Raw genomic sequence first — 72,089 nt, forward strand, 5'->3', positions numbered from 1 at the left:
CATAAAGATGTGGCAAAACAAAGTCAGAAATGGGCAAAAATTGGGGGAAAAAAAGTGACCAAACAACAAGGGTCAAAGTGTCAAAAAGATGGTAAAATGGGTTAAAAGTGATAAGAAGGGTCAAATTGGAAAAAAAAAGTGGTCAAACAAAGGAAAAAGTGGGTGAAAATTGGCAAAGAGGTGGCATTAAAGGGTTAAAAGTGTCAAAAAGGAGGCAAATAAATCACAGGTGCAGAAAAGTGGCAAAAAGGGTTTTAAGTTGCAATAAGGTGGTAAAAAGGGGTCGAAGGGATTAAGGAGTAAAAAAAATGGACAAACAATAGCAAAATTGGCTGAAAAGTGGAAAAAACATTGCCAAAATAGATAAAATGTGGCAAAACATTTCAAAAAAGTGGCAAAAATGGTTCAAAAGTGGTAAAAAGAAATGACAAAAATACAAAAAAAAGCATCAAAATGGTTTAAGCTATCTAAAGAACCAATCAAATCAACCCAAAATTAGCTTGCCATGCTTTTTAGCTCTAAATGGTGTAACTGTTAGCCAGGATGCTAGCACCAATGCTACTGATCCAACTCACAAACACTGATATCATTAATGAATCATAGCTGGGGAGGGCCCATTTTCTGGGTTTTTTCCAGCCAGATCAGTGGGCAGGCCTGGTTACAGTAGGCTACTTGCCATAAAGTCGTAGGAATAACATATGGTTGCACAAGTTCCCAAGGCACACCTAGACTTGCCTCAAGGCACACTACTGTGCCCTGCCACACCATTTGAGAACCACTGGTTTAGGTCAGGGCTCTGGCTGGGCCACTCTGGGACATTCACAGACTTGTCCCTAGGTTACTCTTGTGTCGTCTTGGCTGCGTGCTGAGGGTCATTGTCATCGCTCTGGTCATTGACGTCCTGAGCGCTGTGGAACAGGCTTTCATTGAAGATATCGCTGTACTTTGCTCCATTCAGCTTTCCCTCAACCCTGACCAGCCTCTAAGTCCCTACTGTTGAAAAACACCCCCACAGCATGATGCTGTCCCCACCATGCTTGGGATGGTACTGGGCAGGTGATGAACAGTTTCCTCCAGACATAACGTTTAGAAGTGAGGCCAAAAGATCAATCTTGGTTTCATCAGACAGGGTAATATTGTTTCACACAGTCTGAGAGTCCTTCAGGTGCTTTTTTTGCAAACTCCAAGAAGATTTTCACGTTTTCACTGAGGAGAGGCTTCAGTCTAGTCACTCTGCCATAAAGCTCAGGTTAGTGGGCTGCAGTGATGGTTGTCCTTCTGGAACTTTGTCCCATCTCCATACAGGATCTCTGGGGCTCAGTCAGAGTGACCATCAGGTTTTTGGTCACTTCTCTTACTAAGGCTCTTCTCCTCTGACGGCTCAGTTTGGCCAGCTGTGAAGGGGGTCTGGACACTCTCTGCGTGCACTGTATGCAAATAATGCATTTTTCCCTCTGAGCCAGATATTTATTTCATCAAATTAAAAGCTCAAGAAGATGAACCCGCTCCCTCCCTGTTAATTCACTCCTCAGCCACTGATTAAACTGGACAGGTACTTAACCATGAGACTCGGAGCAGGGATACACATGTACGCAGCAGACAGGAACTGCCTGAACATCAGCAGATTGGATTCTGTTCTCCGCTCGCTGATGGAGTCCAGCAGTTTTAATTGAGTTGTTTAGTGTCTTCAAACTGGCAATTTAATCCTGGTGTTAAGGTCAAAGGCTGGAAAGGATGGAGGCAGAAGCTTATTTAACTCACACATTTGGAAAAATGGAAACTTAACTGAGCTTTAATTACAACTGATTATCATGCATAGACTGCAGATGGGGGTTATAGAGTCTGCGTTACAAAGGAGGCACATTTTAGATTAACTGTTTTTGAAAAATAAAAAATATTGTCCATCAGTAAGAAAAAAAACATCCCTTATTTTTAATAAGTGGAAACTAGAGTGCTGGGTGGGGCGTTGATGATGGGAGATTGCAGGGCAAATGTGCTCATTTCTGTATTCTTATTATAATTTCCTCTGCATCAGTCCTTGTCTTGATGCTTGTCTTCTACTTGTGTACTCTGTTATCCTTCTAGGCACACCGTAGTTACACAATCCTAGTGGGGCAGCAGCTGGATTCTACTCTCTGTAACAACTTCCTGTCCTCACATTAATGGGAACGAGGACACCTCTGAATATGTCATTCCACCTTAAAACACTCTCTGACAGCTCTGGACTGGCTAAAAGTAATCTGCACCTGGTGTTTTAACATTTATTTTAACTGTTAGCAGGTGTATTTGTTCCGTTTTTTGGCTAATGACAAAGCTTTCAATCTAGCAGAGGTCTTTCTTTCAAAATAAAGCAATATTTTATCCAAATATAAAGTACCCTGACCTTAGGACAGTGCATCATCCATATATTTACGTCCTCTAATCCAGGGATGTCGGACTCAATCACAGCAGGGGCCGGATTCTGAATTTGGGTCTAACCTGAGGGCCTAACAGGGTCAAAATTTCCCATAATATGTCAGCGTCATCTTCACCAGTAATGAATTATAGGGAGCAAAAATTACATTTCTGATAAAGGATTTTGAGACCAAAAACTAAAGACTTTTAACAGTTAAAATGCTGAGTAAAATTCAAAATGGTGAGCTCTAAATGTCAAAATGTGAGAATATTCAAAATCATGAGTTTAAAAGGTTAAAAGATAAGATTAAAATTTAAAATTTTGAATCAAAAGGTCAATATTTGGGGTTAAAAGTCAAAGTAAGGAGTTGAAATGCTCAAAATATGAGAAGAAAAAACAAAATGATGAATTAAAAAGACGAAAATAGTGCAAAATCAAGAGTTTAAAGGTCAAAACATAAAATAAAACTCTAAATCAAGAATTTAAATGTCAAGTTATGAGAAAAAAAATTGAAATGCCTTCTCTGCTGGTGTGGCAGCACTAACTTATATGATAAATCTAAAAGTCAGGTTTATAAAATACATATCTTTGCATTTCAAATCCTGACACTGGTAAGAAGTGTTTCAATTTGTCAAGATGGACCCTAAAATTTGAGTTTTGAGATGCAAAATAATTTTTTAAACATGGAAATGACAATGTGAAAAATCTTGATTAACTATTGAAAATGTTTGACTGTTTATAGTTTTGAAAATTAACAATTTGACAGTCCTTTTTACAATAAAACCAGACGTTCCTGTGGTGGTCACAGAAGGGTTCTGTGACGTCAGTCACTGTCCCAGGGGAAATTTTTTCAACACCAAATATAGCTCACACCATGCAAATCAATAGACAATGTGCAATGAATGCATGGTCACATCCAACGCCATAACAACTGTAGTCAAGAAGAAATAAATCAAAAACATGAAGCATTGGATTTCTTGGTTAAAAATGTGCCATTTACTTTTTTCAGCTCCGCTTTGACAGTCACAGTCAATATACTGCAGCTGTATGTCAGCTTGAAATATAATAAAGGGCTTTAGAAAGAAGTTTGCTTTAGCCTTTTCCTCTGCTGCTGGCAATAAAACCAACCTGTATCTGTGTTTTGAGTGACAGCTTCATGATCATTTCAAATACACAGATAATACATTTAAATCGTACTTTCTATGGTTACACCACTAATTACATGCTAGTAAAGAAAACATAGCCATAATTGATCTTGTCAGGAAAAAGCAGCACTCAGCCTTTAATGTTGCTGCTGGACTGCATTTGAATTATGGTGCTGTTAATTTGATACAGAGTGATCCCTCCCTGCTGGTGAAACTCTTCAATGTGGACTCCCTTTGGCTCCAAAATTGGATCTTTGGAGCCCACAGGGTGTTACTGTTCTTATTAATGTGGCCAGTCCAAAAGGGGAAAGGATCCAGCTGTGATATAAAAACTAACACATCTGTCTAACTCCCGTCTTTTTCCTCTGTTTCTCTGTAGGAACTCCATCTGTCTCTGAATTCACAACGTGCCTAAGAATGTCCCATTTTTCCTCTCATATGCCTCAGATATGATGAGTGAAAGCTGCAGCGTGTTCCTCCTTTAGAATCCGAAGAACAAAATCACAGCATGACATCCAGAGAAGACTTGACATGCGTTTCAACTGCAACATGGCTTTGTCAGCACTGTGATGATGCGAGAGACAGATGTCAAAGTTTGCCAGCTCTGCTGAATCATTGCCATTATAAAGGGCAAAAATAGACATGCAGAAAAATACTCGCTTATCACTGTTTAATAAATAACTAAATCTCCTAACTTGTTCTGTTTCTAAATAATACAACATTTTGGAAAATGTGTGCTTTTATCAAGAGTTAGTGGATGAGATTGTTAGAACTGTTATTCAGTGTACAGTGCAGATGACTAACAAAACAACTCCTTGACATGCTGGGAGGAAAATAACTGATTCAGCAATGAAATGCAAGAGAGGGAGAGTATTTCCTCACAAATTCCAGGATTTCGCTCTGAGGCTGGCCACACTGCACACGATTTCAAGACCAATTTGAGACCAGATGTGCTTCGTGGTGGCTCATCACAAATTTGTTGGAATAATCCCAAAGTGTAACAGGTATCAGAACAATTATTTCACTGCTCCAAATCGCATTGCAGCCCAGACCTCAAATTGGAAAATCATATAGGTTTGATATTTACGATTTTAGGACGCTATGCCTCACCCAGAATACCCACAATGACCAATGAGAGTGAGCAGACTGGGTATTGTCACTAGCCGGATGTGACTTGTACCTGTACTTTCACATAAATATATACACCTTCACTCAGATTAAAGCCAGGATTTCATCCTGTTTAGTTTTAGTCTGGTTTTAGTCGATAAAAACCCGAAAAGTTTAGTCTAGTTTTAGTCGACAAAAACTGAAAAACATTTTAGTGTTAGTCCATATAAAGTCCTAACATTTTAGTCTGTACTTGTAGTTCAAGCATTTATTTTCTTGCCTAAATCTGGAACCAAATCATAGTAGTGTGTCCTCTGCACCCTGCCAAACCTGGGGTCCCTGCTTTCTAGAGCTGAGAGGCAGAATCGATACAGCTACATTGTTTTTTGACAGATCTACTCACAGTGAGAAGAAATATCACAAATTTTGAATGTCCGACGAAAATTACATTACATTTTAGTCTAGTTCTATTCGAAAACTAAAATTAGTTTTTGTCATTTTTACTCATCACAGATCTATTATTGTTAGTCTTAGTCTAGTTTTTGTCCTGGAAAAAAAGGCTGTTGCCAGGATGAACTGAGCAGTTTGGGTTTTATCTCAATTCAACACTCCAGTAAGATTTGCTTGCTGCATGGCAGCTATTTTTTCTTATTACAACCAAAGCATGCCTAAGTTTTTCTTGCAATAACTCAAACTAAGATGTTTGTGTGGACTTTTCAGGTGAAAATGGCTTAAATGAGAGTGATTTGACATCTTTGGCATGAAATTAGATAGACTTGGCCTAGGCTACAGGTATGAGGGGTAAGGCTTCAGGCCTGTCACTAAAGACAGTAAGTGGAAAAGACTTTTAAAAAGACCTTTAGAAGCTGAGTTTAGATTAAATATTCATCCTGTTCTGTATTTTAAAATTATTTCTGCAGGTGTATTTCATTGTTAAAGCTCTTTCACACACAAAGCCTTCAACATTTGACAGATTAATTAATATTTATCAAACTTCTTTGCTCTTTCTGTTCACACCAGCTCCCCAAAATCCTTATTTCTCTGGCCTTCTCTTGACTTTATGACTTTATACTGAGCTATAAGTACACTTAGGCCACAATAGACATCAGTCCTTTAAAAATAAACCTCAAGGTCCTTTCTCTTGCTTTATCAGTGCCCTCAATATTGCTCAGCTGCATGTTTTTATTGCCTTCTTTTTACCCTTCGAGATCTATACACTCTGAATATTGCTTTATATTGTCCTTGCCTTTAAATATATTGACATTCCTTTCTCCTTCTTGTGCCTTTTTCTTGTGACACATCTTTCATCTGCTTGATTTTTACCTTAATTTTCACTTTTTCTCAGTATATATGCTGTATTTTCAGTGGGGTCCCCTTGTTAGATATAAAACCCATCTTTGCCATAATAGTAAAAATTAATTATCAGGCTTTGGATATGAATGCAATATTTATTTTCCTCTCTGCTCTCTCACCTCAGAGACGCCTAATTGGCCGCAGTGTTGCTCGCCTCCCCCTCTCCCATGATGCCCGCCTGCTGGGCATACGTCAGCTCAGGATTAACGGCAGGCGGAGGTCAGCACATAATCACCCCTGATGAATATGGAGGAGGGCCTTTGGGTTTACACGGGAGGACTGCCAAAAATGATAACGACCCCTCCTCCAGTATATCCCTGAGGAACTGTACGCTCTCATCTCAAGGTTGTAACTAAAACACAGGCCGAGCTCGTGGGGGAGGGCAGCATTGGAGTGCTTTAACTCTTAAGTCATGCGCTAATGTACTAGATTAAAAAAAAGCCTCTGGTATGTGGTGAAATGTGATCTGCCAAGAATCATCTGCATCTCAAGGCTTTAATATCAATGTGTGGTAGAGATGAGGCTTTCAGGTAAAAGAAGAATGATTAATATGAGATCTGGTGATTGGAAAGTTCATGCTGGCAACATTTAACCTTAACATTTGGGGATTTTTTGATGCAGAATGCTTGCATCAACAGTCTAAGGGATGTTTTATCACCACTGGCCAAAAGAGAACGCAACAAACACATCTTTTTAATCAAATAATTTTGCTGAACTGAAAGTTACGAGGCTGCTGGTCCCTGACTTTCCCTGAAAGTGTCAGCGTTTTCATTTAAAATTTTATTTTAACAAGTTCCAAAGAAAATACAATCATTTCTACCACGAAAGACAGCACTGCATGGATTTTGCTCCACTAAACCTTCCGTGAGCTGAGCTTTTGTGTGGAATTAATTTTTAGTTTTTCCCACTTATTTAGCCAAGTGGGACCTGTATAAAAGCTAAACCTTGAAATAGCTTTCACCATAAAAATTTGTCTTCATATGAGGACAATAGGCTGACCTTTCTGTTTGTACAAAAAGTATGTCTTTACTTGCTGGAGGTCATTTTCATAAATGTTCAAGATGACTGTGCATCAGCCTGTTGGCAGGAGGCAATTCAGTCAATTTCTGCTAAAAGTTCTGGAGGTCTTGGAAAATTTACTCTTAATTAATTCCAGATTTATAAAGCATAAAACTCCCCTCAAGTTCTCTTAAAATTTCTAAGACATTAACAAAATTTATGTGAAAATTCTAAAACATTTTTAAACATCCTTACAAAAAATACCACAAAATATCCTCTAAATTCCCCCAAACATTTTAGTGAAACTTTATGAAAAAAGTCTAAAGATTCAAGAAAAAAAATCACCAAAAATTCCTCAAGATTTTCAAGCAAATTCCACAAATCACAAAGCAAATTTCACCAAAACTTTTTAATCATTTTTCGACTAATTTACAAATAGTCCTCTAAAATTCAGTGGAAAGAAATGGTCAAGTTCAAAATTACCAAACATCCCTTAAGTTTCCATGAAAATCAAGGAACATTTTGAAGAAAATTCCAACCACACATTGGCTATGTGTGGTTGGAATTTTGGGCATCGGCCCTTTTGGCGTAAGGCAGTTTTGCACCATAAGTGAAGTTACTAACTGAGTTTGAAATGTCCCACCTGTTCGTAGTTTTAAGTTTTAAGTGAGCAGCAGAGTTGGGAGTAACGCGTTACTAAGTAACACGTTACAGTAGCTCTGTTACTTTTTATGATAACTAGTGTAACGCGTTTCTTTTTAAAATCATCAACGCCGTTAACATTACTGAGAATTTAAATCACAAGTGTCTCATTTTACAGCTGACAACTTTTTGATGAAGGTCAGCAAACAACCAGTTCGGTGGACGATGTGACAGGACCGTAAGTATCTCAGCATCCTGTGAGATAATAGAGCCTCTGTGGACACACACAAACAAACACAGGTACTGAAGCGCACACACACATCATAGCTGAGCACTCGAGCGTGAGCTCTCTGTCTTGGAAACAATAGCATTACTTTCCCCTCCTTGGGATAAAGGACGAAAAAGAACAGGGTAGCTGACATAAGCTGTAAAGTCCGCTATCTTCAGAGAAATAATGAGGAAAAAAAAAAAAGATGAGAGAGGAACGTGAGGCTAAGAAATTTAGAGAGCAGCAGGGATTTAATCTGTACACTATCAATAGAGTACATCTATTTTAGACTTTTTAAACAGTGTGCAAATGCTTTCAGTGTCAAAAGTTGAAAACACTTCTACTGTGTTCTACTGTTTCACCACTTTACAACATAGTAATAATGGCTATAATGTTATATGAAAATTTAGTTAACTCCTCTCACACTGACACAATAATACAAATGAATGTGATGTGATGGCTACACTGAGAATTGAAGTAAAAAAAGCAATGCCAGAGTTACTTTTCAAAGTAACTAGTTACTTTTACTAAGCAGTAATTTAGTTACTTTTTGCAAGCAGTTACTAGTAACCGTAACTAGCTACTTTTTTCAGTAATTTGCCAAACACTGGTGAGGACGACTTAATTTCATTAAGTACTTTATGTAATTTTACTCAAAAAGTTTCCCCAGAATGACCTCGAGCATTAGACACTTTTGCACCATCAGTTAAGTTACTGACTCACTCAGAAGTCCTGCATGTGGGGATCAACTTCAATACACGATGGGTGATATACAGAACTTGATGGAAGAGGACTTCCTGGTTCAGTATGGAGCTTTCAGTTATTGTTACTTGTAGTCCCTAATTTGGTCTACCTTGATGGGAAAAATGTTCAAGACTGAAGAATGTGATAAAAATAAGGGAAAATTGCAGTGAATGAGGAACATAAAGCTTTATAAAAAAAACTTTCAAGCATTGTTTTGAGTTGTGTTTCAACAGAATTTGAGGTGTCCAACAGTTTCAACAATAAAAGATAAATGTAAGAGTTACACATAAATCCATTAGACTCAAAGGAACTGTGTTAATACAACTTGTTCATTTGAGTTGGGAAAACTTCTTTCAATTGTGTATTGCCACTTGAGGTTATTTTATCCATTCATCCAACTATTCCCTTTTTTCAGTGCAGAGATAAACACTACCAACTCTGTGAAACCATGAAGAGCAGCTGTTGAGGTAACAACCAATCAGAAACCTTAATGAAGACAGAATTAAAATGGTTATTTCATGAATAAATATTACTCATGATGGAAATACTTGAACTCTTGTGTTGATTGCTGTTTTGTTTTTCATCAAGGAGTGCACTTTTCAGTCTTGAAATGATTAATGAGCAATCAAAGTACAAATACAAGGTTTTCCATTCATGGATTCATGCAGTTAATTTGTACTCATTAATAAATCATTAGTTACAGACTATCAGACAAAGTTCAAAGTTTTTCTTGGCTAATAAAGTCAAACTTGATTATCAACAATATCTGCTGATACTGAAGTTTGACTTGTGATATTTGAGTGTGCATGACAATCACAGAGTTGAACACAATCCACACTGTAAGACCGAACAGTAGATGATGTTGATAAAATAACTTAAAAATTCAAATAGGTATTTCAGCTTTATTTTTCTGTATTTATTGAAAACACTTTTAGTTTTAAGTAAACAATAATCAGTCACTTGAAGTATTTCTTTTTAATTGCACTCAGATTATTTATGTATTTTTATATATTAGTAAATAGGTTAAATGTAGAATAATAGAATTATTGTGGGAATAAGACCAAATAAAAATATTATTAATAGGGCTGTCAATAGATTAAAATTTTAAATCGTGATTAATCTCACAAATTCCGTAGTTAAATTGCGATTAATCGCAAATTAATCACACTTTTTTGTCTGTTCTAAATGTATCTTACAGTACTATTTCTCAAGATTTAAATACCCTTATCAACACAAGTGGACAAAAATGCTTTCTTTATGCAAATGTTTGTTTATGTCAACAACCCAAAACAACAACAGATAAAGTCCAGAAAATTCTCGTCTGAGCTCAAAGATACTGAACGCTGCAAAAACATGCTGAGAGCATAACATGGTAAACTCAAGCCACAACAGATGGAGATACTGACCTTAATGTAACATTACTGAATAATACCACAATGTAGAGTCAAACTTTAGACTTCTAGAAGTTAACTCCTCTGTTCTCAGCAGCTGAATACCAAACAACAGATCTCATCATCACACATGGACATGAAGAAGTCAAGTCTCTGCTGAGAGCTCAGCAGTAAGGCACAGACACATCTAATGGTGTTTCACTGTTCTGATGTGGGTAAGGTGGACACGTCTGCCCTGCTCAAGAGAAAAAGCAAGTAATTACTTAAAAAATTCTGCTATTATTTATCATATTTTTACTTTGAAACTAAAAAATGTAGTCTAAATGTAAAATAAATGCTGACAGTAAGAAATGACTGTCATCAGTCCAGTAGATTTACTGGAATGATATCAATAAACACACATGTGAAGCCTCTATTCAAATCTAATGAACACACAAAGTAAAAGAAGTCTCAGTAGAGAACTTTTAAGGTAAAATAAGAGGACTTAACCATCTCTTCATTCTTCAGATCATAGAAGAGCTACAGATTTAATCTGAAACCATTTTTTTCGTCCTAAATAAAGGAGACCCACATAATGCTTTCAGCTTATATTATGATACTCTACAGAGCTCATTCACTAACCTCTGCTCTCTTATCACACACCAGCCTCTGCTGCTCTGTCTCCTCCTCCTCCTCATGATGCAGCTGTACATTCACCAGCATCAGACAATCTCCTACAGGGACTGCAGAGTCTTTGACAGTTTTACAGCATCTTGATTGACTGTTATTTAAATTTGGCGTTTATTCACAGTTCCAGTCGATCGTTTTAGTAAGTTTCGTTTTTTTCTGAATACTTTCACTTTCAAGCAGGAGCTGCGTGGGGATGAGAGCGGACCTTTAGGAGACGTGATGGGACCAGTCAACAGTCAATAGCGCAGCTGTGGTGCCGGTTCATGGCAGATATAATAGCCTAAATAAATGAATAAATCATACTGGCCCAAAAGTGCGTCGGCACACCGGGAAATGCCAGATTGCGAGTTCCCTGCAGAGTCGTCTGAGTGTCTCCATTGTAAACAAATCCAGCATGGCGAGGGGGGCGGCTCTCTGCATTAGCGGTGTGCATGGCTAGCGAGTGGTGCAGGCTATATAAGACTCTACGAACTTCCTGTAACTCCATTCATGTCGACAGTAGGAGAAAATAACTTCAGTCTTATCTGACATGATCTGAAAGCTGAACCTGTCATTCAAAAGTCTCTGTCCTTTATCCATTTCTGCTCACTTGTACCGCATCACAATAGCACCACTTCCTGGTCTGGCAAACTACGGGATGGGTCGAGGGTCATACAGAACACGCATGCGTTAATCTTGCGACGAAAATTTAGCGGCGTTTAAAGTAATTTGAGTTAACACGATATTAACGCGTTAACTTTGACAGCCCTAATTATTAATCATTACTATATAGTCCATGATATATGTTAAAAAAATCTAATAATATTAAGATTTGGGGGAGAAAGCCAGCCTTCTTTTAAAATAAAATCTGGTCTGTATCTAAACAGAAAGTAAAATTCCCTTTGTTTAAAGACAGCAGAAAAAACATGTTATCTAAAAATTTCAAACCTTAGAAAAATTGACAGATTTTATCCATATTATGTAGAAGGGAAATAAGGGCAATACGTTTTTTTATTTTTTTTATTTATTGATTTTTTTTTGTAATTTAAAATTTTAGTGTGCTTTATAACCCCAGTAATTTTCTGGATCAATGTAACTAAAAATGTACCAATGTAACCAAAAATGTAACACACTACAAGGGTTGAAGTCTGTTCTATTTAACATAGAATCTTCCAAAATAAAAAAGTAATGTTATTGGATACATACATTGATTCTTGTGTTGCCAGTGAGGAAATAATGACCCAGTCAGTATGAGTTATAGGAAATAAGTGTCCCAGTTTGACACCCATAACTGTGTTGTTGTGGAAACAGCAGGATGCCCGGATGTCGATAAGTCCTCTCCTCCCGTTTCACATCAGATCCCATATTGAAGCTAATTAAAATGGGCAGTGTGAGGTGAGAGAGTCTGAAGGATGGAGCCGCTCAGCCCTTATCTCCATCAGACACTCAGCAGCTTCACTTCCTCATTCAACGCCTTTTTAAGCTCAGATAGGAGGTCTACATCTGCATGGTCATTGAGGTCAGAAACGGCTGTAAAAAAAAAAAAAAAAAACACCAATAGCTCTCGCATTAGTCCTGTTTAGAGACAGTGAAATGCCATTGACATGCTTGGGTTGTAGACTGGTCTGGTTTTTGCTGCATTATTTTAATGGCGAAACACCTTATTTATTCAGGACTCCTGGAGATGATCAGTAAATTCAATCCAATCTCAAAATAGAGCCAATGTTGTCGGTGGACTGATTTTTAAAATCTGTTTCCTGTTAGGGCTTGGTCCCTGGCTGCCACAGAAGTGTGAAAGCCTACCCTGTCGACTCTTAAGCAGTGTTAACTTCGTTGACTAAAACTATTTGTCAACAGCCTTTTTTTCCATGACAAAAACTAGACTAAAACTAATGAAAATAAATCTTTGATGACTAAAACTGACAAAAAGTAAGTTTACTTTTCCTCAGGATGACTAAAACCAGACTAAAATGTAATGTAGTTTTTGTCAGGCATTCAAAATCCACAATATTTCTCCTGGTGGTAAATCTGTCAACAAACAATGCAGCTGTACCTCTTCTGTCTCTCAGCTGTAAAAAGCAGGGACCCTAGGTTTGACAGAGTGCAGAAAACACACTACCATGATTTGGTACAAGATTTAGGCAAAAAAATAAATGCTTGGACTTAAAGTAAAGACTAAAATGTGAGGACTTTTTATGGACCAAAACTAGACTAAAATGTTTTTGTCGACTAAAACTAGACTAAAACTAAAAATGATAGAAGTGACTTAAATGGAACTAAAACTTAAAGACATTTCATCTAAAGACTAGGACTAAAATTAAAAATAGCTGCCAAAATTAACTCTCTTCTTAAGTAATGAGAACATACAATATTTTTTTACTATATGATAAGTGAAACTACATATAATAAATAATGAATGCAAATATCACAGGAGTATTGACATCGGTTCACTAGCCACTGTCTGCCTGGTCCAACCCTCTGCTAGATTTTAGAACCCTTCATGCTTCCATCTGCTGAGAGGCTTTATGGAAATGCAAATTTCCTTTTCACCTGCCAACAGTGAAACCTAAACTACCAGGAACTGGGCAACCTGGGCTTCATAACACCACCGACTGCCTCCTTGCCACGTCAAACTGATGCAGTACTTTATGGAAAAGGAGCCCTGAGCAAGTACTGAGTGTAAAAATGAACATAATTATCCTTCAGTCTACTCACTCTTTCACGCTACAATTCAGTTCTCCACCTGCATATTCCCCAGTCAGAGCCACACAGAGGAGGAGAGTTTGTTGCAGCTAACAGAACAAGTGAGGTCATTAAATCCCTCTAGTTTTTAATCTATCAGCAGCTGCCCATTCACCTGCAACCTCCACAAATCCTCCATAGCCGTCACTTCAACACAGAAGCTGGTCCCTCTCCACACTTAATCCATCGGTGAAAGCCCGACATGGATCCCTGACCGACTGGACTGGAGACTCACAGACTCACTGACTGACCTTAAGTTATAATAAAAAAAATAAATTTAAATGTTTTTTGTAGTGCTGTTAATTGATTTAAAGAAATTAATCAAGTTAATCACATCACTATTAATCACAGCATTTCTTTAGTTTTAGTAATTTTAGATTATAAAACTTTCTTTTTATCAAGTGTTTATTTTCATTAATTTAACTTGATGAAAAGCACTTTGAAAGTGCTTTTTACTTAAAAAAAAAAAAGTATTTTCATTATTATTATTATCTATAAATTAAAATTTAAAATACCACCATTTACTTGTATTTTTGGTTGAGATCAATTAGTAGAAATATGGTGTTTAAATGAAGAAATATTAAACTTCAGTTTTTAAACTACATTGTGGTTTGGAAATTGGAGTGTCTTAATTCACTGAGTAATAATATTTATAAACTGCAAACGAGCCCAGAAGACAAACACATCAGGTACAAAATATCTTCTGCTGTAAAGTGAATGATCCGGTGTGCTGTTACCCCGAGGTAGCTGAAGTTGCTGGCTGATGTCCACTGGTCTCTCATCAGTGTAATAAATGTAGCTCGGGCCAGCTGCTCCACTTTAGTTGACTTTTAGCTGTCATACAGTTCACAGATTCTTGTGGCAGTAGTTCTCGTAGGTGTTCTGTGGTACGGGTCATCCGAGGCGACCTGGATGAAGCGCCTTGTCGTCAACGATGTTGATGGTCTGCGGTCTCTGGTGACCCATTAGCGATCGCATTATTAAGCTTAGATGTTGTCGTTTGGGGACAAATCTGGGTCTGCTGGACTGCGCCGGTGCAGCTTGGCGTTATGGCTTGATCCTGTGTTGTTGTTAACATCTTGCTAACATTAGCAAAGATGCGTTCTGCCTGGAGGTGGTATTTCAGACTCGCTGTACTGTAGGAGTAAAGACAGTTCATCACCACAGTATGCACATACAACTTTTGTTTCCTCCAGACTTCCATCAGGCAGCTTTTTAAATCGAAATCGACTCAAAGCAGACCTGGGTCTGTCTCCTCTCTCATCACTGCTGGCTGTGTTTGACCCGCCTTTAACCTTTAAACCCCAGGGACATAAACATCTGCACAGGAGGACTACGGGAGGAAGTTGTGGTCAAACTAAGTCATATGATTAAACTGTGTTATTTTTTTAATGCATTAAGCTTTTCTGATTAATCGTGAGCGTTGACCAGTTATATTAACCGGCATAGTTTTTTGTCGTTAAGGTTGTATTTCATCACCTTTGAAAACATTTTTTTCTGAACTGAACTGGGTAATTGTTTGTTTTTTTCTTTAAGTTTTCAATATGTCTGTGTCGTCTTGTGTTGAACCGAAAAAAAAAAAAAAAAAACTTTTTGTGTTGAAGGTGTTATCTTGGGAACTGGGGGATCATGGGACTTTGAGTTTAATTTTATATTGTGGTAGTAGCTTCCTTTGAACTTCTTTGTTGCTGTGCATTTTTTATTACAGGGTTTTTTTTTATTCAATGAATGGGTTTGCATTTTATATGTTCAATCCTTGCTGAGGACTCTGTATGAGCAGGGCATACTGGGACAAATGCTGATGCCTTTCCTTTGGAAAGTCCCAAATATGGAGGCTGAAATCAGATTCATTGTCTTGTTTGCACAGCTATACTGGTCAAGATTGAATGGCGATTGACTAAAACTCATGAAACTCCGTGCACACATGCCAGATACTCAGGCAGTCAGGACAGGACAACAGATGGCGACATTTCCCCATTTGCGAAATGATTTACTGGTGTTCAGCCGGGAAAGACTGACAGTGAATGGCATGGAGTGATAGTTTGATCAATAACCTGAAAGTTTTCAGCTTTTGAGAGACATTTATGGCTTAAACCCTTTAAGTCACTCCCTGAATCTGCCTAATTTGAACCAGGGATGCACCGATACCACATTTTTTCCAAGTATTAGCACTTATATTTGAGTACTCAAGTAAAAATAGATTTTCTTAATCCATTCTATTGAAAATCTATCAGTGCATAGTTTCCTCTCTATTTTTTTCATGTCAACTTTTGCAGTGCTTTAATTGAAAAAAAAAGTGCTGCAACTTATCACCTGTTATCACAATCACAGAGCTAATTTGGTGGATACAGACCAAAAATCTTACCTCAGCAATTTTTTTAGCTAAAGTGCAATATATGATACAATTTTGGATATTTTTAAATAAAAGAAAAAAACAGAAATAGTCACTTTTAGTCAAATCTACATGAATCAAAATGTCAAATGTCACTCTGGAACTTTTATTAACAGCTAGCTGAACAATGCCAACATGGACATTGGAAATTACATCACCATTAACTACATTTTTGTAGGGAATGAAACATAATATTAAACAATTAAGCTCCTTAAATAAAAAAAGAAAAATGAAATGCAATTTATCCATTAGATTCAACATTTGATTGGACCAGACTATTTTGTGGTCAGTAAATGTATTACTATTTGTGGCTCATATTTGTACTTTGAAAAAATAAACCGTAATATGAATTAACAATATAAAAATAATAAAATGAAATTATATATCTTATGTGGAGATTAAACAGCCACTCCACTCACTGACTCCCTAAGTTTCTGTTGTGTTTGTGATCTGACTCTGCCACCATACACCCAAAACCCATTTTTTCCAGTTGTTCTTTGAGCAAAAATACTTGATTAACCTGACACACCAGATGGATTTGGAAAACCTCCCATAGATGGTGTCTGGGAAAGGGCAGAGCCTTTGGATAAAAACTCAGGGTAATTGGATGAACATCTGTCTGTCACATCTTTACGGGCCAATCTGAGCAACAAAACACGATGTTGATTAGACTCTTACCGAATCCGGTAGGGAGAAGGGCAAAAACATCGTTTCTGCAAAGAAAAGAAGTCAATGCTGTTCTTTGCTCTTCTTTTAACTAAGAAATGTCTTCAAGTTCTGATAAAACTGATGCTATAACAGCATCCACACTAATCTCTTCCGCCATCATTGCACCGGCCTCTTGTCGCTGCTTGCTTCTGTCACGACTCCACCGTACCCAGAAGTAGTGCCTCTTCCCCCATTTGATCCTGTCACTTTCTTGCAGGGCCCAGTCTGTTCAGATGGGAGCTTTACAAGATGGATTCGCCAGTGAGAAACGGGCGAATCTATCAGCTTTGCAAAGTTAGCCCTTGATCCTTTGACCAACAGTTTGGAGCATCAGGCTCCTCGGCGGAGGTGCTACTTCTTGCATGCAGTGCTCAGTCTAATGGACTGTCCAGGAGAGGTGAGCATTTTTTACTCTGGTTTACCTCCAACACTGAGACTGGGAAATTCATGTGAATTCCTCTACAGACACAATAGAAAGTGCACTTTGCACCACAGCAGTGCATCTACGTAGATGCTACCATGAGCCATCCATAAAAGCTGTAGGCTGTGGAGGACAGGAGAGCGTACCTGTGAGACGTCCGGGTATGCCAGAAAAAATTCCTGGCATGCAAAGAGGTCAAATTTAGAAGTGGCGGAACTGCATACCCGAGTGTACTACCCCACATAAGGTACTGCATTTATAATAAAATATCACCAAACTGCAGACACATCTCTGACTTTGACTACATACTCCATACCAAGTACAGTGTCTGCTATGTTTTATGAGCATGGTTACAACTTAGGCTTGATATCTGCACTGATACCTGACACTGGTCTCAATATCTGTGCATCCCTGTTTTAAATTGAAATATGTTTTTGAGTATTACTGCTATAGTTACAGTATAATGAGATGTATAATACATTTTAATATGTCGATCAGTGTTTGCATTAAGTTAATGCTAATGCTAGTTAGCCTACGTTACAAAATGCAAAGTCCACATTTGCCTTCATGTTAAAAAGTTAACTTTAAGTAATGTTACAGCCCCTTCATATCACCAGAACATCACATTATATCTGTTTTTAAAATGTCTCCTTGTACCTTTGAGCATATACAGTGTATCATTTGTGATTGTCAGTGGGTTGCATGATCACTATGGTTATTCACAAAGTTGAACCAAAAGAAGGAACTTATCCTAATTCAACCTTCATTTAAGGAACTAGAATGAAATATCCTCACTGATCACAATGTGGATATCCTGAGTCGCCCTCGCAGACACCCAAAGCACATGTTTTAACCATTTCCAAGAAACCACAACGCCACCACAAGGTCCTGAAAAAACTTGGCCAGGGTGGAAGTTTGTCTGATTAGAGGAACATGCCAGTAATAGGTGGTATGAGAGGCTGTGATCATCGGTAGATCAGTGGATCAATCAGAATCATTCATAATTTCACTTCAAAACATTTGGGGTTCTGTGGACTTGATCTCATTTTGTGCTCGTTTTGAACAGTTACTTCTGGCAGAGATGCAGGGCAGTCTACACTTCCTCTGTTTGCTACAACAGCTGAAACCATGGCACTGTGTAAAAAAATGATGAGTAGTGAAGAATGTCAGCTGTCCTGACTGACACGCCTTCTTCCTCTGATTATGGTCTGATTAGGTAGGAAATACATCAACAGCTCAAAGGTCTGCCACTCATCCACATGACGACCTTTTCTGTCGTGTTGACAGTATTGACGAATGTCACTTTCTTGCTGTCAGGTTTCGCTGAATCTTATCCCTGAATTTAGTTGTACTGCAGCGAAAACTGGAAGTACTTTATGCTAACCAGTGCAGATATTTTTGCAGAAGTTCCTTTTTTTGTTGACTTTTACAGTTGGCATTAAGTGCTTACTCAGCAGGGTTTGAAAATTTTCCTGACATTTCTACCAGCCTAAACTATTCTCTGTAAATGTGTTAGCAGTATGCTACTGCTAAAGATGTAAAAGTGGTAAATGTTTATACCTCATACACAGTTTATATGGTTCAACCTCAAGAAGTAAACGTGTGTGGGCTGGTGCCCAGATTGATGAATGCATGAGATCGACAGGCAGACTGGTGCAGCATCAGAGGTTTTGCAGGCGCTGTACCTGTACATCGTGGTGAAGAGGGAGCTGAGCTGAAAGGCAAGGCTTTCTATTTACCGATCGATCTATTTTCCAACCCTCACCTTTGGTCACGAACTCTGGGTGATGACTGAAAGAATGAGATCACAGGCTCAAGCGGTCGAAATGAGATTCTCAGGAGGGTGGCTGGGCTCAGCCTTAGAGATAGGGTGAGAAGCTCGGACATCTGGAAGAATCTCAAAGTAGAGCCACAGCTCCGTCACGTCAGAAGGAGCCAGTTGATGTGGTTCTGGCATCTGATCTGGATGCCTCCTGGGCAACTTCCTGTGGAGGTCTTCCTGGCACATCCAACTGGGAGGAGACCCTGAGTCAGACCCAGAACTCGACGGAGGGATTACATATCCGATCTGGCCCGGGAATGCCTTGGAATCCCTAAAGTGAACTGGAAAACCAAAGGTCAGAGAGGGATGTCTGGGCTGACTTTGCCTGCTGCCACCGCGACCCGACCAGGATAAGTGGAGGAAAATGGATGGAGGGATGGATGGGTCTCTAATATATAATGAATTTACCTTAGAGTACCCTCCCTTTGTACGCCTTTATATGGATGAACCCATCTGCACTCTGAATTAAACATACAAATTTTTACAGTACAATGATCTCTCTTCATTTTTTGTGAATTATCCAGTGTTTTCAAACATTTTGTGAGAAACTGCACTATTCCAGCAGAAGGATCTTTCTTTTTCCCCATATTGCATGAAACCTGTGACTTCCACAATATTTTGGAACAACCTCCCTAAGTAGTTTCCCTTCAATTCAGCTCACCTGGCAAACAAAAACCAAACCTTTCTGAGGTTGATATCAGTGACTGAAACTGACAGAAGCAGCACAATTGAAAACTTGAATTGAAAAACTACTGAGCCTACTGAGGCTCCTGTTTATTAAATGAACAAATCATTAAATTGCTGATACATCTTGTTTCGTCAGAATCAATCATCCAATCCACCAAATAACACCAGGCAGGAGTCATTGGCAGAGAAGATTTGGCAACTTTTCATTGGTGCATCCACATCCTCAGCTCTGCTGCTCATCCCACAAATGCATGTTCCTTACAAATGTGGCACAATTCAAAAGGGAAATAAACAGGCTTTCCAACAGTATATGTATCACCAAGAAGCATTGTTACAACTAGTCTACCATACAGACATTTACCAACTTTTTGTGCAAGGATTATTACATTATTATTTGGCACTGACAGTTGTGTTGCTCCTACTGTTGACCCTCCCGTTTTGTACTAAAGAAAAGTTGAGTTTCCTCAATGTGGTCTTAAGATGCGCTTTATAATTTAACATGAATTCTTTGGAATTTTCAGCTAAGACTTTATACTTTTTATTTAACTGTCACTGTCTGATATGACCTCAGCAGGAAGTTAATTTGTTATAAAGGGAAGCGAAACCACAGACGATAGAAGAGAGCCTGAAAAAGGCTGACAGCCTCTTCTTCTTGGCCAAGCATTACTCAGGAAATCTAACTTAAAACAGTGGGAATATACAGGACTTTTTCAGACCACCCAGAGTTAACTTTAAGTTAAACATCTGATGGCATGAGAGCAGGAGCTTCCTGTTATTGGCGCAGCATATATCTCTGCAGACTGTGGTCTATCATTGGCAGCATTTTCATGAAAACTTGAAGCAGTTCTCCCTTTTATCTTCTTGACTCCGAGGTAAGTGCAAATTTGGATCATGAGCAGATTGTAAGAAATGAAAAAAAATTGTGTCCTTAAATAAGATGCACTGTTTTTACCTCATTTAAAGACACCTTACTTTGTAAAACTTTGCTTGTTCATTGTCGTATTTGATAGAAGAAATTCAGGCCTTATGTTTGTTTTAAATCATGAAAGAAATGTGTTATATGGAAATGCTCAGTAAATGTGGACCAAATACACTTAAAGAGATGTTTTGACTTGTAATTATACAAATGCATTGGCTAAGGCTTAACTTTTTGCTGTTTTTATTTCTTAATACTTCGAAGACTTGAGGAAAGCTTATGTTTTAGAACTGTTAAAAAGACTCATATGACTGTAGAATCAACGTATATCTTACCTATAGGTCTCTTTATATAACCAGCTGAGATGTAGAGGATTTTAGGAGTGTAAATGTCAAACCTTGACTCCATGTTTAAAGTTTAAACTGAGGTATACAAAAGAAATCACTTAAAGAAGGAAGGATGTACCAAAGTACATTCCATTCACATAAGAATTATATGCATTTTTCGGTTGTTTTTTTTCTGAGTGATTTCTTCTTCTTCTTCTTCTTCTTTTTCTATGTTTTACATAATTATGTTGAAAATCAAGGTCAACAGATTGACCATTAATGATTAAAAAAATACACAAGCATAAGATGTCAACGGTGTCAACAATGGACAAATAAACTCGTAAAAGAGTATTTGCTGAAACGTTAAAAATAATGAAAGATAAAATTTCTATTCTATACATAGAATTATTTTGAAGTACATACTGACACTTCAACGATGAATCAGCATGCTTCTTTTATGTAAAATTTAGGACATGGAACAGAGAGAGCAGACCTCACAGAGTCATTTGAGATAGTTATAGAGTCTCCTCACAGGCTCAGGAACATCAGAGTTTGTGAGGTTGTCTTTAGATTCTGTTCCCGTGTTTGTCAGTCACTGTAAACCTGGATAAGATGACTTTACCCAAAAAAAAAATTGGAGGTAAGTGATCTAATAAATGACAATATATTTATACTTGAAATATGTTGTAAAATCATCCCCCCCTTGTCAACCATTCAACTTAGTATTTTATGTAACAATGACTAATTTTCTTAAGTGTAGTCAAACACATTTCTCATTCACTAAACTATTTTTAATTTGTTTAAACTTAAAACCTAATCCCAAAATTTTGTTTTGATAATGTACAGTGCTTAACAAATTTATTAGACCACCCTAACCCTAACCAAAGTAAGGTTTATGCCACAGCTGCCCTAAATAAACAGAATTGGTAATTATCAATTTTTTTTTTTTTTTTTTTGTTTCTGCAATGGTTAATGCACCAATATGTAGAAGCTCTTTCACCGAAATTATATTTTTAATACTAAAATATAATTATTTAACCTTGCAAAGTAGATGGATATGCCCGTTTCCTTGTTTCTCACTGGCAAATCCACCTTGCAAAGCTCCCATCTGAACCGTTTGGGCCTGGTTAGAAAGTGACAGGACCAATCAGCTACGAGGGGCAGGACTTGAGTTGTGACGTTAACAAGCAGTAGCAAGAGCTGGTGCAGTTATGGAGGAAGAGATAAGCATGGATTCTGCTAAAGCGCCAGTTTTATCAGAACTTGATGACATTTCTTTGTTAAAAGAAGAACAACAGCAGTGAGATTTCTTTTCAAAAACGAAAAAAGTCAAGTTATTACATGTCAATAGTCGACATGTTTCATCTTATTCCTCAGTAGCTGCGCATGCACAACTTGCTAGCGGCTACGTCACGTGCTTTGTTGCTCTGATTGGCCCATAGAGATGTGATGGACAGAACGTTCACCCAATCATACTCCAAGGATTTTTCAAAGCCTCTGCCTTTTTTCAAACATTTCCTATTGAAGCTTTCCCAGATGGATGTGTGAAACACATCCATCTGGCGTGTCAGGTCAATAATTATTATTGTTATCCATGAATTTTCAAATTTACTAATTTACAAAAAAAAACCTGAAAAAAATAGTAAAGCACATTAATATTTCTTGATTAATATGTCAAATTATAGTTATTTATTTGCATTCCTGAACAGAAAAATGAGTTTTAGTGGTTGAATGTTATGCTTGATTAACTTCTGACTTCTCAGAGAAGCCCAGCGAGCCGAATTCAGTTTGAAATCCCTCATTCCTGTTCAAATGGTAACACGTGGAGAGCTCACTGAAAATGAAAGAGTCTGCACTGTGTGTGTGTGTGTGTGTGTGTGTGGGTGTGTGTGTGTGTGTATATATATATATATATATATTAATAGAGAGTTTAAAAACACCCCTAAAAGTGAAAATAATAACTTAAGTGAAATGGATAAGTTAAGGTTCCCTTTACTGTTATAATTTGTGCCATAAAGACATTAAAAGGTGTTAAAGATTGATAGGTTTAGTGAACCAGAAGGGAATGTTTCCTGGGTGCAAGTGCAACTGGGACTCTAAAATTGGGGGACGGCTTCCAGTGGTGGAGACAACGCTGCAGGTGAGCAGCGCTAGAGACAAGGACCAGCAGCTAATCAGCACTCAGCAGCTGGAATATTGTGTTGAGTGTCAAAAAACCGAAGAGGCAGCCAGAGTGCTGGTCTTTGAAGTGTTTGGTTTGCTTATTTTTGAACTGCTATGGTGCTGGCTCCGGCACAAGCAAACTTTGTTATATGGACATTATAGCGCAGATCTTTATGTTATGAACTGTATGGACAGGTGACATCTTTGTGTTCTGTTTAGCAGAAAGATTGATTTAAGAGTGCAGTCAGTAAATTTTAACACGTTGGTACACAGTGATGTTTGGTTTTGACTGATTGATTGATTGACTGATTGTTTGCTGTTTGCTTTGGGACTAACCGTACACATGCGGTGTGTTGAGTTTTACACGCTCGTACATTAGGGGTCTTTTGATTAAATAGTTTAAATAATGTGGTTGTAGTTTTGACTTAAAAGGCCTATATGCTGAAACGCTAAAGGTTAAAATGCAATAAATATATGGTTAAAAGTTTAAAAAGTTAAGTTGAAAGTTGAAAAACAGCTGGAAAAGTTAAAATATTTTCAGTGATATTGAGAAAACAAGTGTTTAATAATGCAGTGATGCAGTGCAGAGCTATTGTTTGTTGATTTATTCTTGGTTTACATTAAGCACACATTGTTATTTCTATTTCTAAGGTTTGCACGTAATGCTAAGGCATTGTTAATGCCAACCAGTGAATGCTGATTAAAGTGAAAATCAATTACTTAACCTTTCAAAATAAAAGATGGAAAAGGAGTTGAAGCATTGAGTGGAATCTAGTTTATTTTCGGTAACATACTCAGTCCTTTTCAAGTGAGGAGCTGCACAATTATTAGAGAACTTTACAAAAACAATCATTTCAAAGCTTATTTATTGCAAGCATCAATCAGTTTTTGCTCTCATCTGGAACAGTGGGACTGCTATCAGAATGGATCCAATGGAGATTGATGACAGCTTGTCTATGAGGAAGAACCTCGTTACTGAAGGTAAAGTATGAGCCTGAAACAAACATGTTGATCCGCTGGAGAAAAATCTGTAATGTAAAACTGTATTAAGTGCAAAACTCTATAAAAGCTCTAGATTATATAAATAAGGTCAGCTTAAGCCAGGCATACACTATGAAATTTATTTGCGCAGATAGTGTGATGTCATTTTACAACACCAGACGAGGTAAGTTTGAAATTTGAAAAATTTGATCACTGTTATTGGGTCTAACACAGTTAAATGCCAGCATCAAATTGCAGAAATTGTATCCACCTAGTTCCAACAATGGGAGAAAACAAAAATAATCTCATTTACTAGTATATTAAGCTTACAGGTAATAAAGCATGTGCAGAAGTGAAGAGACTGAGAGGATGGTAAGTAGTGAAAATGAGATCTTAAATGAATAAGCTTAATATAACTTGATATTTCAAATTAATATCACTATTAGGCGATTAGAATTACTATTATTAAACACTTAGAAAGTTTGGCAGAGACACCATGAAAGAGCGAAGCAACTTGCTGTTGACTAACATCACTAAGTAACTGTCCCGGGACGACTTCAAAATAAAAGTGGGGCCAGCTCAAAGTGGGCCCTGAAAAAGGTTACACTCTTACTTTAAAAGTACACCAGAAAAGTCGTTGTTTCTAAATTTCAGGACTGGGAAGTGTTGACAAACTGTGCAGCATGCTTACCGAGTGCCGTATTTCCATCTTCAGCTCACAGAGCTCTAATTCCTGCTAACTCATGGTGTGAGCGGTCATTCTTCATCTTCAGAGTAAACTACACTCACGTTTCATTCATGGCTGAAAAATTAAACTGTTCAATTTATCTAAATTTGAGCGTGATTTGACACAAATCTGCCATTAGTTCACAGACAGCTGCTCAGCTGGCACTCTTTCTGGGCAGCATGGATCAGCTGTTCCTCTGCTACACAGATGCAGTATTTACAGTATCTGAAGTTGAATTAAGTTAAATCAAAGTCACGCCTGCGCAGGTAGTCTACAGCTGTCAGATAACGGGATACGGCAAATACATAGCACAGTATCCTGTTTTCTTTTGAGTTCTCAAAACTGGGTTTCACAAAACCGGGATACTGTAATATCTTGGTTTTTGAAGACGTATACATGCAAAACAGAAACCGAGATACTCAAAAAAAAACAATATAAACCGGGATACTCAAGTCCATGTAAACAGTCATTGTACGCCTGAAGTCAGGACTGTGAGTTTCCTTTGAGAAGTCGTTGGAGGTTGAAGTCGTATCCGGTAATATCCTCAGATACCTGCAGATAGGAGTATTTCCTGCTCAGTTATTACCTTTATTATAGTGAGGCAGGGTGAATAGAAAGTTATTCCTGCTGTTGTCATAGTGACTTGTCCTGTCCAACAGTTTTCAAAGGAACAAAATAACCAGAAAATGAGGATTCTGCTGGTGGCTCTGCTTTCACCATGGGAGTGTCTGGAATCCACCTGGCCAGTCGGGAGCAGCCTGTCGGGTTGTGGTTGGCTGTCATAGCCTTCTGTATACAGAATGACAAACAACATACAGTCCCACTGAAAGTTTTGTGTGACTTCCAAATAAGTCATGGGACTCAAAATTCATGGCAAAATTCAGATGCACAGTGTGTGCCTGGCTTTAATTGAGGTTTAACCCACTGAGAGCACAATATCGTTTACAACATGAAGAGACGTGTTATTCAAAGTTAAATAACTTTTCAACTATAAATTGTAGCCACTTGGTTGTTCTTTCCTCCATTGTGCCGTTCTTACGATGCTATCCCACACCTTCGTAGCTCTTACGTAACATTTTCTAGCAAGCCTGCAACTTGGCTGACTTTCCAGGGTCTTTAAGATTAAATCTACACCAGTAACTGCAGTACTGAAAGCCTTTTTCTTCTTTTATAATACATTTTTTTTATCGTTCTTGTAGCTATCAGGTTATCTGGCCTTTATATTGTGTGTTTGTATCCCAGAATGAATTGTGACTGGGCTATGTCAGCCAATGGTAGGCTGTACCATCATCACATCATGCTTTGCCAAACAGAGCATGTGCGGAGACTGTGAAACAGTAGAAGAGTCTGAATGACTCCTTACAGAGAGAAAGAGACGTAGAAAGGCTGCTACAAGTATACGGCCCTCAGACTCACTGACAACAGGAACTACTGGAAATAATGACGCAACTTCCTAAAAGTGCACAGACTTTTTTTTTTTAATGTGATAATTTTTAAGACTTTTCATCACAAAATGATTTGTTTTTTTAATTCCTTGGTCCCCAAGAGATGGGAGAACAAGTATGTGCAAAAATACCCTTAGTCAATAATGTTTACTGTTTAAGTAATAAAAATCTTACCCAAAACTTTTTTTTTTTTTTTTTTAATTCGTGACATTAATTTAGCACACATATTCTTAAAGCCCAGGTTGTCCTGATAAAAATGATGTTGGAAACTTGACTGTACACCACAGGGTTGATGTTTTACTTTTTTTTTTAAACAAAAAGTTCAGGGGAGACAAAATGTAAAAAAAAACAACAAAAAAAAAAAAAAAAAAAAAAACAACTTGGGCCTCATAGGGTAAAAATGCTAAATTGACGTTTATTCTTCCAACAGTGGATCTACATGAAAAAAAGTCCCCCTTCAGATGTGTCTCTGTATGTCTTGGATTACTGTGTGCTCTCCTTTTGGCTGGAATCATAGGACAGTTCATCTACTGTAAGTATTTAATTTTTGTCACTAAAAGTATAAATGTTGTATGTAGCAACTCCTACCATGTCCTTAAAGGTCACTTATACCATGGTCTTGGTGAATACTCGATTCTGATTGGCTCTGGAAATTCCATTGGTGTCAATTAACTTCTGATGTACGGACACCTTTCAAACTTCTCAAGTAGTGCCGGTCAAAAAAATCTTTTCACTGTTTCAAATTCATGCGCAGCAGCCGTTAGCCGTTACTCCGTTGGGAGTAACTATAGCAACCTGAAACAGTCATATTTCTGAGCAGGGAGTACAACACTGCCAGTCTAAGAAGCCTATAGACATCAACCGTCACTTTACTGACATAAATAAAATGACAGACTCTAGGTTTAAGACCTGTAACCTAAGACGGTCTTATCTTTTATATCCGAGGTTGTTGACATAAACACGACTGTGTGCTCTCAGTTGTAATGAGAGGCTCTGTTCTGTGTTTATTTATGTAAATGAGCAGCGACAGTAGCCAGTGATGTGCGCTGGATATATGTGACAAAATGCGCATGTGCTGTGTGTCTATTGATGTGTGTCAATAAAGTTTTCTCCCTCTCAAGATCCAGTTAGAGCAGAGCTGATGTCCTACTGTGTGATTATTCCTCCGTTAATAATTCGGTCTAGTACTGGATATGTATGTTAGAAACGATGAGCAAACCGACTCTGCGAACAGACGTACATCTTCTCTCCATCACCTTAACACAGAAAGGTGAGTGTCGCAAAAAACTCACTTCCCTCCTGTTCTAACTGCTGTAAACCATTGTCAGAAGATTCAAGTAACACAAACAAAAGAAAAGAAGCCATTATTTCTGTATAGAGCCAAAGGAAACGCTTCTGATAAACCAGCATGGTAATATCTGATAAATATTGACGTGTCTGACAGACAATAAGCACCTGCAGGCGCTCTGTTTCACATCTGGGACCTCGTAGTGCTGAAGGAGGAATTATTCTGTGTATTCAAACAGCTAAAACTGAGATTTTTATCAGATGACTGTTCATGTTAACTTACAGTTTATAGTCTGATCACATGACTCTCCATCTCACTCGTCTTCGTGTAATTTCATTGATAAATCCATTCAGAAAGTGTGCTGAGCGGACTTTATTTTTGTTCCACTGTGACCTTGTATCTATGGCCCGCCTATTTACTGGAGTAGTGAATAACGTTTACATTCCCTAAGAACGTTATGGGATTGGAATGGCTATTCCAGTTATTAGTCAAGCCCTCAGGCGTTGCTGGGGAAAAGAAGTTGTTGTTTTTGTAAAACTTTCTATTTTGATCACAAAACATATAAATCATATATTAGTAGTTTTATTAATTACTTTTGTTGGTAAGTGACCATGGTATAAGCGGGTTAATGCCCTTTGAGGTGTCCAATTATCAGGGATTCGCGTCGGACGGTTCACACCTTCGCGTCGTCCATTAATCGCTGATAATTGGACACCTAGTCGGGCATTAACCCTTACATATTTTACACCTTTAAGACAAGTTAATATTGGTCTCAGAGGTCCCCAAAACATGCCTGTGAAGTTTATTGCTGAGAAATACACTCCAATATTGGATTTTTGTATGTCTAAAAACCTCCTCTGTTTCAGCCCTGCTCAGAACAAGCTGTTTCTGTGTCTGTGGCTTTAAATGTTGAGGAGCTGTCTGACTCCACCCCTTTCAGGAAATGGATGTGGCTTAAATGATTGGGCTCTCCTGAATCTGAGAGGAAGATCAGGAGAGGAGGGTGGAACTTTCTTCCAAGTGGGGAGGGCCAACCAAACCTGGGGGCGGGGCTAACTCCCCACATGACATCATGAGGGGCAAATCTGAGAATGGCTTGTTTCAGCACACATTTTCTGAAAGGTGGAGAAAGAAAGGGGGAGGGAATGTATTTTTCTGATTCTTGGGGGATTGTGGACAGGCCAGGGACACATATTTTTCTTAGAAAAAGCCTGAAAAAGTGTGTTTTGCATATGTGGGCTTTAAGATTAAATGTTCTAGCTAGAGCTCATATAGAGATGGCTGTATGTTGACAGACAGTGAAAGTTAAGTAAAAAAAAAAAAAGTCAGAATGGGCATTTGTGTAGTTTGACAGAAAACCATCACAAAACTTGTAAGGTATAGTGTTAACAAGTATGGCCAGAAGACAGGGGAGGACAATCTGGGAACAAGGCCCCAGCCCTGGCAGTTTTCAGTGTTGAGTAATAAATACATGGATGCGGGGCAGAGTCACATAAAACGACAGCTAAATCTTTTTCTCTTAATGATGTGTAAACTTTTTTTCACAGATCACAAAGCCAGTCAGTCATCAGAAGCCCCAATTCAGGATGGATCTGCAGAGAGGGAAGAGTTAAAGGCCACACTGAGTAACATGACAAAAGACAAAGAGCAGCTGCAGAAAAGCTACAGCACCTTAGAACAAGAGAGGGATCATTTACAGACAAACTACAATGACCTGCAGAAGAACTCTGCTAAACTGCAAGGAGAAAAGGATGAGATACAGAGGAATTATTCCTCACTGCAGAGTGACAAGGACCAGTTGCAAATTCACTGCACAAATCTGAATGAGAGTAAAAATCAACTTGAAAACAGATACCGGTCACTGTCCAAAGACAAGGATGCATTGCAAGTGCATTGTGATGCACTGCAGAGAGACAAAGATCAGCTACAGTCAAACTGCAGTGATTTTGAAACAGTTAAAGATCAGTTAGAGAAGAACATCGAAAATGTAAGAGTTAACCTGACTAAAGAGAGAGACCAACTGCAGGAAAGCTACAATACCCTAAAACAAGAGAAAGATCAGCTACAAACAAACTATGATGGCGTGCAGACGTATCTGACTAACCTGCAAACACAAAAGCACGACTTACAGACACAGTTTAACACCATGAGCACAAACAGAGATGAGCTACAGAGGAGCAATTATGCACTGAAGAGTGAAAAGGACCAGTTACAAAGAAGCAAAGATGACTTGCAAAGCCAATATGATACTCTGCAGAAGGAGAAAGATAAGCTGAGGACCAACTACGACAATTTGAGAAATGCTAATAATCACTTGTATGAGGAGGTTGAGAGACTCGCAAGTAAGATGCTTCTCGTAACAGTTTAATTATTTTAGTATACGGTGGAATGGTGCTCACTGAATGTTAATTGGTGTCCCTGTGTTTTCTGAATTCATAGAAAGGCCTTGTCCATCAGGCTGGAAACGGCTGAATGGAAGCTGTTTCTATTTTTCAGCCCATTCGAGCAGCTGGTTTTCATGCCGAGACTTCTGCATCAACTTAGGAGCCCGTCTGGCAATCTTAAACACCAGGGAAAAAATGGTAAGAAAGAAAGGAAGGAAGAATTACAGCCTCCATAAACTAAAATAATGCAACCACAAGCAGACTATCAACTTATAAAACAAGGATGCCACATATCAGATTGAAATTAGAGAACACTGCAACATACTGTCTTGAAAACATGAAATCAAGGGTCTTCAGTTCCTCATTCCAGCCATCATTTCCCTCAAACATTCCTTATAACCAGACCCCATGTCCACTTAGCTAGAGTTAATGCCTCATTTTTTATTTAGAACTGTTACTGTTGAGCATTATATCATGCACTAGATCCCCAGCTCAAACTAAAATAATAAAATCCAGTAATCGAACCAGCAAGGCAACAGAAATTAAAATAAAGAAAACCTGGGTGTGGAAAGGAAAAAGACAGAAAAACAAAGAGTCATACCATCTTGCATCTCAAGGGATTATTTACTGGCCAATCAACCCTCTCTGTTGACAGCTGGTGGTAACTGCATCACATTGTTTATAACATACACTATATTGCCAAATTTATTTACTCACCCATCCAAATAATTGAAATCAGGTGTTCCAATCACTTCCATGGCCACATGTGTATAAAATCAAGCACCTAGGCATGCAGACTGTTTCTACAAACATTTGTGAAAGACTGGGTCGCTCTCAGGAGCTCAGTGAATTCCAGTGTGGTACTGTGATAGGATGCCACCTGTGCAGCTAGTCCAGTTGGGACATTTCCTTGCTCCTAAATATTCCACAGTCAACTGTCAGTGGTATTATAAAAAAGTCAGGTCATGATTCTCATTATCTAGAAATTTCAAAATGAACAGCCTGTCTTTCAAACTTCAGTGAAAACGAGACGGGCTGTCTCACAGCTCCATAGATACTGGTTGTACGTCAGTTTTTCCAGACACAGCCATTTAAACATCACTGATGCTGAGAGCAAGCACTGCTAGTCTTAACAGTGAAGCGAACTATTAAAGCAAGACACCTTCTATTCAATTACATGTGCTTTAATATGGAGTTGGCCCCCTTTTTGGAACTATAACAGCCTTCACTCTTCTTGGAAGGCTTTCCACAAGATGTTGGAGTGTTTCTGTGGGAATTCAGGTCCATTCATTCTGTAGAGTATTTATGAGGTCAGGCACTGATGCTGGATGAAAAGGCCTGGCTGGCAATCTCCATTCAAGTTCATCCCAAAGGTGCTCAATGTGGTTGAGGTCAGGGCTCTGTGCAGGCCAGTCTAGTTCTTCCACACCAACCTCATCAAACTATGTCTTTATAGTCCTTGCTTTGTGCACTGGGGAACTGTCATGTTGGAAAAGAAAAGGGCCTTCCCCAAACTGTTGCCACAAAGTTGGAAGCATAGCATTGTCCAGAATATCTTGGTATGCTGAAGCACTAAGATTGACCTTTACTGGAGATACAAGACTATTATGCGTCCACCAAACAAATGGCACAATGCAGTCAGGCAGGTAACGTACTCCCCACACCTGCCAAACCAGGACTTGCTATCTGACTGACACACAAAGACGCATGATTTCTTACTCTACAGAACACCTTTCCACTGCTCCATAGTCCAGTGTCAATGTGCTTTACACCACTCCATCTGATGTTTGGACCCGTATTACATACAACTGCTAATAACAAAACATAGGCCAGAATACCATTGCTGCCCTCAAGTGTGTTGTGGTACATGTGGTAAGTACAGAAGCAGTCTTGCCTGTCATCACGCATTGGTCTCATCTGGATTCACGCCGGCAGTCATGCATCTACGGCATGAAGCCCAGCAGCTGGACCTCCACCCTGAGCCACGGCCACCCGCTATCGGTTCAGCAGAGATCTCCTCTGAACCCTATCCTGTGATTTTATGCTTTGCGATCAAGTTGCTGTCATTTCTAATCGCTTCCACTTTCTAATAATATTACTTACAGTTGATTGTGGCGTATGCAGCAAGGATGAAATTTCATAAACAATCTAATTGCAAAAGTGTCATCCATCACAGTACCACACTTGAAGTCCCTGAGCTTTTCAAAAATGACCCATTTTGTATCACAAATCTCAAATACTTTCGTCCATACATTGTTTACCTAGAGACGGTGAACAGAGGAAACCATCAGCAATGAGGTTTGTGATGCTATAACTAGCTACAGCTGAAAATGTATTTGGGGTGAAACTACTTAAATATATACATTTCTGGACATTCTGAATCATTTCTTGATGGATGTTGATGCTGGTTTCTTTTGTATTATCATTGTTTAATTGACAGAAATTTGTCAACCGGTTGCTGGGAAAAGGCCTGAATGCCTGGATTGGACTGTTTGACACTGCCGAAGAAGGAACCTGGAAGTGGATAGATGGGAGTTCTGTAACAAATACGTAAGTTTAAACTTGGGGCGATGGGGACAGTACAGTTGGTCATCTCTCAGTCAGAAAGTTGGAGGTTTACTCCCCAGCTTCTGGCCTCACATGCAGATGGGAAGACACTTAACACCACCAACAAGTTGCTTTCTCAACTTTGTCAGTGCCATGTGAATGTGTATGGATGCACATTAATGGGATTGATTAACACTGGTGGACACTTTATATGGCAGCCTTCACCTGCCCTTGTGCATGTAGAGTGGATGGGTATGATTGGGTGAAGTGTGCAACACACTACATGATAGTCATGTTAATTTTCAGCCTGATTCCCCTTTTCTACCAAAGTTGAGAGGCATCTGGCTGCAGACCTCTCTGGTGGGGTGTTTTGGGCTCATCTGATGCAGACTTCTACGATGGGGCGACCTCGACCGTGGGGCAGGAAGTGGCTTACTATCCCCTTGTTGTGTTTTTCCTTAGTTTGTGATGTACAATTATTAATTTTAACCCCCCTCTTCCTTACCCTAACCTTTAGGGTTCAGGTTCCTGACCCTAACCCTCTTTCAGTTTTTTTTTTAGTTTGTGGTGTGTTGAATTAAAATGTATTCCCCTCAGTTGGTTTTTGGTTTTGCTGCTGTTGTGGAAAGTAGCCACTTACTGTAACCTCTGACAGCTAGCGGAAAATATACAACATTCAGTACATCATTCAGTCCATTTTCCTCTCTTGCCAGAGTCGGGAAAGGCCCGATCATTTGATTGTTTTAAAAAAAATTCTGACAGATCTTTCCCATCAGAAATACAGAACCAACCTGTTGATTTGTGGAAATTACGCAGGTGTTAATACAATAATTCCTGTAACATACCATAATCAAAGTGACAAGCTACATCCGAGCTAATCACTACATCAGCGGCAGCCATTGCAGTATAACTAAAGCCCACCCGTAGCCACTTCCTCAAAGGGCACTGATTGGTCTGGTCCATTCTCAGATCAGGAACAATCATTTCAGACTGGAGCTTTGCAAGATGTATCTGCCTGATAAGAGACATGGAATCTTGCTAATCCATTGACATTCCAAGATCTTCTGGTTGTTGATGAAGAGTGTTAGTTTGTGGTGTGCTTTGTTGGTCCTCTTGTAGGACACAATACACCAGAGGAACATAACTGTTAAATCTGTCATAATTTGTTGCCATGTTTGGGTCCTCTCTCATTGAAAAAAAAAAAAAAAGTTGCAACAAGTAAGCTGATGACTAGCAAAGTGCTAGACAAGCTGTATTTGGATCTTGTAGGATCACAACCATAAACAGCTGTAAAAATCAAGGATTTACTCAATGACTTAGAAAGAATAATCAGTTTATTTCTGGTATCTTGCTCATCAGATTCTGGGAGCCCGGTCAGCCCAACAGCTACGGAGGAGAGCAGGACTGTGGTGAAATCGTGCAGAAGGGAGAAGTTGGAGAGTGGAACGATGAAGGGTGTTCTAATAGTAATATGTGTATTTGTGAAAGCTAACAGGCCTGTTATAAAGCCTGCAGTTAAATCACTCTGCAATCACATTTGAGTTTTGACACACTAACCTTCATGTATTTACTTCCCTAATTGATGCCATGCTGTTATTGATTGCATGTAATGAACATCAAGCTGATGATTGGTGTTATCCTGAATTAACTGTACTGTGCTTTGTCGTGACTAGTCCTGATAGTGACTGTTCCATGGCTTATGGTAAAATTGCCTCCTGTATGACAAAAATGAATGCTATTAATGAATGTAAATAGATGATTTATACTAGGTGTATGTCACAGAGCACATGAATTAATAATTACTATACAACACTGGTGTTTATATTTTACTAGTATGTAGACGTGTCTGTGTTCAAACAGGTGTGTACACATGAATAAAACTTGACCAAATATGTTATTGCTCAAATATTTACTGTACGAACTGAAAATGCTTGAACATTTAGCTTTCCTGTGAATCACTGAACCAATACTTAGCAGCTAAACCACTGTTTCTGAGAGCCACTTCACATCTGTGTTGCATGGAGTTGACCAACTTCTGGCACCTGTGAATAGGTATTCCAGCTCAGGATGATCCGACTACATTCCACAGTTCCTCTGTATTTCTTGGTTTTGCCTCAGGAACAGCATTTTTGATATCATGCTGCTAGTTTTCTATTGGATTAAGGTCCAAGGATTGGGCTGGCCCAGTGTTGCCAACTTAGCGACTATTAGAGACTTTTAGAGAGTCTGACGTGAAGGCTCGTATCATTCTTGCTCCTCTCAATGAGCAGCCGAGGGCCTCTCCCCATCCCAAAGCTCTCACAGGCAGCCCATCCCTGTGCAGCAGTCCCTCTCAGCTGCAGTCAGAGCGGCAGATGTTCACCCCTCCACATCCAGACTGCAATTTAACCCCTCCGTGAAGCCACCTTGACAGTTTTTCAGTTGTCTCTTATGGTGTATTTAAGTTGTTAATGTAGTTCATATATATAGAAAAAATTCTTAATAATGTTATGGTTAAAAACAGTCATGTTTTACTGTGACTTTTAGTAAGCTCCTAAGTGGACCGTGAGGTTTAAAATTAAGCTAAACTAAACAAAATTTATATATAAAAAAAAAACAGAATAATAAATAAATCAATATAAACAAAATATGATGCACCTCTGCCAGAGTATCTCTTTTGAGTCATTTTTGCCAGCCCCAAGCCCAGATGAAGGAGGAGGGTTGGAATTGTGGCATTATAAAAACAAGAATTGACAAGAAAGTCCATTAATAGTTCAAAACATATTTTGGGTGTTTTTACTCACTTTTTGTCTCTCTCATGATGTTATTCCTCTCTCCTTCTGGATCCATGACAATTAAATGCATATGGCCAATTATGCAAATTAGGCAACAACGTAATTTAGCGACTTCTGGCGACTTTTAGGACAGCCAATAGCTACTTTCCTTACTGGGGAGTTAGCAACAGTGGGCTGGCCATTCCATACTGTTAATCTTGTCGGTCTGGAACTAAGACGCTGCTGGCTTACAGGTGTGTTTGGGGTCAGTGTCTTGTTGAAGCACACATTTCAAGGGCATTTCCTCTTCTGCATAAGGCAGCATGACCTCTTCAATTATTTTGATGTATTCAAACCAATCCATGATCCTTAGCAAAAAATAGGCCTGACACCAACATCCCCATGGCATGGTGCTTGTGCCCCCATGCTTCAGAGGCTTAGGTGGACTGTAGGGATAGGTACCTAATTTGGTACTTTTATCACCGACCAAATTGTGTCAGTACTACCGAGTACCGATTCACGTAAAATCAAATGGTACCATGTTTCAGTACCTAAACGCATCCTTGAGACTGCAAGAGAGTGGAAGAGTAGTCAATTTTCCATGCTGGACAGGAACGCAGCATTGCACGCACGTGAGTAATGACGTCGGTTGCAGCTTACTGAATCAGCAAAACAAACGTGGCTGATTGGAAGCGGTGAAAGGCGGCGCCCGACTTTTCAAATATGATGCAGGTTACGCTGCAATATTTGTGACATGTCGTTTAATGTTTACCACGGCAAAACTTCTAATCTGAGGAAGCAGTGTGATGATTGATGCTTCAGATCAGCTCCCGGTGTTTCCTGCTCGTTCGCCTCTCTCGCCCTCTCTCTCGTACCGAATTCTCACTTGAAACACTGTGATTTGCCCGTTTATCATGTGAATATCAACCATGGAAATATAGCAGATAAAGGGACACACTTGTCCCTCACAGAGACCGAATTAAGGCACAATGTGGACTGCCTAGTGTGACTGCATCCTAAAAGTTGCTCTCCATCTCTCTAACTTGGTGCAGCTGGCGCCGTATGAAGCGTATCGACAAGTCAAAAGTAATCTAAACCTTTTGAACTCAAACATTTACCTTTTTTATTGGTGCCTTCAGCTATTTTCATTAATTTCCTATTTGCTAAGCTCTTATTGTTCTTGGTATCGCTGATGTATCTCTCTGTATATCAGAAGTTTCCTACTTTCTTTCAAATGAACAATTTTTTTCCAAAAAGGAAGCAAAGTACCCTGTGCTGATAATGCACAGGGTACATGATAAGACACCCTTTTAAACCTAAGTACTGTTTTTAAAACAACCTCTCTAACCCTGAGGGTTCTCTGATAAACAGCATGTAGTTTTAATATTAACTAAAATATTTTTCTCCAGCCTCTAAAATAGAAAGAAACATGTCATGAAAACCCTGTGAAAACTTTAATCCTTGGCTTTAATTGTAAATCACTGCCTTTGCCCATAAGTTCACGCTCAGCTGGTCAGCCATCATCTGTAACACTGCTTTGAGAAGAGGCTAAAGAGGCTAAAACCATGACCTCTAAAACCCTGTACAACTTCTTTGGATAAGAGCAAACCCAAACAATGCCAGCCCTTCTGGGGGAAAACAGTCCATAAAAAATGAATGGCAAAGATCGGGTCACAAGGGGTGTAAAAGCTTAAAATATGAAAACCGTATGGTTAAATGGTTACTGGCAGCCAAAATCCAATGGGCAGTGAGATAAACATATAATTTAGGACATTTATGAAAAAAACACTTGCTTTGTAACAATATGAAATGAATCTGAAAATGAGGGTGAAGCTTTGCTAGCAACAGCAGCAGTGTAGTGCATCAGCATTGATGCAAGCTGGGATTAGTGAGAAGCACGTTATATTTCAATACGTCACTGTGTTGAGAGAAAGAAAGAGCTGTGATTGGCTGTGGGAGCTGTGGGAATTGGTATCAGCCTGCTATCAGCTGATGATGCCTGGGGGTATGACTTCCATAAACCAATGCTAAACTTCATCAATATTAGACAGAATGAACTAGGGCAGAATGATTAAAAATTACATGTAATTGCAACTATTTTTGCTCATGTTGCTAATTTGTTATCAATTGCTTCATTGAAGGGGATTATCATTTTTATGCCATGTTTTTATTAATAAAAACATACAAAAAACAAGAAAAGAAGGATTTTTGTGAACCATGTTAAAAAAAAATTGGCATTTGAATGTACATGAAATCTCTGCTACTGCAGAAAATGAATTTATTAAAGTGGTATTTTGACATATTTCAAGTAACACAAATATTGAAACTTCTGCAATTTGTAAATTGTAGGTGTCCTTATTGTGATTTAATCTAATTTGCATTAATTTCCCAGCCCTAGTTTATAAACTTAGACCTCTAGACTTAAATGTAGAAATTTCATTTTTGCATGTGAATTAAATTCACTAATTTATTCATGATTTTGAATATTAATAATTTGGTAGCACAGATTTATATTTTATTTAGGTTTTCTTATAATGAACACTTCAAAAGAAATTCTCATTCAATATTCTTATTTTTCCATCTTGTTTACAGAGTCATACTTTTTCTGACAAGGCCATCCTTGGTGAGGTTCTTCCTCATATGTACGCTGTCTGGTAATGGTCCTACTGAGAATAAAAATGATGAAAACTTACTGAAAAAGTAAAAAAAAAAAAAAAAACAGCTTTGAAATGATTCATTTTAATATTGAAAAAATATTAAATATTAAAATATTGAAAATAGTGAATTCTAAAGCTTCAGTTTTGAAAACATCTATATTTGAATGTTTGATGAAAATGTTTTTTTTTTTTTTTTTTGTATGCTTTTATTTTAACTTATAAACATGGTTTTAATTAAGGTGTAACTTTACACAAAATATCCAGAAAAGTGAACAAATTTTACTGGTCAATTAACATGGTCCAGTCATAAGAGTTAAGACCAAGTCAAAGTAAAAAATGTGACTGGACACTGCCAAAAAAAAAAAAAAAACCAAACCAAAACAAAACATAAAATCTCAAGGTCCATTAAAACAGCAGATATTATTCTGACTAAAACTGGAATGAAACTAACCAAAGTTCTGGTTGAATATCTACATTTCTAAATGTGCACTTACCTCGGAGTTGAAAGGATAGAAAAGAAGTGAATATCACTGTGTTAATATAAAAGTGCTGCAATCATGGGTTACAATCTGCAGAGATATTTATTGTGCAGATAACAGGACACTCCTTTGGTCCATGTCATCAGATGTTTGTTTCAGTTATTACTGGACTTTCTGTTGTAAGGCTCCAGTCCTCCATCTTCTGCAGTTTCTCTTCCCTTTTTTACACAAATTACCCTCCTACTGAGGTCAAATAAAACTGTGACCAAATTATGGGAAAGAAGTATGAGATATCAAGCTCAAACTATAAAAATGTATGTAGAAGTCATCAAGCATGTACTCAGACCATCCAACCCAGAGTCTCTTCTAGGCTGTCTCCAAAATTAATGGTGTTTTATTGATTTATGCTACCTATACCAATGTGCTACTTTGAGTTTTGACACATACTTTAATGGTTAGGGTTAAGGCTGGACTCTGCTATTGTTTAACACAGCGGTAGAAATTTTATGGACGAAGCAGCAGAAATCGTCAGAACATTGTCAGACTTAAAGAACTGCAACCCTTTAAAAGAACAACCGGACATTTGCTTTAGACAACCACATGTAACCTGTTTCCCTGTTATTACAGCCTGATCGATACATTTTACACTTGACAAGACCTTGAAAATGACTGCAGGCAGACATTCTGTTAATTGACTTAGTGAAAGCTGTCGAAAGAAACATGGTAAATGGACTTCAGCTTGTATAGAGCTTGTCATCATTAAAGTCATTTTGACACCACAGGTCACACCTACCCATTCACACACTGATGACAGAGATTGCTATGGAGAAATGGCCATTTAGCCAATCCCATTGGTATGCTTCCATATCCATTTTCACACCACTGATTCAACAGTGGGAGCAAGCTGGGGTTATGTATCTTGCCCAAGGACACATCAACATGTGACTGCTGGAGATGGCTGGAATCAAACACAACCTTCCAATTTGTGAGACAAGGACTCTACCTACTGAGCCACAGTCACCATTATAAAAACTCTGAGCTTTTCCCTACACATGTGTATAACACCTAAGTTTAACACATTTAACAGCACTCAGCTTCACATTAGCACCATTTATAAATTAGGCCATTAGCTTAGCAGCCTACAACAGCCAAATACCATCCTCCACTGAAAACACCAATGAATCATCCAAACAAAAAACTAACCAGTGCTAACTAGACATGGCCTTAAAACTCCACATTTCAAATGAAAATTGAGCCTTACCATCACTGTCCCATATTAGTCCTCATAAACTGATGATCTCAACTGTAACCTACGCTAAAACAGTAAATTCCAACTATCTAGGTGTCTTTGGAATAGTTTCAATGAAAGACCATCCACTGTGGATAGTTCAGTACAGTCCTTCTCCTGGTTCTTGCCTGCAGCTGAAGACTTCTGCTGCTACTTGGATTAGCCAGGAGGCGAGACTGAGACTCTCGCTTGTCCTCATCCCAGCCACTGTTTCGGTGTTTACTTTTCAGCTAACTTCAGTTCCATTTGTTTCAGCGTCTTTATTACTTGCAGCGATGACCAACTAAAAATCCTTCCATCCTGTCTATTTTGCTGCATAGTTTCAGTATCTCTAAAGCCCCCCAGAGATAGGCTTTGTTTGATGGTATCCACACTGATCACATCATTATTCACCACCTAAATTAGCCATGTACTGTCTATGTATGTAGGTCATAGTAAAATGACTTTGAGTTTATATTAAAGGATTTGTGAAAACACATTTTCTTGGTTGGCTGGCATATTTTTAAGCTGGACTGGATGGCCGGCCAAAGACCACTAAATACCGGCTGATGGAAACTCTGATCCAGTCCTTATCTACAATGCTTTGTCTGTTCTGTATTGCGGGAGGTTGGAGACAATAGCAGCAGCCATTTGGCAACAGGCAAAGTACACTGTAGACTGGATCAAACAATGGCATATAGAGACAGACAAGAAGCCACACTCACAGCTATGGGCAATTTAGAGAAACACCTGCTTACAGTTGTTGCTGCCAAGAGTGGCAAAACCAGTCAGTAGGTTTAGGGACTTTTATTTATTCACATAGGTCCAGGTAGGTTTGGATGACTTTTTTCTCCTTCTTTTAATGAAGTCATCATTTAAAACCTGCATTCTGTATTTACTCACGGCACTTTATTACTACAGTGAGCCAGTTTACAGCAACAACTACTGCTTTGTGACAGCAATGGTAACTCTCAAAGGTCAAATGTAAAATCCATGTTAGCAGTTAGCAAACATTGTTTGCATTAATACCAGAGTAGAGAAGATGAGCCTGCTGATAAGAAACTGGTGACTGGAGACATGCTCAGGTCGAATTTTATAGAAGGAGATGGCTTCAGCTAGCTGATGGTTTTTGTCAAGCTGGAGTTAAAGCAGAGCAGTTAGCCAGTTAACTAGAGCCATGATAGAGGAAGAGATGTATGAAGAAAGAGCAGCTTGTGCATAAAAACTGCACTCATGGACTGTCTTGTTCATACTATTCATGTTTCTTCATATTTATAAGGTCAATAAACCTCAGTTACACTTTCATCTCTTATTTCATTCACAACTAGAATTTGAACTGAGCAGCACACCACAGAAAACATAGTGGGCCACCAACAGATCCATGAGAAATGAAATAGTTGTTTTTCATGGTAAATAGGATTCACAAGGACATGTTCAGAAGGTTGTGTTAATACTTGAGTGCTGAAAAACCACAGAGGATGGAGGACTGGAGCCGTACACACAGAAAGCTCTTCCTGAAAACTGGTGAACTCTCAGTTCCTTTTTGAGAATAGTTTTGGCCAAACCTTAAGTGGAAATCTAACAGTAAGCATGTAAGTAAAGTACATATGTAAGGACTTTTGTCCAACCAGAGTTCAGTTTAAGAAAAACATCTGATGACATGGGCAAAAGGAGCTTCCTGTTATCTGTACAATAAATGTGTGTAGATTGTGATCAGTCATTGCAGCACCATTATATGAACACAGTCTAAGTGATACTCACTTCTTCTCAGCTCTGGGGTAAGTGCACATTTAGAGACTTTTTCAGTCATTTGTAACTAAATATTCAACCAAAGCTTTAGCTCATTTCAACTCAGTTTTAGCCATAATACTATCTGCAATATCACTGCTTCTTTTAAACTTGGATGACTGTGAGAAAGCTTCTTTCCTGTGGTGTGCAAATCACCTGCGTGACTGTTGCAGTGGTCTTAATTTATGCAAATATTCCTCACTATTTTACCTGCAAAGAAGGGTTAATTTTATAGGACTTTTGAGTGAATGTACTTTACACACTGTTTTCAAGGTTAAATTGAAGTAAACAAAAGGAAGGTTGGATAAAACATCAAAATACTTTAAAGTTTCTGTTCTCACCTGTAAAACAGAGGGACCATTATCAGAATGGATCTGATGGAGATCGATGACAGTGTACATATGAAGACGAGCCTCATCAAGGATGGCCTTGTCACCAAAGGTAAAGTATGAGCCTGTAACACACTATAACATAGAAGAATACAAATAATGATCATGTGTTGGAAGGGGTTTGGTGGGTAGGGGAAGCAGGAGGAGATAAGAGGGGGATGCAGAAAGAGGGACAAGAGAAACAACAAAACAACAAATGGAAGACAAATTTATGTCAATCATGGACAGAAACATATCTCCCATACTGTAGAATAAGGCTATAACATCAATAATAATGGTAGCAACATGTGAATATGCTAATGTATTATGATGAGTAGAATCCAGCTGCTGCCCACAGCAGTAGTAAAACTATGGTTCACCTATCAGGCCAAAATAGCATCCATTTAATGTGACTGAAAATATCTTACATGTTAATTTCTGACCTCAGTTGCAGTGTGATGACCACATTACTATTTATCCTCCCGTTGATCTTTAAGGAAGAAAGCCCTCCTCTAGATGTGCCTCTGTGAGTCTCGGATTATTGTGCACGCTCCTTTTTGCTGCAATTGTAGGACAGTTCCTCTACTGTAAGTATTTCAGTTGTCACTTTAAAAATACATTTTTTAAGCTAGCAATTCCCACCATGTCCTTGTATTAAAAAGTCCATATAGAGCTCATGTTTAAGATAATGAAAAACCACGACTATGCCTGACAGTCACGTGCCTTTGTGAGGTTTGACATTTAAAGTTTATTGAAAGTACTGAATCACCAGTAAAGTGACGTTACAGTGGTGGCTAATGAGGAGGGCTGGGCTGGCTTTTTAACATGAACTTGTACCTCAGTTTAACTTTGAGTCAGAGTGGACATTTGAGCAGTTAGAAGAAAATTCTTTAAAGTATTCTTGAGACATCACATTCATACAGACAAGGATTAGGGACATTGGCGAAGGAGTAAAAAAACTATGGCCAAGTGGAGAATAAAGTAGAAATTTTGAGAATGATGTTGAAACATAATTTCGAGATTGAAGTTGAAATGATGACATAGAAGTCTAGACGTGGTATTATAAACAGCAGATCTTAGATACTGTGTCTTTATGTGCTTAAGAGAAAGAATCTCTTGGTTGTTAAATCCAGTAATTAGGTATAGTTTCACATATTCATCTTTATATAGCATAAGGCATTTAGTAGAGACAGTCATGATCTGTTTGTTTTTGTCTCAAATACTCATACATCAACAGGTAGGGACATAACAGCTCAAGTGTCCCTCTTCCCATCTTATCACCTGTAGAGATGCACAGGTGATAGAGTCAACCCTGAAATTGTGCTACTGAACCAAACAAATGGGCCCAAGTGCAAAACTCAAACACAGAGGCAAAGTTCAAAGTTCATTTAATCAGTCCAAGTCGGTACACGATAAATCACAAGGCAGAGGTATCCAAAACGGCAGGCAAAGACGGAGTTAAATAACTAGGTACTGATCAAAAACTAACTAGGAACACTAGAGGGAATGCTGGAACGCTGACACAAGGACCAGACGATCTGGCAGGGAAGGAAAGGACTGGGGAGACTAAATACGCTGGGGGAAGGGAGACAACACACAGGTGAAACACATGAGGTAATCACAGACGCGGGGAACAGGTAGGGATGGACAAGAAGGAGCGACCTGAAAGGAGACAAGGTAAGTATACAAAATAAAACAGGAAACACAAAACACGAGGGACTAAAACTAAGAATACACTAAAATTAACCCATAGACATGACAGTACCCCCCCTTCTAAGGCCGACTCCAGACGGCCCAGGCTCGTCAGGATGATCCTTGTGGAACTCTTGGATGAGGCTGGGATCCACAATGTTGCTAGCTGACACCCATGACCCTCTTCTGGGCCATATCGTTCCCAATCCACAAGATATTGATGACCGCGACCCTTCTGTCTGACAGCCAAGAGTTTCATCCACCATCCAGGGGGGAGGAGGGGGTTTGGAAGCAGGGACCAAGGCGCTCTCCTTGACAGGCTTTACTTGACTGATGTGAAATGTAGGATGTACTCTCATGGGTCTAGGGAGTTTCAGTCTCACAGATACTAGATTAATAACTTTTGATGTAGGAAACAGACCAACAAACCTTGGGGCGAGTTTCCTGGCTTTCACTCGAAGAGGGAGATGTTTGGTTGAGAGCCACACTTTCTGACCAGTGCCGTAAACAGGTGCAGGGCAATGATGGCGATCAGCTCTCTCCTTGTACAGCGATGAGTTCCGCAGCAGCAATCACCGAGCTCTTTCCCAGATGCGTCTGCAATGTCGGGCCAAGGCAGATGGCACGCTAACCTCTTTTTCCAGGGCAGGGGATAGAGGTGGTTGGTAGCCAAACACGCACTGAAAAGGAGACAGTCCAGAGGATGAGCAAGACAACGTATTGTGTGCAAATTCTACCCACGAATGTGTTTGCTCCATGAAGCAGGATTCTGGGAAGCGAGGCAGCGGAGACCCGTCTCCAACTCTCGGTCAAGCTGTTCAGTCTGTCCGTTACTTTGTGGGTGGTGGCCCGAGGAGAGGCTTAAAGTCGCACCAATCAAAGAACAGAACTCCGACACCACATCCCTAGGGAAAACATTCAGACGAAACATGTGATACAGCAGGGCCTTGGCCGTCTCCTTGGCTGAGGGCAACTTGGGCATAGGAATTAAAATGCACCATTTTGGAAAAAACGATCCACCACTGTCAAGACAGTGGTGTTACCTTCAGAGACTGACAGGCCAGTGACGAAGTCCGCAGAGATGTCGGACCGGGGCCGGTGTGGCACAGGAAGAGGATGCAGTTGACCTGCAGGAGGTTGATGAGACACTTTATTTCTGGCACAGACAGGGCAGGCAGAGACATATTCTGTTACCTCCTTCTCCATAGAAGGCCACCAGAACCTTTGCTTGATTACAAATATTGTCCTTTTGACTCCAGGATGGCAGGAGATGGGGGAAGAGTGTGCCCAGTGGATGACCTGAGAACGTAACTCAGAGGGAACAAACAGTCGATTGTGAGAAATACCAACAGGGGGAGCATTAGCTTTATTAGCCTCAACCACTTTGTCTTCAATGTCCCAGGTAAAAGCTCCAATAAAACAGGCTTTAGGAAGAATGGTGTGAGGTTCTTTGGGAGACTTTACCTTAGAGTACAGGCGAGAGAGAGTGTCAGGTTTAGTGTTTTGAGAGCCAGGATGGTAGGAGAGGGTGAAATTAAATCTATTAAAGAAGAGGGCCCACCTGGCTTGACGTGAGTTGAGTCTCTTGGCTGACTTCAAGTATTCCAAATTCTTATGGTCTGTCCAAACGATGAATGGTTGTGCTGCCCCCCCCAGCCAGTGTCTCCACCCTCCAAGGCAACCTCAATGGCTAACAGTTCTTTATTTCCAACATCATAATTCTTTTCTGCAGAGGAGAGTTTACATTATAAAAACGCACAGAGATGGAGCTTACCATCCGAAGCAGACCTCTGGGACAGCACCGCGGCAACTCCAACATCAGATGCATCAACCTCCACCACAAACTGCCTGTCTGGATTCGGTAGAGTGAGGATGGGAGCTGAGGAGAATCTTGACTTGAGTTCTTTGAAAGCTGTCTGCCTGAGGAGTCCATTCGAATGGTCTGTGAGGAGAGGTTAGAGCATGTAGGGGAGAAGCAACAGTGCTAAAACTTCTCATGAATTTCCTGTAAAAGTTGGCAAATCCTAGAAAACGTTGTACTTCCTTTCTAGAGGTAGGAGTGGGCCAACTTTCCACAGCAGCCACCTTTTCAGAGTCCATCCTAAACTCTCCTTCTACCAGAACAAAGCCCAGAAAGGAAACACTGGACTGGCACCTGCGCCTTGTTTAAGGCGGACCAGAACTCTGGCGGCCTCCCGACCTGGAACACCTGCGTGCACAGTATCTAAGATCTGCTGTTTGTAAAAGTGAGTTACGAATTTTTTCTCGTCATTTCAGCTCTAATCTCGACATGCCCAAAATTATTTTCTCCTTTGAAGGTGTCACTAATTCTCTTCTGTAACTTCACAACAGCCCAGACATACAGATGAAAAGACAGACATCCCCAAAACACAATGCTTCCACTCCTCCTCTGCCTGGGGTGTGTGGATGCAAAAACATGAAGATGAGAGGAAACCCAATCAAAGATGAGGAATACTGTAAAATCCAATCATCTCAAGAGCTTTTTTTTTTTCTTTCACAGATTACACTTTCATCAAACCCATGTCAGCAGACCTGATTCAGACGGCTAACAGCACTGGAGAACAGTTAAAGGCTGCATTGAGTAACGTGACAAAAGACAAAGAGCAGCTGCAGAAAAGCTACAACACCTTAAAACAAGAGAAAGATCAGCTACAGACAAACTACAAGAATTTGACTCAGATTAAAAATCAACTTGAGAACAGTTACCAATCACTGTCCAAAGACAAAGATGCTTTGCAACTCCGTTGTAACACTCTGCAGAGAGACAAAGATCAGCTCAGGAGTGATTACACTAGTTTGGAAACTGTTAAAGATCAGCTAGAGAAGAAGGTTATAAAAGTAAGAGGTGACCTGACTAGAGAGAGAGACGCACTGCAGGAAAGCTACAACACCCTGAAACAAGAGAAAGATCAGCTACAGACAAACTATAACAGCACTCAGAGGAATCTCAACAACCTGCAGAGAGAAAAGAATGACTTACAGACTCAGTTTAACACCATGAGAACAAACAGAGATGAGTTACAGACAAGTAATGCTGCACTGAAGAGTGAAAAGGACCAGTTACAAAGAAGCAAAGACAGCTTGCAAAGCCAGTTTAATACTCTGCAGAGGGAGAAAGATCAGCTGAGGGCCGACTACAACAATTTGACTCAAGTTAGAGATCAATTACAGCAGAGAGTCAACGCACTAGGTAAGATGTACTGATAAAAAAGTCTGTATATACAGTGCTTAACAAATTTATTAGACTATCCTAACCCTAACCAAAGTAAGGTTTATGCCACAGCTGCCCTAGATTAACAGCACTGAAAATTACCAAAATCATTTTTTATGTTTCTGCAATGGTAATACATCAATATGTAGAAGCTCTTTAAACCAAATGATATTTTTAATGCTAAAATGTAAATATTATTGTTTTCCATGAATTTTCAAATTTACTGATTTACTAAAAAAATGAAAAAATAGTAAAGCACATTAATATTTCTTGATTAATATGTCAAATTATAGTTATAAATTGCATTTCTGAACAGAAAAATGAGTTTTAGTGGTTGAATGTTATGCTCGATTAATTTCTGACTTCTCAGAGAAGCCCAGGGAGCCGGCTCAAGTTTGGGTGAATTCAGTTTGAAATCCCTCATTCCTGTTCAAAATGGTAAAACGTGGAGCTCACTGAAAATGAAAGAGTCGGCATTAAAGCACTTCATGATGCTGGATGGTCTTTGAGACAAATATGACAGGTGGTCTAATAAATTTGTTAAGCACTGTGGGGTGGTGTTTATAAGCAGACAGTGATGATTGGAGTCTCTCTTTTCTCTCATTATATAGTCAACTCTTGTCCAGGAGGCTGGAGAAAGTTTGATGGCGGCAGTTGTTTCTATGTTTCAACTCAAAGACGTACCTGGTATTCAAGCAGAGACTTCTGCATCTCCCAAGGAGGTCGTCTGGCGATCTTAAACAACAGGGATAAAATGGTAAGGAAGAAGAAAATGTGTTGGATCAGAGAATTAATAAAGCAAATACCTTCAGGTTTCTGACCAGATTTCAAAGATCTTTTTTTGTTTAATGAACCCATCACTCAAACTTTATTAATATAGCACAATTAACATGCAATTAATGCAGCACAGAGTCCCTTACACACAAAAAATGACACTATTTGTAATGCATGTGTGAATTTTAAAGGTTGTGTATTAGAGGTGGGAGAAAAAATTGATTCTCAGATACATTGTGATGCAGAGGTGGAAGATTCTGAATCGGTTTATAAATCCAAAAAATATAAAGATAATCGCTAATAATTTAAATATTTATAAATGGGAATCGCAGAGACAAAATGGTGGAACTCTGACAAAATTACATTTTAATGTCTGTAATTTTAGATAAGTTCCAAAGATGCTGCTACTATTGGTTCAGAGCAATTGCAAATTTTCAGTTTACACACATCTGCCTTTAGAGGATAGTGGAAATTTAATAAACACAAATGTAATGTTTTTATTATGTTAGACACAGTGAGAACAGAAATGTAAAAAACAAAAAAACACATCAATAATTGATTAAGAATTGAATCATATCTATAAATCTTAATCAAATTGAATTGTGAGGAGCCTAAAGATTCCCACCTCTACTGTTTATATTTCAAACAGTGAAGATTTGACTCAAATCAATTTGCATGTTTCAGTTTTTTCATTCTTGTTGCATTAACAGATGTTTGTCAACGGGTTGCTGAGACCAGGTGTAGAAGCCTGGATCGGTCTGACTGACAGTGGTAGTGAGGGGACCTGGAAGTGGGTGGATGGGTCCATCATCACAACTACGTACGTTTTTACAGCCAAACCACACAAACTTACATCTTGTTGGATCAGGACACTTAGCAGAACATCTCAAGAGATTCCTGAACTCTTCATCATTAGATGTTTATTAAAATGAATCATGTTACCTTATAATATCTTGTTTATAATATCTTAGCTCCATTACATAGAAATATCACAGGAAGTAAAGATCAAATTCTACATAAATCATAAAAATCTTATGAAATCTATGTTTACGAGCTAAGTAATATTTATCTACGTATATAAAATGATTTTAACATTTTTTATTGACACATGGCTGCACAGTTGTTTTCTACTATATTTTGTGCTGTGCACATGCTTTCATTGTACAGTACAGTTGTAGCAACATTTTAAACTGTGGTTCAGCATGACTATTTCAATTTGAACTAATCAACCAGGTCTGCTTAATCAGGAGGTGATGCACTTACAGACTCATTTTTGTGTAAAGGCCAAGTTTGTTATAGCTGACTAAAACTAACGTAGTTACTAAAAGTAAAATGTAAAAATCACCCCAATTAACTGAAAATAATAGAAACAAAGTTTTTAAAAGAAAGAAGGAAATCAAACTAAAACTGTATTGTGTGCTTAGAAAGCTGACTAAAATAAAAAAAAAAAAATAGAGGAAAAAGGTCCTTAGTTTTAGTCTTTGGCAGCAGCTGACTGAGTAACTTGAACACCCATCATAGGAAGGATTAAATGCTCTGATTTGATTGGAGACACAGTGGTAGTTTTAGCTCTTGAGTTGTATTCAAACATCAGCTTTGAATGCAACTGAAAAGTGTAGAGTGGCCTAATTAATATGTTTTTAATACATATTGTTTACCTTTCCAGGCCCTTTTGGGTCTTGGCCCGACAAGGATCTAAAAAGAAAAAAAAAATTTAAAAAAATGAAACTAATATTAAGCATTTTTGCAAAATAAGAACTAAACTAATAACCAATTAGTAAAAAAACTTCACTGAAAGTGAAAACAGAGAAAAAAAAAATTGAAAAAAAGAATGAAAATCCAAAACTATCATGACCCTGGCAGAGAAGAGAGTCCTGATTTATCAAACTTGTGTAGCAACTGGCATAGATTTGTGTAAAGACACAATCTTACTAGGCCAAGTACATATGTGATTTATAAAAAGTGCATGTCTGACCAATCACGGTGTACACGGTGTTTATAAATACCACGGCTGAATGGAATCATTTAAATAACACACTGCTAGATATTCACAGTTTAGCCAGCTTTTCCTCCATAGTTAACAACATGGAGATATGAAATACAGCAAAAAAACCTGCTCCTTTTTTATGGATTCAGGTTCCATGTCAAAGAAGTAAGGAAAATTAAGTATTTGTTGTTTTCAGCCTCAACAGTGACATTAAAGTAAATTAGAAACATCTCGTGTGGAAGGAAATCACTGCTGTTGTTAACAGTGTTGTTGAGGATAACCAAAGTCCAGCTGATATTTGAGTATTTAATTTAGATATCCATGATATCTAACTTGTATATCATATTATCATAGTTGTTTACAGTTTACAATACAACGTGTTTAAAATGTATGTACACAGGCTCAGACCTGGTGTGGGACTTAAGCGTATTGCTCATGTACAGATTGGTAAATGCAGATCTGTGCCTGGAAATGACCGTACACCCAAATTCCATGTTTGATAAATACGGAGCATGGATGTTAATATTAGTGTTGTCCTGTTTGAACATGGTTCATGGGGCTTTGAAAGATTATAAAAGTAGCCTGAGGTCTCCACATAGCATTACTGTATTTGTATGCACACGATACTCTTGCACTTACCAGGGCTTCTGGTCACCCTTGAAGTCAGGAATAATGTGTCTCACATAGGACTAGTTAATTTCTCTGATATCTTACTCATCAGATTCTGGCAGTCTGGGCAGCCCAACAGCTGGGGAGGAAACCAGGACTGTGGAGAAATTGTGCAGAAAGGAAACATTGGAGAGTGGAATGATGAAGGTTGTTCTTCTGAAAATGTGTGTGTGTGTGAAATCCCTGTGTAACATACAGTTAACCTGTTCTGTATTTACACATCTCTATATATAACTATCCCAATCTAGATTGCAGATGTAAAATATTATATTTTTTGCTTTCTTGATTCAAAACAAGGAAATCTTAAAGCAGTGATCTGTTATAAATTTTAAATATTGTACATTTGGTTGCTGAGTGGTGCTTGATGATAAAAAAAAACAAAAACAAAAAAAAAAAAACTGATTTTGTATTCGTTGACTGATGCCAGACTGTGCTGTGGCTTTGGCAAAGCTTTATTTGACAAATTGCCTTCTTTATAATGAAACTGAATACATGTTATTGAGTGTGTATGAAAGTTTAATCCAGATGATGTTTGCTATGAAGTATAAACGTTCAGAATTTACATGCATATTAATACTGTACAAACTTATGATAACTATGTCAAAGGGGTACAACACAATGTCTGTTATGTTTCAATAAAAATGTCTAATGCTAAGGACTGTGTCTGTGTTAACATTTCACAACATTTACAGTTAATTAACAGTTCATGAATACAAATCTGAAACAAACCCTAAACCCTGTATCTTAGGGTAAAAAAAGACATGAGGTCTACATTTATGTGTTTACTTCACAACTGATTTTTAGATCTTTTTTGTAACATTATATAATGCACTATATGGACAAAAGTATTTGGCCACACCTGTTCATTTTTGAATTAAAGTGTTTCAATCAGACCTGTTGCCACAGGTGTATAAAATTAAGCACCTAGCCATGCAGTCTCCATTTGGAAACATCTGTGATCCTAAATGGGTCGTTCTGAAGATCTCAGTGACTTCAAGCTGTGATGGATGCCACCTTTGATGAAAGACGGTTTGTAAAATCTTCTCCCTGTTGGATATTCCATAGTCAACTTTAAGTGATTTTACCATGAAGGGGAAGCATTTAGGAACAACAGCAACTTAGCCAAGAAACAGAAGACCGGGTCAGCAACTGCTAAGGAGCATGGTGTATAAAGGTCACCAATGCTCCACTGATCCCATAGCTAAAGGCCCAAACATACTCAGGTTGAACGTACACAGAACGGACTATGCAGAGGTCCGCGTGGAGTCAAAGCGGACATCCACAAGGCCCGTGGGTGCAAAGCTAAAATTTTACGACCGCACAGACTCCGCTCCGCATACTGGTGTCACACAAAACACTGGTCAAAAAGTATTTTTCACATCGATCTGCATTAAATGTGACACCAACCTGCATTTTGTTCCTCTGTGCAGCGTTGACGGATGAGCGGTGACTCCCCGAGCGGAGAAGGAGTGGGATCAAAGTTTTCTCGTGTCATTTGGAAGTATTGAAAATGTTTTTCCCCTTCCTCGTCTTTTGTGGCATTTAATGGCCGTACATACTACCGTCATTTAATTTTATTGCTTTGCAAAGCCAGCAGGCTTTGTCAATGTAGGACGCCATGACAGAAAAATGTAAACAATGTGCACGGATTGTGAGAAATGTAGGATTTCACGGAAATTTCACAGGAAACTACTGCGCGGCAGTGCGCTCGACTATGGAAGCTCTGATGACTGCGGACATTCCGCGCGGAGTCCGCTCCGCTCACAGTACACTCCAGTATGTTCGGGCCTTTAGAGTTCTGTACCCCATAGAGTTCAGAACTTCCCCTGGCATTAATTTAAGGGGACATATTATGCAAAAATCACTTTTTCCGGCTTTTCTAACAAATATGTATACCCCTGGCCTGTCCACAATCCCCTCAAGTACCAGAATGAAGAAAAATTTCTCTACTAGAGTGTTTTTGTCAGCAACAAACTTCTGAAGTATGTTTTGGGGACCTCTGAGACCAATATAAACTTGTCTTAAGAGGGTAAAATATGTCCCCTTTAAGCACAAAAACTGTGTGGTGAGAGCTTCATGGAATGGGTTTCTATTTTATTTCAACATGACTGTCGAGGCCGACTCCATATTAAAGTGCATGTATTTGAATACAATGTTATTGCAGTCCTTACTGGTGTAATGTCAGAAATCTGAATACTTTTGTCCATAGTGTAACAGGCAACCTTACTAAAGAGAAATGCAGAAATAGGACTATCCACCTTATTCCTGGCCCCCATGAAACTTGGCATGAAATGTGGGCACAACTTCCAGACCCTCCTGTTACACTGGGACTTGACAATGCAACAAAACAAAGATCAAATTATTTGAGCAATTTGGAGATTAAAAAATATCAACATCATCCTAAAACAGGATAATATTATTGTTCCACCATCTTATGCTGGAGAGGACAAAATGAACAAATTGCATCCAGTAACATAAACTAGTTCATTTAGGTAACTTTTTTTAGCTTCATATTGGTGATGCATCGTAAGAATGATCAGGTTTTGTTTAAGTAGCTGGGATGTAACCCTGTATATACTACACAAATGTAGAGTCCAGTAAGAGCTTGTGGGTTTTCTGAAATCCTTGTTTCCAACTAGTCCCCTGTTTTGCACCATTAATGAAGTTTTCCACTCAATTAGTGTCTTCCTGTCTATGGAAATGACTGAGGTGGATTTGTTAATGCAGCAGTGATCCTCATCAAAGAGGATTTCTATAGTTTAATTTGTCTTTCTGCTGCATCTTGGCATGAGGATTGACATGCTTGCCAAATTAGCTTTTCTTCTTAAAGAGGACCTGAGGCTTTCAGGGTACGGGTTGCCAAGGGGTTTGAGGTGACCCTATGTGTGCAGTCAGCCCAGGCTGACTCCAGCCTGTTGCACTTTTCTGTATGTCTTTCCCCAGGTCTCTTGTCCCTGTTTCCAATTCTATCCACTGTTCTCTGTGGAGGATTGGCATGTAAATGCATGATGGGTATGAAAGTGTATGAGGGTCAGTGACAAACAAGGGTTGGAAAAATGAAAAAAAAAAAATTACATTTCTCAAAAAATGTAATGTCGTAAAAAACCATGCAATTGTTTTGTTAGAAAGTAAATTTGGTATTTTGGTTGGTTTCAGGTACTTTAAAATACAGTTTTTACATTTTTTTTGTCAAAAAGTTGGACTAAGATGAGATTAAAATGTCAAGTGGTGTAACCATAAAAAGAATAGCAATTATTTCATATTTTATACACCTAAGGTGTATTCAAAGGTACTCATATAAACAAGTAACTCACCCTCAAATATCACATGAAAATAGATTTCATCCAATAATCTTTTATTTAAAGTTAATGCATTTTTGTAATACTGAGCTGGGGACACATGCCTAAAAAATCTAAATTTTCTAAAAACTGGTGGCAAATTTTGTTTAAAAAAAAAAAAAAAGGTTAAAACCATTTGATCTTCTTGTGAAAGAATAGCCATGTTCATTTTTTCTGCATACTTTAATATTTTGATGAAAAACAGTGGTTACACCAATTGACACAGAGCGGTTACACCACCTGACCATGTTGTTGTTTTATGGTTAAAGGCTGTGTTTGTTTAAGAATTTGATACTGACATCACACAGAATAGTCAAAAAGATCAACTAAACTGACTTTATGTATATGTTTATTCATTTATTTATTTATTTATTGACAAACTTATCTGACAACAAAAATAGTTGGATTTAACTCACATCTTCTGGTGTGATCAGAGAAAATCACATACAGAATCACTAACATGGGACAGCCCTGGCAGGGTCAACATCAACCAGGAACGTGTCTGACTAGCACTGAGGATGCAGACACAAGCTGTGTCTGAAACCACACACTCATTCCCTACTCCCTATCCACTCTATAGTAAACAGCATTAAGTGGACTATACAGTGGACTCAACTGCAAAACACAAAAATGATTTTGGACACTACTCCAGCCGCAGACAATGAAATCATCACTTCCACAATTAAAATGTTAATGATATTATACTTAACATATTTTCACAAAAATAAAAATACTTAAAGAAAAAATAACTGTGACATTAGTGGCAAAAAAAGTAGAAATTGTATGTGTAATATTACTTACTTTTGCATAAAGTCGATGGTCTCATGTCTTGTAATTATCATAGGGGAAATAAGTTACTTCATTTTATATTCTTAACATTTTCTTACAGATTAAATACTTTGGTTGAAACCAACAAATAAAAAAAACATTAAAAAAGTTTTTATATGTGTTCCTGTGCTTCTCTCATTTGTCCGTCATGTTTGAGAGCAGCAACTGTGATGCATGATGGTAAATATTGCTGAGCTTGTGGCCATTGGCTTGGAGAACCCTAAAAGTTTGCCCAGTAAAATTCATCCCGCACCAGAGTTTTCATTTCTACAACTGCCAATCCACCACCCCACTCAACCCCAAGCCATTACATCCTGTCTGCTGTTTTCAGAGACTCCAGGGTAGACCGAGCCCAAAAGGTCCCCTTCTTCAGCCTGATGACCTCCTTCACCAATGGGTTTTTAGGCTGCCATCATGAAAGACTCCAATCTTTAAATATAGACCACTTGGACTCCATGTCCCCAACCTTCCCCGGGTAGCACAAAACTTCTTATATGGATGTGAGTTGAAAAACCCTTTAGGCAGGGACCTCCACCTGATGTTCTCAGTTCACTTAGGATTACCAGGTCTGTCAGACGGTCTACCCCACCATCTGATCCAACAGGTGGTGATCAGCTAACAGCCCTTCTCCGTTCTTCACCCCAGTCTCCAAGAAGTACGGGGGCAGATCTGATAAGACAACTACAAACGCTATCATCAGTCTCTGGACTAGTATGGTCAAACATAGTGTTAGTATGGGCAGTTAACAGCTAGCAGAGAAGTCTAATAACAGAACAACACTCACATCAGCATTCCTCCAAATCACCCCGCAAAGTTTCTTCATCATTGCCCACAAGGATTTTCTGTTGGAGGTTAATTTGAGAGACTCAAAGAAATATTTTAAGTCATTTAAAAAGAAATCAAAGCAAAGAACTTAGTTAGAGAATTTAGATTTGTGGATGTGAAATTTTGCTAACAAGATAAGGAGGTTGATAATGGTAGAAAGTTTTTTTTATCTTTATGTTCAAAATACAAAAATATATATATTTTTATTTCGATGTTGATCATAGTTTTGGTTTTACATGAGATATAAATTTCAAGGTCTTTCCAAAATATTTTACAAAGGGGACAGTAAAAGAATAAGTGAACTAGAAGAGCACAGACCTCCGCCATTGGCCCATCTCCCAATAGTGAAGAATCCTTTAGAAACTTCCTGGATCCAGACGGTGATCAGGAACGTCCCAAAATCTTATCATATCTTCCTTATGCCATTTCTGACATTTCTTGAAAATTTCATCAAAATCTGTCTACAACTTTTTGAGTTATGTTGCTAACGAACTAACAAACAAACCCTCCCAATCACATAACCTCCTTGGCGGAGGTAATTGTGGTTTCAAGTTCACAACTGTAAAAGGTACGATGATTATCAACATCAGTAAATCTTGATATATAAACTCTCGTTGGATAAAAATTGTGTAAAATTTTAAGATGTAATTCTAATTCAGAGGGAATTCAGAGTCCCCTGCCTTACTGAATGTCGGTGTTTTACAGACTTTCTTCAACTTTCTGAAGATAAATTGGCGAAACTAATCCCAGAAGAGCTGACTGTAACTTTGTCATCCAAGTAAGTTTATGGCTATCACTTTATTATTTTAATGGTTGATCACTAGTCAAGCTGTGGTTGGCGTGATTTATTACCTTATGAAAAAAAGGGTCAGAAGTTGGGGTGGAAATCTGATCTGAAACAACTAGTCTGAGCTTGCTTTTTCTCTGATGAAGCCCACAGATGCAAACAGCTGGCAAACACAGAAGCTCTCTCTGTGAAAAAAGAAACCATTCCAAAGGTTACAATATAACATACATACAATTGAGCCAGCATTGTTTTTGGCCCATTTTTTTGTAAAACTTGCTAAATTAGAGCAGCTTTCTCTGTCTGTGGTGCTGTATACTCTACATTCATCAAGCACTTCCTGTTTAAAGGGGCAACGCTCACTGAAATCACTAGAGGCTAATGGCCCCTCTATCGTCAAGTACATCATACAAACTGACCTCAAAACACTGAAATGTCCCTTTAAGTGTAAGTTACAGGAATTTTTCACAGATGCAGATTTGCTCAGTAGAACAACCTTCATCATTCCAATGTCCACCACTTAAATGCTGTGTAAATTCTACACAGTCCTGGTCTCCTCCATAGCTGTTTGGCTGTCCAGACCCCCAGAATCTGAAGAGTAAGGTATCAGAGAAATAAACATTGAATCATCTTTATGTTAGACATTTTAATCCTGACTGAAAGTGTAACTGGATGGATTGATTTGAGTAAAAATTCTCATGCACATACTAAGTATGCTCAAAATTCATCATGTCGGATTAACTTGATTGAGAAGTGGATATCGGTTACACACAAGGTTTTTGCTTTGGCAGAAATGTAAGGGATTGTGTTAAATCATCACAAAGACTTTGTGCACACTATGTTTGGTCTGATTCTGAATTCAGGTCCAACCTGAGAGCCTAACAGGGTCAGCATTTAACCACAAACTGTCAACCTCATTTTCAAAAGTAATTAATTATGGGGAAAAAAACTTACCAAAGATCACAAGTGATTTTGAGATTTGAAAAAGTCAAAATAAGTTTAAAGGCTCAAAATCGGAGATTAGAAAGTCAAACTTATTTGTTCACAAGGTAAAAACACAAAATTGAAAGTCAAATTAATGTGTTTAAAAGGCAAATATATGAAATAGAAAAATCCAGGCTTCCACTCCTGATTTCAGCAACCCGTTGACAAATGTCTGTTAATATGAAAATAATGATAAAACTGAAACATACAAAACTATCCTTGTCAAACTGATAATACATAACACTTATAAATCATAAATATGCATAACATATTTTCCTTTAAGTTATTTTGTATATAAGGCACTTTGTTTAACTTTGTTTTTTGAAAAGAGTAATAAAAATGATTGATAGATTAGTTCATGCAAAAGCCTTTGAATTTGTGATGTTTATGTGAATATGTGTCTGTGCTTACCTGCTCCACCATTCATTTATAAATCACTCTGAAACTCTACTTAAAACTGCATATCAGACTCATCAGACCTGCTGTTATGCACACTTAAATTAGTAACAGGCCTTTCATGCTCAGCTAAACAGTCACACATTGAGGACTCTTACACTAAAAGTATTGCCCCAAAAATTGCAAATCATTTGTTCACTGCCTGCACCATCTCAAGGTCTAATTCACAAAGCCTCTAGTGCTGATGATATTCAGTCACATATACGCCCTGTTTTCTGTTTCTTGCATCTGAATGGGGAGGGAAGCTGTCTTCACAGTTTTTGTGCAGAAATGAGCTCATATAATCATATGTCCATGAAAACATGAGCTATCAGGAGAGGAGAAGCTTTTCAAATTCATTCTGGTGCCAGATTTAAGAAATGTGATTTGAGTTTTGCTGTCTAAAACAGTGGTGTCCAAACTTTTTCCACTGACGGCACATTCAGAAAAACATAAGGATGAATCTGCCACTTTGATACACCTCATCTTTACAGTTAGTAAAGCCAGTCTGATGTGGGTTAAGATATGCTAAGTGAAAATGTTTTACAGATTTGTTGATGAAAAGGTAATTGTAATCGGTCCTCAGCTGGTCTTTCTCCCTCTGCAGAGTATTAAATTTGCTTTGCAAGCTGTCTTTGCTTCTTTGCAACTGGTCCTTTTCACTCTTCAGTGCAGCATTACTCCTCTGTAACTCGTCTCTGTTTGTTCTCATGGTGTTAAACTGAGTCTGTAAGTCATTCTTTTCTCTCTGCAGGTTGTTGAGATTTCTCTGAGTGCTGTTAAAGTTTGTCTGTAGCTGATCTTTCTCTTGTTTAACGGTGTTGTAGCTTTGCTGTAGTTGGTCTCTCTCTTTAGTCAGGTCATCTCTTACTGTTGCCAAACTACTGTAGTTTGTCAGTAGCTGATCCCTCTCTTGTTTTAAGGTGTTGTAGCTTTTCTGCAGCTGCTCTTTCTCTTTTGTCACGTTACCCATGTGATCTGTGAAAGCAAAAAATGTTCTTGAGATGACTGGATTTAGAATATTCCCGTTTTTTGATTAGGTTTCCTCTCCTTTGCATGTTTTCATGTTTCATCTACACCAGTGGTTCGCACCCTTTTTTCCACTAAATTTTAACAACCTCCGGGCAGACAGACTCCTGAAATCTCTGTTGTAGTATAGTTGTAGTTTTTCATGATGTTAAACATGAACTCTATGTGGTGTTTCTAATCCAAGGACATGGTGGGAATTGCTGCATTTAGAAGTGTAGTTTTCTAATTGACAACTGAAATACTTACAGGAGAGAAACTGTCCTACGTTTGCAGCAAAAAGGAGCGTGCACATTAATCCGAGACACACAGAGGGACATGGGGGGGGGGGGGCTGTCTTCCTTGAAGATCAACGGGAGGATAAAAAATGTGGTCATCACACTGAGACTGAGCTGAGAAATGAACACAAAAGATTTTTTTTAGTAACATTAAATAGATGCTATTTTGGCCTGATAGGTGACTCGTAGTTTTGCTACTGTTGTGGGCAGCAGCTGGATTCTACTCATCATAACATATTAGCATATTCACATGTTGCTACCATCATTATTGATGTTATAGTCTTATCCTGCAATATGGTCAATATGTTTCTGCCCATCACAGCAATACATTTGTCTTCCATACTAAAAAATAGAAATGTTACAAAGATAAATGTTAAGTTTCATACTGTTTATTAAAGAATGATTTAAGGGTTAATTCATATGCCTTGTTGCATTCGATAGCAATTAAAATGTGATGTTAAGAATTCATGATTTAAAGATAGAAAACAGATAACTCAGAACTCATGATATTTCTCTGACCCTGTCTGTTCACAGGTCAGGTCTTTTTTTTCTTTGTTTTTTTATTTGATGTGGATTTTCTTCATGCTGACCCGTCCAGTGAGTTAGATGGCGAGCCTTCCCACCTGGATCTGGAGAGAGACCCCTGTGACCCCTGGACAGATTCTGCTGCACTACCCGGTGTGGTAGGCCCTGAATTTACAAGCACATTCACACTCAGCCCTATATCGCAAAATCCCTTTTCTCAATCCCGCACACACATTCACATATGCCCAAGAGCTCTGAACTACCCAGACTTAGCTTATTTTCTTTTATCCGGGGAACTTGGATTTTAACCTGCCTTTTTGGACTCTTCTTTGTGCTTGGACTCGATTAAATACTTGCCTCTTTCTGGGAAATTGTGTTAGTGGTTGATGGATGTGTAGGAAGATATCCTCAAGTGACTGTGTTTGTAATTCAGACCAATATAAAGGTTGATTTTGTTATTGTGAACTGTGAATTGGAATAAGCAAAACTTGAATTTAAAGCTGTTACATAGAATTCAGGTGGAACAAAAGGGTGCACTCGAGATGCATTTGATTTTGGCCAATTTGATACTTTAAACTGCTATTACTGTTATTTTTGTATATTGTTGAAATCTAATTGTGTTTTAAAGCTATTTCTTTTCCCTTTATTTCTGACTAAAGCCGGCACAGGTAAAAATCATAAATCAGTCTCAGTGTCTGATTTGAACACTTCTTCTTGGCTCCAGCAGTCGAACCTAGTGCCTTTTCATACTTCCTATCAAAGTATTGATCCTACTCCCCAAACAAGTGTTACACAACCCCAAACAATGCCAGCTCTGCCTGTTCTGGGGAAAAACACTCCAATCCAATGGCCAGTGAGATAAACATGTAATGTAGGACATGGACAGGATGAAAAAAATACTTGATTTGTAACAATATGAAATGAACAAAAGTATAGATGTACATGAGGGTGTGTTCAGGCACCCTCAAACTGGAAACCAGTCCCATTTTGCAACTGGAGATGTCATGGACCAACATCACATACCTTATGTGTGTTGGATCTTAAAGATTTATTTTTTTGGGCATTTTTGTGTCTTTTTTATTAGATAGGGGAGGACAGTGGATAGAGCCGGAAACAGGGTCAAGAGTGGGGGAGAGACATGCGGTGAGGGGCCTCAGGCCGGATTTGAACCCGGGCCGCCCGCATACATGGGGAGTGCCTTAGCCACTAGGCCACCTGCTCCCCATGTGTGTTGGATCTTAGCATCTGAATGTGGTTAACAAGTAAGTCAATGTGTGAAAAAGCTGTTAACAGGTAGACAGACTACAGCTTCTGCTGTCACAGAGCGACCTCTAGCTTAAAGTCATTAAGAACACAGCGCTGGTCCAACATTAGCCCGCTTTAGTTCTCTCTAGTTTCAGCCAGAAGGCACAGAACTCTCTCTGACACTCTTTCCTCATTCACCAACAACAAAACATGCCTTAAATTATGTCTTTTAATTGTATAGGCAGAAACAAAACAAAAACAACCCCAACAAAATATACATCTACATACAGTCAGGAGCACTCAAATAGAGCAAATGGATCTACAGTTCTACCTGACAGAGAAGGCTCTGCTCTAAAGATGCTCCCTGGGTTAGTCAAGCAGAACGTTAATGACGATGTATATTAAAACCAGTGAAATTATTTCAGAAGAAATTAATCCATAGTAGCATGAATCTGAATATGAGGGTGCAACAAGCTTTATGCTATATAGGAGGAGGCTGGGGTGGAGGAGGTGAAGCTTTGCCAGCAGCAGCAGTGTAGTGCATCAGCACTGATGCAAGCTGGGATTAGTGAGAAGTATGTCATATTTAAATACGCCACTGTGTTGAGAGAAAGAGTTGTGATTGGCTGTGGAAGCTGGGAGGTGATAATTGGTATCAGCCCACTATCAGCTGGGGGGTATGACTTCCATAAAGTAACACTAAGCTTCATCAGTATTAGATAGAATGAACTAGGGCAGAATGATTAAAAAATACATGTAATCACAATGATTTTTGCTCATATTAAAAATCTGATGCCAATTGCTTTATTGAAGGGGATTATCATTTTTATGCCACGTTTTGATTAAAAAAACATTAAAAAAAAAACAAGAAAAGGATTTTTGTGAACCATGCTAAAATAATTTGACATTTGAATATTTGCATAATGTAGATGAAATCTCTGCTGCTGCAGAAAAGGAATTTATTAAACTGGTATTTTGACATATTTCAAGTTACAGAAATATTGAAACTTCTGTAAATTGCAGGAGTCTTTATTGTGATTTAATCTAATTTGGATTAATTTCACAGATTTATATTATGGTGGATTATATAGAATTTTGAAAAAGCTCAAGATTTTTCTTAAGTTTATTGTTAGCTTTTTTTATAATGAACACTTCAGAGGAAATTCTTATTCAATATTCTTATTTTCCATCTTGTTCTCAGATTCATACTTTTTGTGACAAGGCCATCCATGGTGAGGTTCTTCCTCATATGTACACTGTCATCGATCTCCATCAGATCCATTCTGGTAATGGTCCTACTGAGAATAAAAATTAGTAAAGCTTTGAAATGATTCATTTTAAAATTGAAAACATAAGAATTCTAAAGCTTCAGTTTTAAAAACATCTGTATTTGAATGTTTGATAAAATGTTCCATTAAAACAGCAGATATTATTCTGACTAAAACTGGAATGAAACTAACCAAAGTTCTGGTTGAATATCTACGTTTCTAAATGTGCACTTACCTCGGAGTTAAAAGGATAAAAAGAAGTGAATATCACTGACTGTGTCCATATAAAAGGGCTGCAATCACTGGTTACAATCTGCAGAGATATTTAATTTGCAGATAACAGGACACTCCTTTTGTCCATGCCATCAGATGTTTGTCTTAAATTAACCCTGGCAAATCAAAATATAAGTCCTTACAGATGTACTTTATTAACATGCTTAGTTTCAGATTTCCAGGTAATGTTTGGCTTACATTTTTTCCAAGAACTGGGTGTTCACCGGTTATTACTGGACTTTCTGTCTGTACAGCTCCAGTCCTCCATCTTCTGCAGTTTTCCTTCCTTTTTTTTTTTTTTTTACACAAATTACACTCCTAGTGAGGTCAGACAAAACAGTGACCAAATTATAGGGAAAACATTATAAGGTCATTCAAAAGTTTCAAAAAAGGCAGCACATCTTGGAAATCAAGTTTAGAGGACAAAACAACACCATTTTTACAGGTTAATAAAGGCTCACATCACAAACTAGAATGGCCATCTGAGGCAGCAGACCCACGCCTAAGAAGGGCCACAGAGGGACTCACGCTCCCATTGATTACTATGGTGTTCAAAATTCGAAGTCCGAGAAAAAACGAACGGGTGCGTGGATCATCACCAAAATCTAATCGATTCTTCTGTGTCACTATCCCAATATTCCCTGAAAGTTTGGTGAAGATCCGACTTTCCGTTCTCCAGTTATCTTGTGCACATACAAACAACCCCCTGTCGATTTCATCGGGTTAGGTAACAAAAGCTTACGCATGTGGTACTCAACCTTATTCTACCAAAGAGCCACATTGTCTAAAAAGGACTTAAGCAAGAGCCACAATACAAACCAGGAATGTAAGGTAGATAACAGATTAGTTAATCTGTAGTTGAAATAAAATTAAACAGTGAATTGGTGGATAATTATGAGGTTAAATGGAATACAAATGTCTGTATAGCGTCAGAAGAAACAATCTGTCACGGATAATGAGCAGATATTTATTTTATTTTCCACTGACATCAGGCTAAAACTTCATCTAAATTTTAAATGATTTAAATTTGCTTTATTAAATCAGTGCTATTGGTCACCCTTTACATCTGTTAGTGGTTTTAACCAATTTTAAATCAATAAAATATGTCAAAAGATACATTTTTGTTTTCATTCCCTGAAAAGTGGTGATTTTGGAGATACCAGTCTTTGGCCCAACACCAGAATTATGTAAGTTCACCTGGCCTCAAGATTTTTTGAGATATTAGAATGTGCTGAGTTTGAACTATGAGATGCTTTTCAAAAGAAACGATGAATGATGGTTGGCTATTTGGGTATTTATATCTCATAGTGGGGCATTTATTGTAGTTCTGTGGCTAAAAATCCCTCCATACTGCTGATGATATTAAGCCTTTGGTTAGCCAGGAAAACCTCAGTCAGATTAAAATTCTGCTTTACGAGATTGTTCTGGTCAAACTTTACCTAGTCTCCAACGGCACTGAGCACGTGCAGAGAAAGACGTGGTTTTGACGTCATTCGCATCATCTTGCATAAATACGTAACCTAATTAGCCATGTGCTTGCTGTCTGAGGAGATAGACAACCCTAGTACGGCAGGATGTAGCTGTAGTAAGATTAGGCTACTTTGAGTTTCTATCAAAGGATTCTCGCAACAAATCTTCTACGTTACACAAAATATAACATGCAAGTATTCAGTATTTACTTATCAGGTCACTGGTATGTTTTCTGCAGGACATTTTTCTGTTAAAACTTTGTTGAACATTCAAAAGGCTCTAAGTATAATGTGAAAGTAAATTAACCGCCATTTGTTTGTGCTCTGAACCCAGTGCCTTGTTTGACTCGAAAGGAGCAAATTAAAGAGCTATAGAATAAGAGTTTTTCTTGTCATGTTTGGGTTTTTTAATTATTCTATATCATTACATTATTATTATTATTTTTCTTTTCCATGACAGAAAGTTGCACGCCTCCATTTTGTAAAGCCTTGACCTAAGTGCTTATTGCGGTGAAAGCAAAACTAATAAGTAACTTATTACTCTAAAAAGACAGTAATAATGTAAAGTTATTCATTACTCTTAAATGTGGGTAACTGGTAATATTTAATATAGTACATTTTGGAAGTAACTTGCCCAACACTGGTATTAGTTAGCATGTTAGCATTGCTAGCGGACGTGTAATGGACATTTCTCAGTATGGTTATGGTTAAGCAATATGAAACCTTCTTCTTTATCATCAAAAACCAATCGGAGTAAACTGTAAATGTACAGAGATGTTGTAATGAATGCATGTACTAAGTTTTGCTGGTTGGATATGCATTTATTTTCATCTGAGCAATGATAATTTTTGCTGCGTCATTTCTGGACGCCTTGTTCAATGTCAGAAAGTTAGAAATATGCTATGTGTGGGCTGATGCTCATGATTTGTACACATATGGGTTTTCCTTTTTATGATATAAATAATATGTTTAAGTTCATGTTGGGATGATTAAAACAAAAATGCATAGATATGAATGTGAACGAGAAAAACATGATTGATAAGAGCTAAGAGATCATTTGTGTAATATGATTCAATAATGCTGTTACGAAAACACATTAATGATGTCCGAGGTTTTAGCGTCTCAGGATGTAGTTCATCATTACGTGTGCGTCTTGACCGCAATTCACGTGGATTTTCAGTTTGATTGCATGTTAATAAGTCAGGGCTTTCAGAATGCCAGCATGAGCGTCACGGCTCGCGCGGCTCAGGCACGGAGAGTTCAGAGATTCGAAGTCTCGCCTATTTTTTCCGCATACCACGTGTGGCTGGTGACCATATTAGACAGGAAAATGATAAACAGAGGGCCATATTTACATCATTGGGGCAAATATGCACATAGAATAGGTTTACGATTCTTGATAACCCTGAGGAAGGCCACAAGCTTAAATGCACCTGTTTGATAGAGTTGTTCTCTAAAGATCTACTATTAGTAAAACTTTCTGTCTCCACACTGGTAGAATATGTCACAGGAAAGATAAACACCGTATGAGTGCATTTCTGGTTTGTGCTTTTCAAAGTAGAAGCCCGTTTTAGTATTTCTGTAGAGAAACTCCGTTCACTTGTACAGAATGCTTTTATTTTGAGCAGTTCCTAACAAACTTCCTCAATACGCTAAATCAATAAGCATGTAGAGGGGTTTATTCAGGTAAAACTCGTGAGGAAGGACAGAGCCAGAACTGACACGCACGACACACTCAAGGAGCAAAACACGCTCCCAGTCTGAAACAGGCGTTACTTCCCCACAAAAACCCAGTGAAAATTCACCCTGCTCGTTTAGGCAAACTTGGTGCCCCTGAGGTGGCTTCTCCCAGCTGAGAGCTGTTGGTAATCAGCAGTGCTGGGAGGCTATATAGGAAGCAGGCTGCTGCTCAGTTCAGTTGGGTTATGAGTGTGTGAGGGTCAATGCCATCAGTTGGCTCTCTGTTTTTGCAACAGTGAGCACACATATGAAACACACATCGATTCTACCCGGGTAGCACACACATATGACTGAACAAATGAATAAACTTTGATATCAGACAGCAATAAGCTGTGAAGGGACACTTTAAGTTTTTATTTTTTATATATATTGGGGAAATGTAATCTAAACTGTGATTCTGTTTTTTTGTTGATTATGGAAATAAATTTCTGTGTTCACCTGCTACACTAATCCATACCTCGCTCCTTGAGTTGACCCTGAGCACAGTGGTGAAGTGTTGCTCTTACCAAGTTACACCTTCATAAAGGTTTTTAGTTGAGCGTTTTTTTTTTTTAAAGCCTTAAAGAAGTCACAACTGGTTACTAAAGAGCCAGATGTGACTCAAGAGCTGCGGGTTGAGTATCACTGGCTTACGTGTTTCGGCACAAGGCCTTCATCAGAGCATTTGTTAGACTGAATCTACAGATTCCCTTTTAAAACAACTCACAAGAGCAGAGTCACCACACAGCTGTGATCATTAATCAAAACACAATTCTTGTACATCATATTACTTGAAGAAACATTTTCAGCTGAAGTCATCATTGAGTCCATTTGGCGTCATTGTAAGGATCCAAAACATTTCTCTGAGCTAGTCTCCTCAGGACGTCTCCTCCACTACTGGGCATCATGATCTTCTCAATCCCATAGAATTTTAATGAGGGGGAACCATGGTTTGCTTCAAGATAATGTTTGGCAGTTGCATAGTTCATATTACCTGTATGGATTGCATGTTTTGTGCTCTGATATCCGTAGCTTGAGAGGCCATTTGGTTTGTCTAATGTATGCTAAACCACAGGGATATAGTAACGTATATATAACATGAGTGGTATTACAGTTTATAAGGCCTCGGATTGGGATTTTATTTCCAGTGTGGGAGTGATTAAATGATTTTGTATTTGTTGTATTGTTGCTACAGGCAGTGACACATCTGTACATTCAAGTTGTTGTCAGCCATGTGTTTCTCTTTTTAGTGATGTTCCTATACATGACAATGTTTTTAATTTTTTTTTTTCTCATTAGCTAATGTCTCCAATGTGCTCTCACTGTACCGGGGGTTGATTTTTTTGTGCCACAGTGGTTTAGATTATATTTAGGAAAACCTCACTGCGGACTGATTGGCGCATCTCATTTGGTTGACAGATAGCTCGACAGGCAGAAGCTACGTTTCTGTCAACCAGAATGTTAACTAGCTAGCTGACAGGAAGTCGCGCTTAGTGGGTGGGCCGTTAAGTTGATCCAAAGTTCGGTTGAGACAGTGATTTCAATATGGATGCCACCGCAGACTGGCTTCAAGAGCTGTTTGAGTCCACCTATTGTTAGCAGATGGTTGATGCCGCACAGGATTTGTCCAATTCTTTCTACAGTCTATGATCCATACCCATTTTCACGTCACTGATTCAGCAGTGGGAGCAAAATGGGGTTAAGTATCTTGCCCAAGGACACATTGACATGTGACTGCTGGAGACAGCTGGAATTGAACACACACGCTTTGATTTGTGAGACAAAGACTCTACCTACTAAGCCACAGTCACCATTATAATAACTGTGAGCTTTTCCTTACACATGTGTATAACACCTAAGTTAAACACATTGACAGTAGAGCACTTAGCTTCACATTAGCACCATTTATAAGTTAGGCCATTAGCTTAGCAGCCTATAACAGCCAAATACTATCCTTGCTGAAAACGATTCATCCAAACAGAAAAACTAACCAGTGCTAACTAGACATGACCTTAAAACTCCACATTTCAAATGAAAATCGAGATTTACCATCACTCCATATTAGTCCCCATAAACTGATGATCTCAACTGTAACCTCCACTAAAACAGTAAAATCCAACTATCTAGGTGTCTTTGGAATAGTTTCAACCAAAACAAAAGTGTCCACTGTGGATAGCTCAGTACAGCCCTTCTCCTGGTTCTTGCCTGCAGCTGAAAGCTTCTGCTGCTACTTGGATTAGCCAGGAGGTGAGACTGAGACTCTCGCCTGTCCTCATCCCAGCCACTGCATCTGTGTTTGCTGCTCAGCTAACTATAGTTCTATTTGTGTCAGCATCTTTATTACCGGCAGTGAAGACAAACTAAAAATCCTTCCATACTGTCTATTTTGCTGCATAGTTTCAGTATCTCTAAAGTCCCCCAGAGATAGGCTTTGTTTGATGTTATCCATGCTGATCACATCATTATTCACCACCTAAATTAGCCATGTGCTGTCTATGTATGTAAGTCATAGTAAAATGACTGAGTTCATATCAAAGGATTTGTAAAACATATTTTCTTGGTAACACAATATGTAATCTGTAAATATTCACTATTTTTGGTGGATGGCATAATTTTAAGCCGGACAGGTTGGCCAGCCAAAGACCAGTAAATACCGGCCAACAGAAACTCTGCTCCAGTCCTTATCTATAATGCTGATTCTGTTTGGAGTTGCAGGAGGTTGGAGACAATAGCAGCTGCCATTTGGCGATAGGCAAAGTACACTGTAGACCGGATCAAACAATGGCATATAGAGACAGACAAGAAGCCATACTCACAGCTATGGGCAATTTAGAGAAACACCTGCTTACAGTTGTTGCTGCCAAGAGTGGCAAAACCAGTCAGTATGTTTAGGGACTATTACTTATTCACATAGGGCCAGGTAGGTTTGGATGACTTTTTTCTCCTTCTTTTAATGAAGTCATCATTTAAAACTTGCATTCTGTCTTTACTCACAGCACTTAATTACTACAGTGAGCCAGTTTACAGCATCAACTACTGCTTTGTGACAGCTATGGTAACTCTCAAAGGACAAATGTAAAACCCCTGTTAGCAGTTAGCAAACATTGTTTGCATTAATACCCAAGCAGAGAAGATGAGCCTGTTGATAAACTGGTGACTGGAGACATGCTCACGTTGAATTTTCTAGATGGAGAAGGCTTCAGCTAGCTGATGGTGTTTGTCAAGCTGGAGTTAAAGCCACCATCACATCTAACTAGAGCTATGATAGTGGAACAGATGCATGAGGAAAGAACGGCATGTTGATATAAAACCACCGACTCATGGACCGTTTTATGCACACTTTTGATGTTTCTTCAAATTTATAAGGTCAGTAAACCTCAGTTACACTTTCATCTCTTATTTAATTTACAACTTGAATTGGAAATGAGCAGCACATCACAGAAAACATAGTGGGCCACCAACAGATCCATGAGTAATGGAATAGTTGTTTTTCATGGCAAATAGGATTCACAAGGACATATTCAGAAGATTCTGTTAATACTTGAGTGTTGAAACTAGTATAAAATCCTGTCTCTAACTTGAAGCACAAGTTTCACCTCATACCTTTTTTCTGTAGCCCTGTCAGCATTTCTTTTGACCTCAGTAGGGAGGTGATTTGTGGAAAAGAAGAAGAGAAACCACAGAGGATGGAGGACTGGAGCTGTATACAAAGAAACCTCTTCGTGATAACTGGTGAACTCCCAGTTCCTCTGTTAAAATAGTTTTGGCCAAACATTACCAGGAAATCTGACAGTAAGCATGTAAGTAAAGTACATCTATAAGGACTTTTGTTTTGTCCAACCAGAGTTCAGTTTAAGAAAAACATCTGATGACATGGGCAAAAGGAGTTTCCTGTTATCTATCCAACAAATATCTGCAGATTGTGATCAGTCATTGCAGCACCATTATATGAATGCAGTCCAAGTGACACTCACTTCTTCTCGACTCTGGGGTAAGTGCACATTTAGAGACTTTTTCAGTCATTGATAACTAAATATTCAACCAAAGCTTTAGCTCATTTCAATTCAGTTTTAGCCATAATACTATCTGCAGTATCACTGCTTCTTTTATACTTGAATGACTGTGAGAAAGCTTTTTTTCTGTGGTGTGCAAATCACCTGCGTGACTGTTGCGGTGGTCTTAATTTTTGCAAATATGCCTCACTATTTTACCGGCATAGGAGGGTTAATTTTGCAGGACTTCTGAGGGAATGATACAACTTACGTGACACACTGTTATTAAGGTTAAACTGAAGTATAGAAAAGAAAGGTTGGATTACACATCAGAATACTTTAAAGTTAAAGTTTGTGTTCTCACCTGTTAAACAGAGGGACCATTATCAGAATGGATCCGATGGACATCGATGACAGTGTACATATGAAGAAGAGCCTCACCAAGGATGGCCTTGTCACCAAAGGTAAAGTGTGAGCCTGCAACACACTACAAGATAGAAGAATAAAAATAATCATCATGTATTGGAAAGGGTTTGGTGGGTAGGGGAAGCAGGAAGAGATAAGAGGGGGATGCAGAAAGAGGGACAAGGGAAACAACAAAACAACAAATGGAAGACAGATTTATGACAATCAGGGCCAGAAACGTATCTCCCATACTGTAGAACAGTGATCCCCAAATGGCGGCCCACGGGCCACTTCCAGCCCGCCAGCAGGTGTATCTGGCCCGCAAGACATTTGGGAAAAAGATGGAAATTAAAAAATATATATTAATTTTAAATTTTTACCCTCTTAGGTGTTTAAAATACAAATTTTCACTCATTTATCATGTTGAGCAGTAATAGCGGAGAAGTCAGGGAAACATCTCAGCAGGATCTCGCTCTCTTTCTGGACTCTGCACTGTTCCCAGGTCAGGTGAAATAATCTCTGGGTCTGTTCAGATATTGTGGACAACAGGTTGCCATTTTAAAGCGATAAACAGTAATGCTGAATTAATGTATATAATGAATATTCCAGTCTTGTCATTTAGCCTCAATGGGTCTTAAAAACATTCAAAATGTGAAAAAAATGCCACCTCATACAAGGACAGCATATTTATGACTGACCTGTTTAGATTACTTGCAAATAAATCCTGTCTAAAGTGTAGCTAATTAAGCCATACTCCGTGTGTGGGTGTATATATATATATATATATATATATATATATATATAATCATGTCTGGCCCTCGGCTTTCTGTCCTTGAAAAATTTTGGCCCCCAGGAAAAAGTAATTGGGGAACCCTGCTGTAGAATAAGGCTATAACATCAATAATGATGGTAGTGACATGTGAATATGCTAATGCAGTGGTACTCAACCTTATTCTACCAAAGACCTACATTGTCTGGAAAAATTTTTAGCAAGAGCCACAATCCAAACCTGGAATGTAAGGTAGATAATAGATCAGTTAATCCTTAGTTAAAATGAAATTAAACAGTGGATTTGTGGATAATTATGAGAATAAATGGTATGCAAATGTCTGTATAGAGTCAGAAGAACCAACATGTCACTGATAATGATCATATATTTATTTTATATATCACTGACATCACGCTAAAACCTTGTATCTCAATTTTTCATGATTTTAATTTGTTTTTACAAATCATATTTATATCATTTTATAAATTATAAACTTTTCATTCCCTGGAAAGTGATCATTTTGGAGATACCAGTCTTTGGCCTAACACCAGAATTATGTAAGTTCTACCTGGCCTCAAGATTTTTTAAGATACTAGAATGAGCTGAGTTTGAACTCTGAGATGCTTTTCAAAAGAAATGATGAATGATGGTTGGCTATTTGGGAATTTATATCTCACACCGGGGCCTTTACTGTAGTTCTGTAACTTTAACATAACAGAGATCCTATCTAATGTTTTTTCCACTCATTATTAATTCTTTAGTTAAAGGGGGAGGGGCCTCATATTGGTCTTTGCCCTGGGCCTCCAAATGACTAAAACCAGCCCTGCCTCACACCTGCAGCTCTCCAGACACATCGTTTCACCCTGCTTTATTTTGGAGTTTTGGTTTTATATTTCTGCTGTTTTGACAATATTTATGATCATTAGCACATTAAAGAGCAAATAAAACACCCACGTTTGAACAACTTTCACTAGATATTAGATATGACGTTATCTCCACATGTGATCCGTGTGAGTTATGCCTGTTGATGACGCGCATCGGCGTAATTGTCATAAGATCTGGGTGTGAGAGAGCATCGGCAGGCGTTGCTGGAGAAAAAGTTAAAACGAGGAAATGGGAAGCTTCAATTTGAACATAAGACAGCAGACCTCAATGCAGAGGTTGCACTGGACTTTTTTTTTGTGCGTCACTCCTTTAAAATCCTGGCTGGATCCATCCTGACAGAGAGTTTCATACAGCACACACTCATGCGTCATAGTGCTGAAACAAAATGGAGAGATGGAGAACAACTTTTTAATTCTGTCTCTGTTATGACCTGTGTGTAGGTTACAAACGTATGCCTTTATCTGTTATATTTCCATGACTGATATCATGGAAACTATGGTGTTAAAGTGAGGTTTCAGAGAAAGAAAGAGAGAGAGAGAGAGAGAGAGAGAGAGAGGGTGGGGGTGAGCGAGCAAGAGAGAATAAAGCAACAGGCGCTGATCTGAATCATCATTCACCCATCTCTCTGTTATATTTCCATGGTTGAAATCCACATGATAAATGGGCAAACTTTGGTGTTTAAAGTGATGTGCCAGTGGTGAGCAAATGAGGTGGAAGCAACAGGAACTGTTTCGAATCATCGGTCACCTTGGACACATACGAAATTTTGCATAAAACTGAACCTGTTACGAAAAAAACAGGAAATAAAACAACAATTTCAGCATCAGTGTGCAGACATGATAAGAAAAAAATGAAGACTCATTGTGCAAAGGCTTTAACACTCTACATGCCGACCTGTGTACTGAAACATCTGCAGGCTGCAGCAGCGCGGGGACAGACAGGCTTTCATTAATCTACGATGTTGAGGTCAGTGACAGGGCCCACTGGGTGCAAGATTTTTAACAGATTAAATTACCTCCTTGATAGTCCATGTTTGCTAAATGGAAAAGGTGCTTCTGTCTGCGTGTGTGCGCTGAAATGCAGGCTCATCCTCATCATTCCAGTACCTCAAAATGACAGACAGCCTTCAAAATT

General features: G+C 38.5%; 3 protein-coding genes across 8 annotated transcripts in view; all 3 read left to right on the top strand.

The window, feature by feature from the left end:
• Window positions 1-20,097: 20,097 nt before the first annotated feature.
• Window positions 20,098-34,126, top strand: LOC121515945 (C-type lectin domain family 4 member K-like). 2 transcript variants are annotated; one of them, XM_041796932.1, is made up of 7 exons: window positions 20,098-20,336; window positions 23,777-23,850; window positions 26,453-26,554; window positions 28,858-29,652; window positions 29,750-29,892; window positions 32,135-32,244; window positions 33,601-34,126. In XM_041796932.1, exons 2-7 carry the CDS (start codon window positions 23,793-23,795, stop codon window positions 33,731-33,733), a joined length of 1,341 nt encoding a protein of 446 aa, XP_041652866.1. In that variant the 5' UTR covers window positions 20,098-20,336; window positions 23,777-23,792; the 3' UTR covers window positions 33,734-34,126. The 2 variants fall into 2 exon arrangements, with proteins under 2 accessions (XP_041652866.1, XP_041652867.1); XM_041796933.1 differs by lacking the exon at window positions 20,098-20,336 and adding an exon at window positions 27,144-27,292 and having other exon boundaries at window positions 23,833-23,850.
• Window positions 34,127-41,042: 6,916 nt separating this feature from the next.
• On the top strand, window positions 41,043-50,553 carry LOC121515864 (C-type lectin domain family 4 member M-like). 5 transcript variants are annotated; one of them, XM_041796799.1, is made up of 8 exons: window positions 41,128-41,175; window positions 41,538-41,626; window positions 42,002-45,199; window positions 45,297-45,491; window positions 45,767-46,456; window positions 47,089-47,234; window positions 47,962-48,071; window positions 49,960-50,553. In XM_041796799.1, the coding sequence occupies exons 5-8, from the start codon at window positions 45,787-45,789 to the stop codon at window positions 50,096-50,098; spliced, it is 1,065 nt and encodes a 354-aa protein (XP_041652733.1). In that variant the 5' UTR covers window positions 41,128-41,175; window positions 41,538-41,626; window positions 42,002-45,199; window positions 45,297-45,491; window positions 45,767-45,786; the 3' UTR covers window positions 50,099-50,553. The 5 variants fall into 5 exon arrangements, with proteins under 5 accessions (XP_041652731.1, XP_041652732.1, XP_041652733.1 ...); XM_041796801.1 differs by having other exon boundaries at window positions 42,002-42,140; window positions 44,978-45,491; XM_041796797.1 differs by lacking the exon at window positions 45,297-45,491 and having other exon boundaries at window positions 41,043-41,175; window positions 42,051-42,140.
• An 18,218-nt stretch (window positions 50,554-68,771) lies between these two features.
• LOC121516463 (putative leucine-rich repeat-containing protein DDB_G0290503) overlaps window positions 68,772-72,089 on the top strand; it is a 14,748-nt gene continuing 11,430 nt past the window's right edge. Inside the window, exons 1-2 of the mRNA XM_041797763.1 lie at window positions 68,772-68,895; window positions 69,272-69,360. Coding sequence (XP_041653697.1) covers window positions 69,288-69,360 — 73 coding nt within the window. The 5' untranslated portion in view covers window positions 68,772-68,895; window positions 69,272-69,287. The remainder of the gene's footprint in view (window positions 68,896-69,271; window positions 69,361-72,089) is intronic.

The sequence above is a fragment of the Cheilinus undulatus genome, linkage group 10 (assembly GCF_018320785.1).
Source record: "Cheilinus undulatus linkage group 10, ASM1832078v1, whole genome shotgun sequence".
In the NCBI taxonomy this organism is placed as follows: domain Eukaryota; kingdom Metazoa; phylum Chordata; class Actinopteri; order Labriformes; family Labridae; genus Cheilinus; species Cheilinus undulatus.

Excerpts from the sequence above, each read along its gene's own strand:
- LOC121515945 (XM_041796932.1), top strand. The coding sequence starts at position 23,793 with ATGGATCCAATGGAGATTGATGACAGCTTGTCTATGAGGAAGAACCTC. Across the intron at positions 23,851-26,452 it reads GAAGAACCTCGTTACTGAAG|TGGATCTACATGAAAAAAAG; the intron begins GTAAAGTATGAG and ends TTCTTCCAACAG. Across the intron at positions 26,555-28,857 it reads CATAGGACAGTTCATCTACT|ATCACAAAGCCAGTCAGTCA; the intron begins GTAAGTATTTAA and ends TTTTTTTCACAG.
- LOC121515864 (XM_041796797.1), top strand. The coding sequence starts at position 41,554 with ATGGATCTGATGGAGATCGATGACAGTGTACATATGAAGACGAGCCTC. Across the intron at positions 41,627-42,050 it reads GGATGGCCTTGTCACCAAAG|GAAGAAAGCCCTCCTCTAGA; the intron begins GTAAAGTATGAG and ends TTGATCTTTAAG. Across the intron at positions 46,457-47,088 it reads GCAGAGAGTCAACGCACTAG|TCAACTCTTGTCCAGGAGGC; the intron begins GTAAGATGTACT and ends CTCATTATATAG.